Source organism: Hippopotamus amphibius, chromosome 2 (assembly GCF_030028045.1).
Source record: "Hippopotamus amphibius kiboko isolate mHipAmp2 chromosome 2, mHipAmp2.hap2, whole genome shotgun sequence".
Lineage (NCBI taxonomy): Eukaryota > Metazoa > Chordata > Mammalia > Artiodactyla > Hippopotamidae > Hippopotamus > Hippopotamus amphibius.
The window spans coordinates 72,280,107-72,341,545 of NC_080187.1; the positions used below are offsets into that span (position 1 = coordinate 72,280,107).

The following is a 61,439-nucleotide window of genomic DNA, read 5'->3' on the forward strand; positions in this document are numbered from 1 at the left end:
ACAAATTTCACTTAGGTTCTTGACCTCAGTGACAGGCCAGGCTGGGGCACACAGGAGCTCTGAACAGTCCTGACCCCCTCAAGAAGGCAAAAGATGCTTGAGACCTCTAGGGGAACCTGTGACAGGGTTGAGGAACACCAGTGATGGAGAGGACATTGGATCCAGCGTAGGGAGGACGGCAAAATTCCCCCTGCCCCAACTGCCTCCCCAGAACCCCCAAAGACACTGACGCACTTCGCTGAGTTGTGCTGAATCTTTTATTTCATGTCACAGCCTCTCCACGCCCACCACCGTTCTCCAGCCTGAAGCTTCATGCCTTAAGGGGCTCCTGTGGGTCAGCATTTGCCATCGTTCACGATCTCGATGTCCCATCTGTTTTTTCTAGGATCACAGCAGACAAGGATGAGGCCACCTCCTCAGGAACTGTAACGTACACTTTGGGAACCCTGGCCCAGTCCAGACCCTGTGCTGAGCTCTGCCCACCCACCCAGCGTACAGTGTGGGGGAGTCTCAGGGCTCCCTGGGCACATCCTTCTACAGCTTCTCCCTTTGTACACCCTCCCCCCTGGAGGTTTCAGCCTCCTGGGCTTTCAGCCACCTCTGCATGCTGTTGGCCTCAAATCTGTCTCTGGCCTGGACCTCTGTCTTAAACTCCAGACCTGTTCCTGCGACGTCCATTGTAATGGTCGCTGGGATGTCCCAGAGGCTCCGCTGTCCATGAACATCATTGCCCCAGAAACCTGCCACATACCCCCTGCCCCCGCAATGTGGCACCACCAGCAGCCTGAGCCTACAAGTCAGAAACCAGCATGTTGCTCTTGTTTTCTTCCTGCCTCTCAACCCCTCACATCCAATTTCACAGCCTGTCGATTCTATGCCCAATGTAACCCTGAGTCTTTATCATGCTCGTTTTCTAAGTTAGGACAGTGTCCTGCTGCTCTCCTGCCCATCTGTCTAGAGTATTGCAGCTTCCAAAGACTTTCTTCTCTTCCGTGATCTCACTTAGCTCTGGCTGGCTCAAGGTCTTATGAATGAAGAAATGAGACCAAATAGGAGATCTGATGTACCAAGGTCATGTTCTGGCCCTGCTCACTCTAGACTCATTTCTTGCCTCTCCCCCATTCTCCTTTAAACTTTATACTCCAGCACATCCAACTTCTTGTGTTTCTGCAAATATAAACTTTCTTTCCCTTCTAGATCTTTCCAAACTCATTTCTCTACTTAGAATTACCTTCCCTTGTTTCTTCTTTTTCCTTCCTAATTTCTACTTATCCCTCAGGGCTGAGCTGGGGTGTCACCTCCCCTGGGAAGTCTTCCCTGCCTTGTCCTTGCCTGGCACCCATAGTACCCTGTGCGCCCCTATCTGAGCCTTTAGCATTCGATGCTGCAGTTGGCTGACCTTCAGCTTGGTTTCCCTCTCAGACTGACTGTTTGCCCCAGGAGCCAGTAATGCTGTCTAGCTTATTATGCCCTACTGTATCCCCAGTGCCTAGCACATAATAGGCGTTCAATAAATAATTGTTGGCTGGAGGAATAAATGAACAAATAAGATCACCTAGTCGGTTGGGGGCAGAACAAGGAAAAGAACCAAGGGTTTCTACCCTCACCCCCAACCCCCAGTGGGCTTTCTGCTTAATTTATACTTTACTCACTCTGTCACAGGCAAATATTGGAAGACTCTTCCCAGGCTCAGTGTGAGTGAAGGAAGAGGCAGGTCAAGTCCTGCTTCTTTCAGACTCACATGCACCACAGATGGGGCCCACCCAAGCAAGCCCAGGGGAAGGTGGGGGGTGGACTTACATCCGAGCCAAGCAGAGCTGGCATTCACTGTCATACGTGACCCCATCAGTGCCACAGACCGGCTTGTATGTGTTGGGGCAGTCTGGAGATTCTGCCATGTGCTCACAGATGGGCTGTGGAAGAGAGGGGTGGGGCACTTAGGGATTCAGAGGGAGAGAGGAAGGACCTAGGGGCTCTGCTTGGAGCCAGGCTGGGGGGCTCCAGGGAGGAGCCAGATTCAAGAAGGCCCAAGTGTGGGTCCAAAGAGCATGAACCAACCACTCGAGGCCCCTTGGCACATTTGCATGTGTGTGTAGATGACCATGGCTGTGGCTGTGAGTGTGTACACAAGTGTGCACCTGTGTCTGCTGAGCCCAAGCGTGTGTGCATGCAGGTGAGTGCCTCTCTTTATGGGGTCACGTACTCCTCCCAGGGGCTAATGGAACCTCTGCTGCTGATCCTATTGAAGACCCCGGAGATGGAATCACCTGTCACTCCTAGGAGGCCCCGCCTGCCTGGGGGCGCCTGAACTCACCCTGGCCTGTATGACCTATCAGGCCCCTGGTATGAGAAGGCTGGAGAAATGGGACTTAACCAAGGCTCAGTCTGAAAGGGTTTCAAGCCAGCCCCGAGGTCAGGGTCAGAGTTGGGTCAGGACTAGGATCGGGGTCTGAGGTAGGGATAGGGTGAGGGAGGCAGTGCAGTGCAGCAGTGAAGGCCCCGGGCCCGAGAGACCTGAATTCTGCACTGATTAGCTGTGTAAACCTTGGTGACGGGGCTGGGCCTGCTCAGCCTGGAAGGGTTAACCTGGGGAGTGTGCAGGCTCAGGAGGCCACCCCGGCCACTGTGGAGCCACTGAAGGCATATGAGCAGGAGTGTAAAGAAGCCTGGTTTCCCAGCAAGGATGGGACGGCTCCCCTCTGCAGAAGGAAGGCCGGAACAGCAGCCCTGCGGCCAGAACTGCAAGCAGCTGCCTTACCATTCTTGAGAAAACGACTTTTGCTGCCGATGCTGGCATTTCTGAAAGGCAAAGAAGCAAGAATTAGGTGATGTTGGGGACTTCCCTGGTGGGCCAGTGGTTAAGACTCCACACTCCCAATGCAGGGGGCGGGGGGCCAGGTTAGATCCCTGGTCAGGGATCTAGATCCTGCACACGCCAACAAAGATCCCGTGTGCTGCAACTAAGACCTGGCGCAGCCAAATACATGTATAAATAAATAAATTTTAACAAAAAAAGAATTAGGTGATATTGGCTCTAGGCCCCAGGTCCAGGGATCTGAGGACAGCTTCTTCAGGGTACCTGTCCCAGCCACCACCCAATCTGGAATTCCTCAAGGGAAGGCAGTGAGTCACCAGACAGGGGCTACCAGAAAGCTCACATGACCTCGTATTATAAGAACCGAGACAGAAAGTCTAGAATTAGGGAGATGAAAGTCCAGCATGTTCCTTATTAGTCAGATCCCACTGGGACTGTTATGTTTCATGCAATAGTAATGAAAATAATTCAGTTACTATGTGCCAGGCCTTGACAATACGTGATCTTGACTACTATTCACAGCTTTCCCACTCCTGTGTAACAGGCAGGAGAAGACGCGGTGGTCTGTGACCCAGATCCCCCTGCAGGAACTCATTTCCTCAGCTGCCAAGAGTATTGGCTGCTCACAGAGAGTCCTTTCCTAGGAATTACCCTCAGAGAATGGAGCTGCCTTGCCCGAGGTCGCATTGCCTACACAGGAACAGCCCACATTCAATGTCAGGGTGATGTGGGTACAACAGCCTGAACTCCTCATCTCAGAATGATGCTAAAGGGACACCCCAGCTCCACTGCATCACAGTCAACATACCTCACCCCTCACAGTTGTTACCCTGTGAGCACTGCCCAGTAAACTACATGCAGATCTTGGAGTCTGCTTCCCGGGGAACTTGAAAGAGGCTCATAGGTAAAGCAACACAGTTTGTTAAGAGCAGAGCTGGGATTTGCACATGGATCTGTCACTCCACACACGCAGTTGTGCCCAGGGCCCCTCAAGGTCTGGACAAACTGCTTACAAGACATGAGCAAATTGTGATGTGACTGGCAAATGTGACAGGCGGATGAGGCAACAGGGGCTGTATTGAAAGGCACAGGTGTAAGGAAAGCATCTACGTGAATTAAAGAAAGGCTGGCTGCTTCCTAAAGTCTCTGAAGGGCTGTCCTGGGGCCATGGGAGAGATGAGCTCTTCTCAGCCTCACAGGGCAGTGCTCACCTGTACGAGGAGGCTGCAAAGAGGCAGGTGTGGGTTCCAGAATTTTCTCTCCGTAGGAGCTATGCCTTAAGGAAGGAGGCTGTCTCCAAAAGTGGAGAGCTCTCCATCCCTGGAGGTAGGCAAGGCACTGTGGTTTTAGCTTTTCCAGGAGATGCTATCACAAAAGATTTCCAGGGTAGAAAGGAAGAAGGGAACAAAGACTGACCTCTGGTGCACTGTTGAAGCATCAACATGCAAGTCTAGCCTTGTCACCACACTGCTCAAAACCCTTCCATGTCATAATTACCCAAACTGGAAATTACCCAAATGTCTTTCAACAGGCAAATGTGTAAATTGTGATTCGTGTATGGTGTGATACAACTCAACAATAAAAACAAGCCAATAACTTATAACAACAACACAGCTGAATCTCAAAAATACGCTGAGCCAAAGAAGCCAAACACAAAAGACTGCATATTGTATGATTTCATCTGTGTGACATTCTAGAGCAGGCAAACTAATCTATGGTGGAAAAAAGTCAGAGCTGTGGTTGCCTCTGGGGTGGGGGTGGGGTGGGTGCAGGGATTGACTGGCATGAGGGAAATTTCTGGAGTGATGGAAATGTTCCATATCTTGGTAGAGGTCTGGGTTACACAGGTATATGCATCATCAAAACTGATTGAGGGACTTTGCTGGTGGTGCAGTAGTTAAGAATCTGCCTGCCAATGCAGGGGACATGGGTTCAATCCCTGGTCCGGGAAGATCCCAGATGCCGTGGAGCAACTAAGCCCGTGTGCCACAACTACTGAGCCCGAGTGCCACAACTACTGAAGCCTGTGAGCCTAGAGCCCGTGCTCTGCAACAAGAAAAGTCACCGCAATGAGAAGCCCTTGCACCGCAATGAAGAGTAGCCCCCACTTGCCGCAACTATAGAAAGCCCATGGGCAGCAACGAAGACCCAACGCAGCCAATAAATAAATAAATAAATAAATAAATTTATTTACAAAAAAACCCTCATTGAATAGGATTCATTGAGTGATAAAATTTATGCGTTTCACAGTATATAATTGTTAGTGGGGAAAAGCATTTAAAAAATATAAAGCCCTTCCAGGGCTCCCTATCATGACCACTAAGCCCCTTCCTCTTATATTGAGGGCACCGCATGAGCTGATCCCAAACTTCCCGTGGGCTCCCTGCCTCGTCCACCTCCCCATGCCCCTACACCCCCGCATTCCTCTCTGCTCACTCCTCCAGAGCAGGCTCTGTGTTGGCTTATGCTGGTCCCTCTGCCTGAAATGTCCTTATCCTCCCTCTCCTCCTGTTGACTCAGACACTCCTTTCAAGACACAGACCACCTCCCAGTGAAGTAGTCCCTGATGTCCCCCAGGGTTTCCTGAGCAGGCCTGGACTTAGGCTTCTGTTTTAGTCCATTTGCGCTGCTATAACAAAAATAGCATAAACTGGGTGGCTTATAAACAACAAACATTTATTGCTCATAGTTTTGGAGACTGGAAGTCCAAGACCATGGTGCTGGCAAATGTGGTGTCTGGCAAGAACCCTCTTCCTGGTTAGTAGGTGGTGCCGTCTCACTGTGTCCTCACATGGTGAAGGGGTGACGGAGCTCTCTGGGGCCTTGTTGATAAGGGCATGAGTCCCATCCATGCGGGCTCTGACCTCATGACCTAATCATCCCCCAAAGCTCCCACCTCCTGATACTATCACCTTGGGAGTTAGAATTTCAACACATGAATTTGGGGGGGGCCACAAACAGCTAGACCCTAGAAGCTTCTTTCACAGCACCATGTGCTATCCCACTCGCCACTCACCAGGTCACTCCTGCCCTCCTATGGACCTGAGTGCCTTGGGGTTCCTTTGTCTCTGCCTTCATATGGCAATGCCCTCCACACAGTGCGTGTTTCGGATTTGACCACTAATGTGCATTGAGGGGAGGAGTTCAGAACCCTGTGGTGTCACAGTTTCTTCCAGGATGATGTGGGAAGTTACGTTTACCCTCAGATGGCCCTTGACCTTGGCCTAATGTGCCCCTTCCTCACGAAGCCCAGGCAGGAATCTGGAAAGGGCAAAAGGAGTCTCTTTAGGGCAGCCTCGTCAGTGTTCCCAACAAGAGAACTGCTCAGCAAATGGATGTCAGGCTGGGAATAAGCAGGCTGTGCTGGGCCAGAGTCACCAAACCCATTCTCTATTGCTCCAGCCCTTAAGTCTACGTCCCTGGGGTCCTGCTGGACCTTGGCCTGTAGCATCATGACTTTGTCCAGGTATGTCCTACATAGTCTCCCTGCTTCCCCTTTTAGTAACCAGAGCAATCCTTTTAACACATAATGCTGCTCATCACCCTTCAGTGCCTCCCCTTTCACTTAAAGGAACAGCCAAGGTCTCACAGTAGTCTTCAAGGCCTTACCCAGTATGGTTCCCAGTTACCTGTATCATCTTTTCTCCTATCTCTCTGCACCCTGCCCCTCACTCCCTTCTAGCCCCACTGGCCTCTTTGCCATACCTCAAACACTCTGGCATGCTCCTACCTCAGGGCCTTTGCACTGCCTGTTTCCTCTGCCTGGAACCCACTTCTCTCAGATATACCCATGGCTCACCCCTCCGTCTCCTTCAAGCTTTGCTTAAACGTCAGCCTCTCAGAGAAAGCGCCCCTGATTTAATATTGCAGCACCCTCTCAATCCCCATCACCTTGTCCCCAATTTTTTCTTAGCCTTTATCACGTCTAACATACTGTTTAACATACAACGTGTCTATCCTGTTTATTGTGGATCCCTTCTCTCCTACCCTGTTGGATTTAAGATCTATCAGGGCAGTTCTTTTCCTGCTTTGCTCACTGATGTGTTCTAAGGGCCCAGAACAATGCCTGATACCCAGCAGGTGCGAGATTGCAGAGGCGCCCCAGGCCTTGAGCAGGTCCCACTCCAGCAGCATGTTTGCAGCCCACGGCAAGGGCTCCCTAGTGCTCACATGGCTGCTCTCAGCCCCATAACCACAGACTGTCAGAGCAGATGGGAGCTCAGAGGACCCAGGCAGGCTTCCTTCAACACCCACCCCCTGCAGCCAGCAGACTTGCGTATCTTCCTGGAGACAGGCCTTTTCCTTTCTGCTTGCCCAATCTCTAGCTCAATAGTTGCTCAGTGCAGCTTTGAACTAGAACAACCTCCTACTTTTTAGCTGGAGAAACAGTGGCCCCAAGAGGGGAGGGGACTTTTGCAATTCTGGGCCAGAGTTAGGATTTGAACCCAGGTTTCTTTTCTCACAGCCTGGGGTGCAGAAAGAAGGTATATGCAGGAAACCAAGGCCTCACAGGGTGCTCCAGGCCCTGCCTCTTCCCCAAGCTCACCTACCAACACCAAGCCACAGAGAATCCAGGTTCTGCCTACTCACCCCTGTCCACAATGAAGAGGACAGCCAAGGCCAGGGAGACCACCCACAGGCGGGCAGCCATGCTGATGCTGGGCTGGTGCGGCCTCAGCGAGCTGGGGCCTGGGCCAGGGATCAATGGGGCCCTGTATATAGTGCTGATCCCCACCCTTATCTTATCTGAGGCCAGATGGAGAGGCTGGAGGTGTCACCCAGAGGTAATATCTGTACCTTGGCATCGAGAAAGTGTTTGTTCTCTGCAGTGACGCTGAGCTCGCGGTGGCCTGGGGTGGGTGCTGAGGCTATCGCCAGCAGTGTTTTTATCCTTTTATTTTATTTTATTTTCTTAAGAACTTTTATTGAGATACAGTTAACATACAATAAACTGGCTGGCAGATTTTGAAAGCAAGACAAAGTCTGGACAACTTGCAAAGCTGACTTCAGTCTGAGGCAAGAGGGAGAGGGAAATTGAAGTAGAAAGAGGAAAACAGAGAGAGACTAATTCAGAGAGACTGAAAGAGAGAGAGATATCAGAAAGAAAACAAAAAAGCAGCAACTGGAAAGTGGTCGGAGGCAGAGAAAAGGGGCTGGAGTCATGGGTTCCTTTGCCAGTGCTGACACTAACCAAATTTGTGAGCTCAGAAAAGCCACTTTCCTTAAACTGGGCCTCAGTTTACCCACCACAAAATGGGGATGATAATTCTGGCTCTGTCTCCTAGGGCTGCTGTGAAGATGAGAGTGGTAATAGCAGATGGGAAAACACTTTGCAGAGTTTGAAATGAGGTATAAATGTAAATAGAAATTATTCTTTTCATTTATTTTTATTTCTTTTTTTGCACCATGAAGATGGTACAACTGACAGAGGAAAAAAATGTAAAATAAAACATATTATAAAGAAGATGCCCACTGTCGGTGGGAATGTAAATTGATACAGCCACTATGGAGAACAGTATGGAGGTTCCTTGCAAAACTAAATAAGTTACCACATGACCCAGCAATCTCACTGCTGGGCACATACCCAGAGAAAACCATAATTCAAAAAGACACATGCACTCCAATGTTCATTGCAGCACTATTTACAATAGCCAGGACATGGAAGCAACCTATATGCCCATCAACAGGTGAATGGATAAAGAAGATGTGGTACATATATACAGTGGAATATTACTCAGCTGTAAAAAGCAATGAAACTGGGACATTTGTAGAAACATGGGTGGACCTGGAGACTGTCATACAGAGTGAAGTGAGTCAGAAAGAGAAAAACAAATACTGTATATTAACACATATATGCGGACTCTAGAAAAATGGTACAAATCAACCGGTTTGCAAGGCAAAAATAGAGGCACAGATGTAGAGAACAAACATATGGACACCAAGTGGGGAAAGCGGGGAGGATTGGGGGGGAATGAATTGGGAGACTGGGATACCAAATTGTACACTCTAAATGTATGCAGTTTATTGTATGCTAACTGTATATCAATAAAAGTTCTTAAAAAAAAAAAAGAAGATGCCCTCGTGCTTTGCATGTGGTCTCTGTCCATTTGCATTTAAAGGAGTTAAATACAGATATGATTCTGTTCAAGAAAAATCAATATCTAAAAGTTCCCCATATACTTTTTTGTTTTGGCCGCGCCGCACAGCTAATGGGACATTAGTTCCCCCACCAGGGCTCGAACCCAGGCCCTTGGCAGTCAAAGCGCAGAGTCCTAACCACTGGACCACCAGGGAGTTCCCCTAAAAGTTCCCCATACTTATACGATATAGGAATAAATATTTGGTTATCTGCTTTCAAAGAATTTCTGATTTACAAAAAGAATAACAAAATTTTATTTACATATGCATTTCTCTAATTCGTTTACATCAGTGATTTCCAGCTCCATATGCCAGATAATTTTCCTGGTGAGAACTTTAAACTACAGATGCTGAGCCCCACTCTGAAATATGTGAATCAAAGTTTTAGTGTTTTTTTTTTAACATTTTTACTTTGAATGATTTCAAGCCTACAAATAGGTTGTAAAACTAGTTAAATGGATCAATGGGAAGGATTCTTGTTCAAGAATAGCCCCTTTGGTGGCCACAGGCATCCAGGCAATCACCCCTACAGACTGACAGAAGCCCTGGATCTGCAGTCAAGCCCAACTGGAGGTCCATAACTCAGCTTTGAGATCCTGCTGCCCCTTCTAAAGAATGCCTCTGAGGTGGAAGGACAGGTGGCAGATGTCCTTTCATTGCCTAGCTGGGCAGAGCAAATATTTAACCATGATTTCCTGTTCTAACGTAAGAACGCTATCTCATAAAGGAAGGGGAACTTTATTTTTTTATTTTTTATTTTGGCTGCGTTGGGTCTTCATTGCTGCACGCAGGCTTTCTCTAGTTGTGGCAAGCAGGGGCTACTCTTCATTGCAGTGCATGAGTTTCTCAGTGAGGTGGCTTCTCTTGTTGTGGAGCATGGGCTCTAGGTGTGCAGCAGGCTTCAGTAATTACAACCTGCAGGCTCAGTGGTTGTGGCACCCGGTCCTAGAGAGTGAGGGGTGCGTGGGCTTAGTTGCTCCCTGGCACGTGGGATCTTCCTAGACCAGGGATGTGTCCCCTGCATTGGCAGGCGGATTCTTAACCACTGCACCACCAGGGAAGTCCCAAGGAAGGGAAATTTTAAAGGTCATCTAGGTTCTCTCCCCTCTTCCACTCAGGCCTTCCTACAGCAGCCCCACCAAGAAGCCATTCACCATCCAGTGATGGGGAGAAGTTTCCTTGTTGGATTTTTTTTTTGAGGTTTGATTTTTTTAATTTATTTTTTTATTGAGGTATGATGATGTAAATTGTTACGTAAGTTTCAGCTGTACAACAGAGTGATTCACAATTTTTAAAGTGTATACTCCACTTATAGTTATTACAAAATGTTGGAAAAAAATGTTGGCTATATTCCCTGTGTTGTACAGTATACCCTTGTAGCTTACTTATTTCATCCATAGTTGTTTGTACCCCTTAACCCCCTACCTGTATCATGCCTCCCCTTCCCTCTCCCCACTGGTAACCACTAGTTTATTCTCTAGATCTATGAATCTGTTTCTGTTATATTCATTAGTTTGTTTTATTTTTTTAGACTCCACATATAAGTGATAACACACAGTATTTGTCTTGACTGTTGGATGGCTTTGAACAGAGCCCTTCCTCACACAAGAGTTCTGCTTCCCTGTCTCTAGCCTCCTGCACCTGCTAGAACCCCAGATGAGCACCTCCAGGCCGAGCAGGTCCAGCCCCTTGCCTGTCCCATCCTTTTTTTTTTTTGGCTGTGCAACATGCGGGGTCCTAGTTCCCCAACCAGGGATCGAATCTATACCCCCTGCAGTGGAAGCACAGATTCTTAAACACTGGACCGCCAGGGAAGTCCCCCCACCCTTACATAAGCTCCTGGGCCTCTTTGCGTTTCTCACCTGGTCCCCAGGTCTGTCTGCCAGTGTCCCAGGTTAGAGTGAGAAGGGGACAGAGTGGAGCAAAGGAGCTTGTCACCTCCCTTGTTTTGGACCTTAGACCTCTATGAATGTGGCAGGAATGGCTGCTAATGGTTTTGGCTGTTCAAGGGAACAGGAAGCTTGAATTCTACATCCTTCAAAGTCGAGAGTAAAATCAAGGGCAGCCTGTGGGCTGCCAAGCACACCTACCATCCCCTGCTGCCCAAGTTCTCTTTCCTCAAACAACTCAAACACCTCCTAGATTCACTCACAGTAACAAACTTCCTAATCTGTCCCCCCACCAAAGTATGAGCCTGACTCATATCCAATTGCTATGGATGTCAGTGTAACCAAATAAACCTCATTTATTAATTTGAAATTCATTCATTCATTTCACAAGAGTTTAATGAGAAGCTAGGTGCCAAGCTCCATGCTGAGTGTTTGGATACAGCAGGGAATAAGTCAGACACAGTTCCTGCCCTCAAGGAGCTTGTGGGTAATTAGTGCTAAATGAGCAGCAGAACAGAATCATCACCATCAGGATGAGGCCCATGAATGAGACACGCTCAGTGCTTTAGGAGGATCCAAGACTGACCTATCCCTCTGGGAAATCAGAGAAGGCCACGGGGTGAGTGGGCGGGGCAGGCTGTAGCAGAGTGGAACAGTGTTGCAGGTGGAGGAAACAGAATGTGAAAGAGCCCTGAGGTAGGAAGAAGCTTGGCACATCCAGGGAACAGAGAGGCCAGTGCAGCCAAGTGAGGTCAGTGAGTAGAGAGGGGCATGAGATGAGCCTGGAATGGCCAGGGGGGCCAAGTCACCGCCCCCAACCCCACATCCCACCATCTTCCAGCTGTGGAATCTGGGAGCCAAGCCTTCAGCCTCCTTCACCTTCCCATTGAGTGTGTAGGTCCTGCTTCCCAAACAGCTCTTGACGCTGTCCCTCTCTACGCACTGTCACGCCCTGGGCCTGGCCACCCTCACCTCTGACCTAGACTCTCTTTGGCTACCTCGATCGTCTCCTAGCTCACATCCCTGGCTCCTCACCTGCCCCTCCAAACCACTGCACACAGCAGCCAGGACGAGCTTCCCAAAATGTAATATGGACGAAGTTGCCCCTGCCCCAAATGCCCACTGCCAGCAGGACAAAGCCCAGGCTCCTGAGACTGTTGTTCAAGGCCCCTCAACTTCTGATTCCAACCTGCGTTTTCAGTCTCACCTTTGCCCAGCCCCACTCTGGACCTACACGTCTTCAGTTCTACTGAACCCTTTGCATGATTTATTCTCTCTGCCAGCAATGCTGGGTCTCCCATCTCTATTCCCCTCACCCCCATCCCATAAAAACCAGCTCAAACATCCCTCTCTTCTGAAACCTTTCCTACTGCCCTCCACGAACCTGTGCAAGGTCATTGCCACCCTCCCTGAATGCCCCACTCCCACCGTTCCTCTTTCCTCTATCAGTCTTCCCCCGTGCTCTCATGCCATTTGCTGGTCCACCTTGCTCATAAAGCTCTCTGGGTGCCCAATCCTGAGCCTGGCACACAGTAGGTACCCCGTAAATACTGAGTGATAGTTTCAAGAGGGGGCAGAGAACTGTGGGTCCAAGGACAGAGATGGTCATAGCTTTGGGAAAGAGGGGGCAGTGGAGTGAAGGCAACTGCTCTCCCCACTGGTCCCTCCATGCTCCTGGGAGGTCATGAGAACCATAGAGAGCCTGCTGACACATGCCAGACCCCAGGTAGCACAGCCTGCGTCAGTGTGCCAGATGCATCTCTGGCAAAGGGGCTGCCTCCCTCCAGCCTGAGCCAATCCTCCCTCACTATCCACCTGCTCTGGCTTCTCTGGGATGCAGAGAGGTACAAGGAGAGCATTCTGGACCTTGAACTCTCTCCTTGTACTTTTCTGCATCCCAGAGATCTGAGTTTGTTCATTCCTTCAACAGATATATATTAAGTGCCTACTATATTTCACACACTATTCTAGTCACCAGGGATTCAGCTGTGAATAAGGTGGAGAAAGTCCCTGCCTTCCAGGTGCTTACACCCTAGTGGACTGACAGACAAAGAAATACAAAATGAGCATGTGATATGTTATATAGAAGAGAAATTATGGCCAAAGGAGAGAAAATGAGAGAAGGGGAGGAGGCTGCTCTTTTAGACAATGATGTGTGAGCAAGAAGGAACAGGCCCTGCAGGGATCTGGGGGAAGAGCCTGCCAAGTGTAGGAACGGCACATGCAAAGGCCCTGGGACAGGTATGAGCTTGGCATGCTCAGGAGTCCACTGTGGCTGGAGTGGAGTGAACAAGGAAGTGACTGCCAGGAGGGGAGGGCCAGCTCGTACTCAGGTCTCAGCCCAGCCACCAACTTATTGGCTGAACTTGGGTGCCTCCTGTCCTCTCTTTGGGCCTGTGCATGTGTTCCTCTCTGAGAAATGGGCCCTCTGATATGTATTTCCACCAGCCTGACTCCCAGGGCAGCTGTGAGGGCCCTGAGGAGGAGAGTATGAGGTGAGATGCATGCAGCCACTGTGATGCCAAGGAAGCACCTTAAGTGGGGATTCCCGGGAACAGAGCAGAGGCCAAGCCCTAAAAGCCCTGGGCACCTACACACGTGCTGGGGTCGACACAGTAAGAACAAAACTGGGCTCAGGTAAGGGAGCCAGTGACTCCTCCATCTTCTGCTCCACGGCAGAGTGAAGGGCTCTGACGTGCGCACTGGCTGAGCTAACACTCCCCAGCCTCACTCAGCAGACTTCACCCCAACTACTGAGACTTGGACTGGCGCCCTGCTCTTCTAAGAATACAGCCCCTCCTTGACGACGGCAACAAAGGATCCATTAGGTTTGAGTCATGAGCCCTGCCGATGGGTGGAGGGGACAGAGGACTTGTTTGGCTAAAGGTGAATAAACCAAACTCAATCAGGCCTTGGGCCTGCCAGATGGCATGGCCAACATGGCCAGCTTGCCCTTGGACCATCTTACCTGGCCCCTCAGCCCACATCCTGCTCCACCCTTCCGCCAAGTGTTCCCACCAGCCTATCTACCTGTTGTGAGCAGCAGGAATGGGTGTGGGCACCCTTTCCAGGGAGGCCTGGTCTGGACACAGCCAGCTCCACAGCCTGTTTTATCCTGGGCTCCTCAGCCACCCAACATGTCCCAGGTCTGGCCACTTCCCATTCTGCCTGGTCCAAAGCTGCCGGGCCCCCACATGATGGCAGTGGGAGGAAAGTATACCCCTCTACTCCTTTAAGGGGCGATGACTTCTACTCGTTTGGGATCTGACTCCAAGGAGGACTCAGTGATGGGAATGGGCTGAAGTCATCTTTCCATGGGGACATCCAATCTGCCATTCGATGGACACTTATTGAGCACCTATTTGTTGGGTACCAGTCATTGTGCTGGGTTCTGGAACCACAGAGATGAGTGAGACTTAGATATCTATGCTCAAAGGGCTTGTAGTTCACAAATGGTGGGGAGGTAGAATGGACATGTGCACACTTGAGCAAATATTTATAAAATGTTGTGGTTGGGACAGTGATAGAAATAGTGAAGAGAGATTTCACGGACCCCTCATTCAATCTGTGCAAAAGTCCACTTATAATCTCCTCTCTACCCAGAGATGTCCTACCTCCCAGTTTCCCCATCTGGGTAAAGAGCACCACCATCATCCACGTGTCCTAGGCAGACCTGGGCATCATGCTGAACTTCTCCCTTCCCTCTGCATTCAGAGAATCAAATCTTACCAATTTCACCTAATCCCCATCACTCATATCCATCACCTTCTCTACATTTCGCCTTTGTGATTCATATTGTCTCCTTGCTTCCAGTCTCACCTCCTCCAGCTAATCCTCCATTCTGCTTTCAGAGCAATTTCTTTCTGAAATGCAAAAATGAACGTGTGATCCCTCTTTTCATATTATTCAATTATTATTGTCAATTCAATAAAAACGATTCAATCTCTGTTAACTTGAGGATGAAAATCAAACCCTGTGGTATAGTATAAATGTTCCTCCATGACTGGACCTTTTCTGGCCTCTCTACTTCATCTCTGGTCACTTAACCCTTCACTGCATCAGACAAAACCACCCACCAGGCTTTTATGCCTCCAAGCCTTTTCTCAAGCTGCACCCTCTGCCCTATATGCCCCTCTGTCACTTCCTTTGCACTCTCTTCCCAAGCTCTAAGTCCTCCTCAGTTTGGGCCCCCCACCTGTACTGATATCCATCCCAGCAGCACCTGTAACGTTTCCTGGCCTCATCTGCACAGGGCCTGGCAGATTATGTGAATACATCCAGGACTGAATGCAACTTCAGGACAGCAAGGATCCCAACATCAGATGCTCTATCAGCTGGGCTTGAGAGTTTCAGAGAACTCTGAAAACCAGGCTGAACTCCAGTTGGCCCAGTGGGTCCAGCCACTGACCACTCTATGCTATGTCCATATGGGAACAGAAGTGGCACTCTGTTCCAAGGACCATATTTTTTCTAGTTCTTGGCCCACCTGGCTGGGCCCCCAAGAACCCAGAATCTCCTCCAAGCCCTAGATGTGGTACTTCATTCCAAAATCCATCCTAAGCCCATCTTCGGGGCTCACAGACAGCAGCTTCAGTACCTGCCTTCTCTCCTGGTACATGAAATCCTGGCTTGACCACCATCAACTAGAACAAATTTTTAGGCCAGTCCTCCCCTTAGGAGTGATCTGGGGTCACAAGAGATCTGGTGTTCTGGGACCTTGTGTCCTCCAAGTAATTCCATTCACAGGCATAGCTCAGAGCTCAAGTCCTCTGAGCTCAGATATAAAAGAGCTTAGAACAAAGGATCAGGAGACTCTCCCTTACCCCTTCCAAAGCTCTGATGATCTTTAGAAAGAAGACCATAGGTTATTACGGCCAGGTGCAATGTGACACCACCCCAGATCACTATTAATTCTGATAGGGTCCATGGTTGCAAGCAACAGAACAGACTGCAAAATGGGGATTTTGCAGAAGAATGTGTAGTGGTCTTAGATTAGACTCACTCAGGAATATATCACGCTGAGAGTTTAGATTCCAAGTTGTTTCCTGGGAGGTGATCCCGGGAAGCACTGGTAGAGGAGTGAGGATATGCAAGGTGGGAAAGGGAAGGGAACCAGTATTATGCATTACTGAGGTTCCATTGTGGGAAACCAGGCCTCAGTCCTACCAGGGATGGCTGGGACAGTGTGTGGAATGCATCTCAGTTATTCTCACTGAAGGGGAGGCAGCTGGGACATATATCCACCAACTACCATCAGTCACTGACTGAGGGCTGCTGGAGGGAGGTCCCTTAACTCCCTGGCACTACTGGCCTGCCTCTCGTGTGCCTCTGAGCATCCAGAGAAAGTCTTCCATCAAAGGATCTCAGTGGTTGTGGGTGAAGCACAGATATGTGCAGGTATGGTGAGTGCCAAGGAGATGTGGGTAGGGCACTGACAATGCCTGCTACCAGAGCTGCAAAAAAGTTAGATAAAAACCTGAAGAACTGGGCCCAAGAAAGAACTGGGCCCTTCAAACCTACTAGAGTTCACTTCCTAACCAGGGAAGATGAGATATTTTGACCAACAGTCCCACAAAGATTGTGTCCAATGGGGGACAGGAGGTCTCCAAAGCAAATTTGAGAACTTGTTACCAGGAGAAGGAGGAATGTTGCTAGTCAGACAAAAGCCACAAATGTCACTAAATCTTCCCCATATGCTGATCCTTCACCTGTAGGATCAATTCATTCACTGGAGCCCAGGGCTTCATAAGGTTGGACCAACAGGGAAGCGATGGAAGTCTCCTGGATGTGGACACTACACAGAGGTTCACGTGGACCAGTGGAGTGCTGGTTGCTGACTCTGCTCTGGCCTGTGCAATGCCTTAGGGGTGAACCAGGAGGCATTGGTGCCATCGGAGCCTAGGCGCTGGAGTCTGGACACCAGACTTGATGGTGAGACTTTGAGCAAGTCATCTCACTTCTGAGCTACTGCATGTGGGTGTGTGGAATGTGGTCCCCTCCAGGGAGTGCTGTTCATGTCACACATACCCCCTGGGCACTGCAGTGTGAACTGAATTGGAGTGGTGGCCGGTTAGTAGCCAGCATCCTCAGGGGCAATTTTGGTGAGACACATTCAGTCTATAGTGTGAGAGAAAGGACAGTTACAAGGATTTGCCCCAATATATATTTCTGGCATTCTCAGTGGCCCCATCCAACCGATGGAAAATATCAGGTTTATCTTCTGACCAAGAATAGTCTGGTGGGAACGTGCAAATCCCATGCTGAATCCTTATTTTGTAGGACTGGTGGCCCTAGAGAGCTGTTGTCGTTCACTCTTGTCTGTGTGATAGCCAATGGCCTCCAATTTCTACATTGTCTCATTTTAGTGAGTGTAAAATGATATCTCATTGTGGTTTTAACTTGCGTTTCCCTGAAGACTAACAGTGTTGGACACTTTTTCACATGCTTTTTGGCTATTCACACATCTTCAAGGGTCTGTTCAAGCCTTCTACCCATTGAAATAAATTAGGTTGTTCATCTTTCTATTTTTAAACAACAGGAATTTATTTTCCTATAGTTCTGGAGTCTGTAAGCCTGCTACCAGGCTATAATCTTACAATAGGATAGTACTCAGCAGTTAAAAAGAATAAACTAGGGTTATTCATCTTCTTAAACCATTGCTGGTGAATATGCAGAATGACACAACAGCTTTGGAGAATTATTTTGGGAGTTTCTTAAAAAAATTACACATACATCTTCCTTATGACCCAGCAATTCCACCTAAGATAAATAAAAACATGTGTCCACACAATGACTTATACGTGAATATTCATAGCAGATTTATCTGTAATAGCCCCAAAGTGGAAACAACCCAAATGTCCCTCAACTGGTGAATAGATAGACAAACTGTGAAACATCCATACAATGGAATACTACTTGGCAATAAAAATGAATTAACTCTTTACATGTGCTATAACTTGAATGGATCAAAAACATGACAATTCCGCAAAGAAGGCAAACACAAAACTATGTAATTCCATGTATATGAAGTTCTACAACAGGCAAAGGGCATTTACAGTAACAGAAATGGGTCAGTGTTTGCTTTTAGGGAAGGGTGTGGGGAGGATTTTTGGGGAAGGGCAGAAGGGCATTTTCTGGGGTGATGGCAATGTTCTATATATTGTTTAGAGTGATTACACCGAAGTATATAATTGTCAAAATTCATCAAATTAAACATTTAAGATCTGTGCATTTCATAGTATATAAATTAAATCTTTAAAAAAAAAAACAAAAACAAAACTGAATAATGCCTCAACTTTGGATTGCTATCACCAGGTGGCAGTGGAAACTAATTTCTGAGTCTAACTGTAAAGTGTGTGCAGTGCCAAAGACTGTAAATCATTCTATTTGTAAGTGTTCTTGAAAACATGAGGCACTGTTTTATAAGCATGAATTTTAAATTTCAATTAATAGTATTGTGCTGGAGGTCTCTTTCCGTTCCTTACTCTCTGCCCCGCCCCCGACCCCCCCCACCGCCATTCAGCATCTTATTTTAAAGATCTATTTACACTGCTGCGCGTATATCTAGTTCATTGCTCCTAACTATGATGGAACATTACAGTGATGAATGCCTCACTGTGTCCAGCCCTCCAATCACCTCAAATAACTTCGTGATAAAATATCTTCTTACATGTCCTTTATGCACCTGTGTGTGAATTTCTCTAATGATATAGCCAGGGGTGGGGTCCTTCCCAGCTCCACTCAAAATATTTATTTATTTTACCTTTTTATCCGCTCTACTTCATAAATTTCCCCAAAATTCTTTGTGCTAAAACAGCTTCCAGGCAACATCTTAAAATTTTACATTAAAGGAAACAGGACTTCCCTGGTGGCACAGTGATTAAGAATCTGCCTGCCAATGCAGGAGACACGGGTTCAATTCCTGGTCTGGGAAGATCCCACATGCCATGGAGCAACTAAGCCCCTGTGCCACAACTACTGAAGCACATGCTCCTAGAGCCTATGCTCCGCAATGATAGAAGCCACAGCAATGAAGAATGTCCCCCACTCGCTGCAACTACAGAAAGCCTGTATGCAGCAACAAAGACCCAATGCAGCCAAAAATAAATTTAAAAAATAATAAATAAAACTTTAAAAAATTTTAAATAAATAAATTAAAGGAAATATACGCTGTGAGTTGTTTTATTTGTACGTCTCCTTGCAAAATGTGTAGTGCTCCTTGTGATGTCATTTAAATTTACGAAATAGTATTGTTGACTGACTTAAACCTCCAAATTGATAATCATGGATTTTCTTCCACTGAATAAATTTCTCCTCATTCTTGGCAGTAAAACAGCTGAATTTAAGCAACATCTTAAATTTTACACTACAGGTGATGTTTTAGAACAACTTTGACGTCTTCTCAGCAGTTGCACTATTGCCATTTTGGGCCTGATAATTCTTTGTTGTAGGGGGCTGTCCTGTGCATTATAGGATGTCCCTGGCTGCTACCCACTCGATGCCAGCAGCATCCCTCCTCCTCATTTGTGACAACCAAAAATGTCTCCAGACATTGTCAAATGTCCAAGGAGGGGGGCAAAATCACCTCCAGTTGAGAACCACTGTTTTATGGTAAACAAACTCTGGGATTCACTTGGGACCCTTTTACTAGGTGCTCCCTTTCTTTTTGTCAGCTTATTTCAACCCTAATTTCAACTATAGACTTGTATTACGTGGTCCTTTTAAAAATGCCCACCCCTGCTTTCTAGCTGGAATAAAGCTCTTCCTGGAGATACTTACCAGAGCCCATAGTCCCTGAGTGGATTGAACACCAAGCAGTCTTCTCTACGTTTCCTGGCCTCCCTCTCTCAGACACTACAGTGCTCCAGAGGAGGAAGAGGGAGTCGAAATTCTCCTTGTGGCCCCCTCCCCAAGGAATCCAAAAGAGCAGGTAGAACCCCACAGTGGCTGATAAGATCATAAGAGTCTAATAACCCAGTCTGCAAGGGGAACAGAAAAGGAGGGTCTCTCTTTTCAGTTCTCACATCCTCTCCCCTCTTCTCTCTAGATCTTCTTTGTAACTTAATTTTTACCTATAATCCTTGGATGAGCACCCAGAGTGATGACTGTCCCCTATACTCTATAAGCACACTAGCACTATAAGATGCTTCTCAGGAAAGTTCTCTGTGTGGGAATTCCCTGGTGGTCCAGTGGTTAGGACTCAGCACTTTCACTGCTGGGGGTCCAGGTTCAATAACTGGTCAGGGAACTAAGATCCTGCACGCTGAGCAGCGTGGTCCAAAAAAAAGAGAAAAAAAGAAAAAAGAAAGTCCTCTGTGGTCAAATAAGTGAGGGCAATGCTGCCTACTGAATCCCTTTCTTGACCACTATAAATGACCATTAGTTTATTAAAGGCTTTGAGAAGCTCTTCAAATGTCTATTTTTTTTTTATGGCCATGCTGTGTAGCGTGCAGGACCTTAGTTTCCCAAGCAGGGATTAAATGGGGGCCATGGCAGTGAAAGCATGGAGTCCTAACCACTGGACCACCAGGGAAGTCCCTCAGGTGTCTGTTTTCTTAATTGTAATTTTTAATGCATTTGAATGTGTTCCCACCATCTTGTTTCAGAAAATATTTATTTATTTATTTTTGGCTGCATGGGGTCTCAGTTGTTGTGGTGCTTGGGCTCAGTAGTTGTGGCGTGCGGGCTTAGTTGCCTCATGGCATGTGGGATCTCAGTTTCCTAACCAGGGATCGAACCTTTGTCCCCCGCTTTGGAAGGTGGATTCTTATCCACTGGACCGCCAGGGACGTCCCCACGGATGTCTGTTTTTAACCTAGCATTTCCCAGATGGACTGCAGAACGGTTCCACTCCTCCTCATTGTTTAACAAACATCTATCTATATTAACACCCCCAGAACTGGTGTCCCAAGGAAAACAGTTTGGGAAATGTTGTCTTACCTGTTAACAACCTACCTCTTTTGTAAACTGCTTTCAAAAGCCATTAGTGTGTTCATTCATTTATTCAAAACACTGTTGGGCATCCGCCACGCTAGGTATGAGGGCTACAAAAATCACTCTTCCCAGCAGTGCCCCCCTCTTGAGTCAGACTGTGTCAGCAGATAGGTGAAGGTCTGAGCCAGGTGTAGGGGAAACAATGGAACCTAGTGATTAATTCTGACCCTGGAGTTCTGATAACCTTCACAGATCAGACAACACCTCACTAAGCCTAGGATACAAGATGGGGCCCCTTTGATCCTTGCAGTGTCAGGGGCTCGTTAGAAAGGCAGAATCTCAGGCTCCACGTTGGAACTACCAAGTCAGAACCCGTGCTTCACAAGCTCTCCAGGGGATCTTTATGTACACTACTGTTTGAGAAGCAGTGCCCGAAAATGAGCATACTCTCTGATAAGAAATTAAACAGAAACAAAATGCAGTTCTGTGTGATGTCTGGGCCAAAGGCTGACCTAGCAGCCTCCAGGCCAGGCCAGTCAGACAGAATAGGAAGGGAAGGGGGGCAGAGGCAAGAGCGTCTTCTTTCCCCTCCTCGCCCTCACCCAGCAACGACGGAGTCAGCAGGTAAGGCTGCAGGCCTGTCATCCAGGAGCAAGGACAGAGGCCATACCTGTGGTCCTTCCTGCCTAGATGTCTACCATGACTGGGTAGGCATAATGGGTTTGACTGGGAGAAAGGGAAAGAGCAGGGTTTGGAGGGAAAGGGGATACTTCCTCTTCCCAGTTACCCTTCTGGAGACACCATCTCTGCTCTGGACCAGACAAATGGCCAGCCACAGAGCCCAGGGCTCAGGGCTCTGTATGGAGAACTTTTAGCTTCTTCCTCTTGATCCTCAACATTGGTTGAGGGAGGGGGTACAGGGAGGGTTCATGGCAGCCGAACCCATGAGAAAGCAAAGAAGTTCGGGGAGAGTGCACCTCAACACTGAGCAGGTGGCCTGGTTGTGCAATCGCTTGCCCTCCACAGGTCGTGCACTTGATGGGGTGTAGCCCTAGACACCAGTGGGGTGAGCTTTGCGGGCTACAGCGATACTGAGGGCAGGCTGGGCCTTTGCTAGGGGCCCTGGTGAGGACCCGAGGGAAGGCTTTTCCCACAGACTAGGCTTGTGATGGGTGGAGGGTGTCTAGCCCAGGTGGGGGGTAACTGAGGGGAAGGAAACCGAACACCACAATGTCAATAATCACCATGAAGGGTAGCAGAATATGCCACCCCCAAATACATGCTTTGATAAAATGATTATTCTGAGCTGCAAGCACTTGAAAAGTAGCAAATGTAGGAAGAGGCTTTCTCTGAACTCTCCTTTTCTGCCTAAAGATAGATCTTCCAGAAGAACTCATTTGTCATAGATTCCCTCCCTGGCGGTATCATCAATTAGAGAAAAGTGACTCTCATCACAGGAGAGGAGACTAGAAGTTGACAGCTCACCCAGAAGATGAACAATCATATCTTCCCTCTACGGGCCCATTCGTCTATCCTAGAAATCATTTCCTCTCCTCTGAGAGTCCTACATTCCCTGTGCCCCTCCGCTTTCCCTATTAAGATGATATTTAATCCTGAAATCTTTTTTGCTTTTTTTTTTTTTAAACTGGATTGTGCCTTCGTTGCTGTATATGGGCTTCCTCTAGGTGTGGCGCGTGGGCTTCTCATTGCGGTGGCTTCTCTTGCTGCAGAGCACAGGCTCTAGGCACCGGCTTCAGTAGTTGTGGCACATGGGCTTAGTTGCTCTACAACATGTAAGATCTTCCCAGACCAGGGATCGAACCCATGTCCCCTGCATTGGCAGGTGGATTCTTAACCACTGTGCCACCAGGGAAGTCCTTAATCCTGAATTCTAAGTCACCTCAGGGAGTTATTCATTTCCCCCTGGGTATCTCCCATGAGGTATACATGTTAATTAACTTCTGTTTGTTTTTCTCTGTTAATCTGTCTTTCATTGCAGGGATCTCAGCTAAGAACTCAGAAGGGTAGAGAGAACATTATTTTTTCTCCTCTACAACAGCAAAACAAAACACAATATCAAAACGCCAACAACACTGCCCCTGCCCTCAGGAGGTCTTATGTGTGATACATCTCCCAGCAGGGGGCGCCTCTCTGCACCCTCCAGCGGCCGGAGCAGATGAGGTGAGCACCCAGTCACTGAATCCACCAGGGTGAAGACTTCTTGCTATTCTACCTAAATACTCCAAAGGTAGGTCAGGGAGCAGTAGACTGAGACGGGATGGGGTGATGGCATTTCAAGCAGAGGAAAGGGCCCACACAAAGGCCCAAAGGCAGGACCACACTCACCTGGGTGGGAAGAGGGATCAACTTACATGTCTCCATCCAGTCCGGATGAACCTGGCCCTATTGTGTTTTCCACTCTCCAAGGACAGCATTCAGACCCTGTGCATGTCACTGGTGGTAGAGTCTCTGTATGTTCCTCAAGGACAGGGCTACCTCTGACTCAATTTGTTTCTCAGCAGCCCAATATAAGTGGCCAAACTTAACCTTGACTGTAGACTAAGAGTGCCCCATAGCTCCACGGTAGGTGCTGAGGGGACTTCCCTGGTGGTGCAGTGGTTGAGAATCTGCCTGCCAATGCAGGAGACATGAGTTTGATCCCTGGTCTGGGAAGATCCCACATGCCATGGAGCAGCTAAGCCCATGTGCCACAGCTACTGAGCCTGCACTTTTTTTTTAAGGTCTTCATTGGAATATAATTGCTTTACACTGCTGTGCCAGTTTTTGCTGTACGCCAAAGTGAATCAGCTGTATTTATACATATATCCCCATATGAGCCTGCACTTTAGAGCCTGCAAGGCACAACTACTGAGCCTGTGTGCCACATTGACTTAAGCCCGCGTGCCTAGAGCCTGTGCTCTGCAGCAAGAGAAGCCACCGCAACGAGAAGCCTGAGCACTGCAAGGAAGAGTAGCCCCTGCTCGCTGCAACTAGAGAAAGCCCACATGCAGCAACGAAGACCCAACACAACCAGTAAATAAATAAATAAATAAATAGATAGATAAATAAATAAATAAAATGTATTAAAAAAAAAAGAATCCAATTTTAGGTGCTCAGGACAACTGGATCTGTTGTAGCAACCCCACTCTTACAGGCAACATCCTCCCAAGGGTACCTGCCTCACCACCTCCTACTCTTTCTGAAGAAAGGGTTAACTTAGAGAGTTGTTTGCTGAGGTTCCTGACACAAACCAAGCCAAGGCGTATCTGGAGGCGGATTCCTTGGCTGGGACTTGCCAGGGTCAGTCTGGTTTTTTCCTGATAACGTGAGCAGAGTATGATATATGTGTGCTCTAAAAACAAAACAAACTTCTGGCTACAAAAGTAATTCATGCTCATGGTAGAAAAATTGGAAAATAAAGAAAAATATAAATGAAAAAATAGATACCACCTTTAATCCCACCACCTAAAGGCAACCTCTTTGTACATTTTGGTGAATTCCTTCCAAGGTTTTCTTTTCTATGCATATAAGTGTACATATTTAACATAGCTGAGATCGTACTGATGATGAGTTTCATGCCTTCCTCTTTCCCTTAGCAGCACATTATAAGCTCTTACTCATTTGCTGTAATCATCACTAACAGTCCATCCTACCCTTCTGTAATTTAGTTAGCCACATCCCTGTAATGGTTAGAGACTGACATCACGCTTCAACTGGGAATGTGCAGAAAAACTGTGATTTCTGCATTCTTCCTCTCTAGCTAAGCCAGTCTCCTGCACGACTTCCTACCTGCTTAATAGGGAAAATTAACAATGGGTCTAACTAAAAAATAACCTGAAGAAATAATTTGAATAGCCTGCCTTTAAGGCTTTTATCTTTCCATGTGATCCCATGTTGCATGTCAGAAACCTCAGACTTTCTCTTTGCATCTTTATTTATTTATTGTGGCTGCTGCATGGCTTGTCAGATGTTAGTTCCCTGACCAGGGATCAAACCTGGGCCCTCAGCAGTGAAAGCGCAGAGTTCTAACCACTGGACAGGCAGGGGATTCCCACTCTTTGCATGTTTATTGTAACAAATTCTAACCCCTGCTCCTCTTGCCTTCTCACGGATATGGAATCAGCCAGGTTCTCAGCAGAAAACAGATGGCTTACTCAACACAGTCACTGAAGAGTTTCACAGAGGGACTATCTACAAAGGTGCAGCAAGGCTAGTATAACACATAAAAAATGTCGAGGCACTCGGGACCAGAGATGGGTGAGGGCATTACCACCCCTAGTCCTGAAGGAGCAACAGAAAAAGCTGCAGCTGTGGGAGCAAGACTGTCCCACAGGGATCTAGGAGGAGGCATGCAGCCATGGCCTCCCCGTGGTCTGGCTCAGAGGGAAGTAGGGGAGTAAGACTGACATCTCACTCCACCCGCCCTCTATTTCTTCCCAGTGCCTTCCTTAAGCCTGAATGAATGGGAAGGCAGGGGAACAAGTATTCTGCAGAGGTCAACCTCCCAGTATACAGAGAGGCGGAAAATGGTGGACAATGGATGTGAGGGGTCACATAGAGAATAACCAGCCCACGTGATTTATGCTGAAGAGGAAAAGACAAAAGAAACAAGCATATTGGGACTTCCTTGGTGGCGCATTGGTCAAGAATCCGCCTGCCAATGCAGGGGACACGGGTTCGATCCCTGGTCCAGGAAGATCCCACATGCCACAGAGCAGCTAAGCCCGTGCGCCGCAACTACTGAGTCTGTGCTCTAGAGCCTGTAAGTCAGAACTACTGAGCCCATGTGCTGCAACGACTGAAGCTCAGATACCTAGAGCTCATGCTCCACAACAAGAGAAGCCACTGCAATGAGAAGCCCTCGCACAGCAACAAAGAATAGCTCCTGCTCGCCACAACTAGAGAAAGTCCGCACGCAGTAACAAAGACCCAACACAGCCAATAAAATAAATAAATAGATTAATGAATTAAAAAAAAAAGCACATTAATACTTTTCAAATCATATCTATTGTTGGATTTCCAAGTTGTTTCTCATTTTCACTTTTACAAACACTGTTGTTTCAAAAGGAGACATCTCTCAAACTCTAAATGTTCTACTGATGTTCATATATAAGGAGAAGAGGCGCAGTGTCTCCCAGAGTCAGACTGCATTCGTTGTCTCTGTTTGTAAGTTACAGACATATGTTAGAGCTAGATAAAACTGAACAAAAAAGAGGGGGAGGTTAATTATCAGGATTATTAGAATACTAGGGAGTCGCCCAAGGCCCAGGGGACTTCAGGAGGGTAGGAACAGCAGCGACAAGGAGCCGCCGCTCCGCCTCGGGCTGAGGTATTGCATCTGAGTCAGCCCCCCACCCCATCCCACCCTCATGGCCAAGATCCAGACCTTGTATAAGAGGGTGTAGCTGTGGTTCACAGGGCGGTAGAGAAGTTGCTATGGTGCTGCACTGGCAGAACATGCTGGAAATCCACCCTCTAGAGTGTTTGGGATGTATTTACTGGTGCCCCTCCACGACAAAACCACCTGTAGCTGTAGTGCCAGGAGAGGCTGGGGTATTTGGATGATGCTGGCCACCGTGCATTGCAGGAGCTGGATGCTAAAGAAGCCATCTGTTCCGCAGGAAGCTGATGCAGGAGAAGTCGCTTGCATCGCAGGAGCTGGATACTGCAGAAGCTGTCCAGGCTGTAGGAGCCAGGTGCTGCCTGCCACAGGGGCCTGCAGAGCAGAGCATACCGGGATGCGGAAGGAAAATCCCTCCTACGATGTCTCCCCAGTGCCCTCTACTGACAAAGCTTAACATCGGTCAGCTGGCAAAGGAAAAATTTTGAGATGATCCACTACATTTTTGCAGGGCAGACAATGAAGATTGAATTTGGCGCTGAGAGGCAATAGATTGAGAGCTAGAACAATTCAAAGTCCGTATGCCCAGAGGAGGGATGATGACTGGTCCAGCTGGAGCCACCCCTGGACTGGTCAGTCGCCTGAGCTGAGAGTGGAACTTCATTCATAAAAAGAGAAACAGTCAGCAGGGACAGGCAGGTGCAAGAAAGCCAACTGGTCACCAAGCAGCCCCGGCTCTCCAGAGGAGAGAAACAAGCATCTCAGTCATTAGAGAAATTGTCTGTCCTATAGATCAGGGACATTTCATCAAGTCTCACCATGGTTTGAAAAAATACTCCTCAAGACTACCCATTTCCTTTTATTCAAACATACAGCTCACCAAGAAATCTTCTGATGTTACTTCCCATCTATCTAATACCAGATGAGGGACAGATCTTGGGCAGTGGCTACGTATTCTGCTGTTTCAAAAGGGCTTTCATCCACCGTAATCTAATAAATCAGCCTTTGATGTTATCAGCTGTGGGTGTTGTTAAAGTTGACAGGCCAGGAGTCTGCTCTTATGTGGTGCAGTAAGTAGCCAGGTTCTTGCCTGTGGTGTATGGAAAAGGAGCAGGGTGGTCAGGGTGGAAGACACACAAGCTGTTTTTATGTCTGGAGTTTGCGGGTTTGAAAAACCCAACAAAATGTAATTCAATATTTGTTTATTGGCTTTTTTTTTTTGACAGATTGTTGAAATTAAATGAAGTGAAAGGGGAAAAAAAGTCAGGTTCTCACCCTGAGGAGCTAAGAACCAGGTTTTGGACTAGAGGGACTCAATCAGGGTGTCCTCCTGAAGGACCTGTAGTCTACACCCTAGACAACATCACTGCTAGCACATTCACCAAGGAAGAAACCTGCAGAACACATAACTGGGTATGGATAAGTTGTATTCTATAAATGTCCAACCAACAATCACTCTTTAGTTCCTGGACTTTTGGGCTGTTTTCAGTCTTTCACTAATATATATAACACAGGGATGACTGTCTTTGTGTTTAGTGTTCTTTTTGCTATTATTGTTTTGTTTGGTTTTGTATTTCAAATGGTTCCTCTAGGAGAGATGGTCAGAATTGGAAATAAATTGGTGTCAAATCACATCCTCCTCTTTTTTGGGGGAAATAGCATGAACATTTTATAGACACTTGAGACCTACTACTGTCCAATGATTTCAGAAATGTACCAATTACAGCCCCACGAGAGGCCATTTCGGGACATCCTGACTTGGAGTATTACAGTTTGAAATGTGTGCATGCGTGTAGGCACATACGTACGAAATCTTGCTTTCTTTATACTTCTTTAGTTAATATTGGGGTTGGATATTCATCCCACATTTGTTCTCTCTTGTCCTCTTTTGAGAGTATTCTGTTCAAGTCCTTCACAATTGAGAAGTATTTTATTTCAATCTCTGGGGAATTTCATGTCCCAGATTCTCCGTTCTGCCCTCTTTTGGTTGGAGAGGAGCTCTTTTCCCACTTGTAAATCCTTTGGAAATTCCCTTCTGAATTCAAGTTCCTTTGGCATAGGAGAACTGGCTTGGGTGGCTAAGAGCTTCCATGCAGCTGGAAACAAGTGTATGGAAATCCGAAGCCTGCAGAGCCAGTTGAACTTTCACTCCCAGCTGGAGAGTTTTCAAAGGGAAGGAATTGGTCTCTATATAATTTTCTTTTCACTTTCCATTTTTAAACACCCCAGAAGGACCCTGGGTGATTTTCTTCTTATTTAACTCAAGTGGAGTCTCTAAATAAACTATGTCCCTCTTAGGAGCCTAAAACACATATTTAGAGGAAACATGTCATATAAAGTGCTTTTTTTGAAGTCATGTGAGGAATTATCAGAGAAGAATCTCCTCACCACCTGCTGAGCTCTGTTGCCTTCTTTAGCTCACAGGCAAGAGAAAAACTTTCTCTTCTTCCTCCCCCGACTCATTTTCCCTTCTGAGTCTGACACAGAGAGCATGGTCTGCCCTGAGAAACTTGCACACAGGTGGTGAGCAAGTGGCAAGCATAAAACAGTTGTGTGTGTTGAAGTCAGCGTGGCATGTGTGGGAGTGTGAGAGGTAATAGCAACTCACTCAGGTGGGGAGTGAGGCTGAGCAATGATAATCAAGGGAGCTTTGGGGAGGTGGGGCCATTTGTGGTCACTTTAAATGACAAACAGGGTTTGGAAATATAGTAAAGGAGTCAACTAAGTTTCTGTCGGTTTCTACTCTGGCCTCACTGGTACCACCAGGAATCCTGGTTCTCTATGTTGCTGCCAGAGACGGTTATCCATCCATCCACCCATCCATCCACCCATGCAGGCATACATTCATCATCTGACACTTTATTCATTCATTTGTTCATTCTTCCAATGCTCCATCCATCTTTCCATCCATTCTTACTTTTTAAAAAAAAAATATTTATTTATTTTATATATTTGGCTGCTCCGGGTTTTAGCTGCTGCATGCAGGCTCTTAGTTGTGGCATGCATGTGGGATCTAATTTCCTGACCAGGGATCAAATATAGGCCCCCTGCATTGGGAGCTCAGAGTTTTACCCACTGGGCCACCAGGGAAGTCCCTCATTCCACCCATTTGTACGTGATCTATCAAGGCCCTACTCCCTGCAGCATGCTGAAGGTACAAATTTCAATAAGACAAGATTTTAGGCTTCAAAGAGAACATAGTCTAGTGTTTAGCTGGACAACTTAAAAATAGATCACAATACTGTACAGTACCATAAGTCCACTGATAGGAGTTTGTTTAAAATATGCCTTTATGAATGTGTCTTTTCCCCCAAAAGCCTTATCTGACCACTCAATCTAAAAATAGGTTCTTGTATACTTACCTGGCAGGGGAAGTACCACGATCAAGAAGGTGGTACTTCCCAGGGCGAGGCTCATCCACTGCACTCTGAGTGTGCTGACCCCTGCGATTTCCCCAAATGTGGGAAACTTGCTTGCATAATTTGTGGTAGTGGGGGGACTGCGTTTGTGCTCTCACCTTTCAAAAAAAAAAAAAGAAAAAGAAAAAAAGAAAGTAGGTTCTTGTTACTATCCTTTTTTATAATACTCTTTTTCTTTCCCTTCAGAGTGTTATCACAATTTGTTACTAGAATAGTATGTTTATTTGCTTAATTTCTGTCTCTCCAGTTGACTGCACGCTCCATGGGGGTAGGTTCTATGTCTGTTTTGCTTACCACTGAAATACTCTACACCTGGTCCAGGCTGGCACACAGCAGGCCCAAAGTAGACATTCATTGAGTGAATTAACAAATAAGCACTGATCATACCCAGTGATAATTTCTTGCACTAAACCAGTGGTTCTCAAAGTGAGATCCCTGGACCAGCAGTATCAACACCACCTGGGAACGTGGTTAAAAGTGAAAATTCTTGGCCCCACCTGTTCCTTCCCAAACTGGTTCTATACACAGAAGGCAGGGAGGGACCAAAGAAAGAGGCAGACCCTCCAGATTGGTAGGTGGCAGATTTAATAAGTGAGGGTACTTATTTATGAGGCTTATCTTGGGCAGCTGCAAGACGAGTTGAGCCCTGTACCTGCCCACCAAAACCTTTAAGTTAAAGAGACCTTAACTGGATTCAGTCATTTACTCCGTCCAGATAGTCTCAACACCCTTCTCTCTCAAGGCTATGTCCTTGAAACAGCTCCCACCGTGGGAACAGTAAACAGAGCGTACATTCCAAAGACAGAGGGTAGGGGAGAAGGCTGTGACTGCCTGAGTCCAGCTCCAGGGTCATCCCGTGGTCATGCCCTCTCGATTCCTCCTCCAACACCACCCCAGACCGGAATCCAATTAGAAACTCTGGAATCAGCAGTCTGTGCTTTAACAGCCCTTCTGGGTGATTCCCACGCAGACTGAAGTTTTCAAACACCATAATGAAGTAATAAATGGCCATTCTCGACTACGCAGGCATTATGGATTTTAGCCTCGGTAAAGATAAGCGTATTTACGTCTGGACTGGGAAATACTTCATGGAGAAGATGATATATTTTTTAAGCTCTTTATTGGAGTATAATTCCTTTACACTGTTGTGCCAGTTTCCGCTGTACAACAAAGTGAATCAGCTGTACTTATACATATATCCCCATATCCCCTCCCTCCAGCGACAAAGATGACATTTTTTAGGAAGCCTCAAGCTAGATAAGCCAGGGAAGAGCAATTCAGGCAGAGTACTGTGTACACAAAGGCACATGGGCATGGCTTAGCCTGACCTTCAGAGGGATCTACAAGTAGTTCTGTGGGAGGGTCCCAGGCATGGCAGGGAGATGAGCCTGGAGATGGAGGCAGGGGCCTTGAATGCCAAGTTTCAAGCAGGGAGGTAACTCGGTACCCCATCTTCCCTCACCACGGCTGTCCAGACTGGCCTGAATCAGACTTCCGCGGGCTCACTTCCCGTCCCCGCCAGCCTTTCTCCTTCCTCCCTCTTCTCCCAATTCTCTCACCTTCTCCCTTCCCCGGGCGGTAAGATGGCCCGGCTTCCAGGCCAACCCCACACCTCCCCCACCAGGCCAACTCGCTGACGTCAGCGGGGCCGGGCGCGTCGGGTTTGCGGCTTTGGAGCCAGGCCTGGCCCCGCCTCCCGGCTTGGGGGGAAAGCCCAGGATGCTGGTCTGCGCGGAGGGAGCTGCGCAGGCGCACCTGGTAGAGGTTGCGGTGCGGCTTTCAGGGTTCAAGAGAAAGAGTCTCTTCTTCTGGAGACACCTCACTTCCGCGGGAGGGGTCCGTGGTGTCAGTGTCGGTGGCTCAGGACGCAGGCTTGCGTCCCTCAGCGCCACCCACCCCCAGGGGAACCGGTTCCCAGGCTGCGTGCGCCCTCTTCGAGATCCACCGCTCTGGTGACTCGCAGCAGGGCTGGTCTCCAGGGTCCTGAGCCCAACGGTGCCTGGAGGTGATGAAGGGTGACGACAGCTTTCCTAACAATAGGTACTGTTTACTGAGCACTTAGTATGCTGGCACTGATTCACCTACACTTTGTAGTTCTCAACTTTATGCAACCCACTGCGCTTTGATGATACTGTTTAGTGCCACTGCAGCATTCATAGATAATGCAACCAACCTACATCCCAGTCTAATAATATTAAACCATAAAATTCCACAATTAGTGTAAAGGGGGAAATTAAAAGAATTTATAATAATAGAACGTATAGTTCGTGCTCACTTGGGCAGCACATATACTAAAATTGGAACTATACTGAGAAGATTATATATTACATACTTTTTTTTTCCAGTAGGGAAATGCTTGGACACACCCCCTTGCTGGAAGATATAATGAAGTAGCTCTTCCCGGCCAATCTGCAACAACTGCAAATGCAGACTGATACAGCTATGGTATATCAACACCTCAAATACCACCAGCACTGTTGCCATTCTGTTATGATTTTCTGCAGTGGTGAACCCTGCTGCTAAAAAGTTCCAAATGAAACAGAATCCAGCCTTCCCTTGATTGACATGGCACCCTGCTGTCTTTTGTCCCCGTCCCCCCCCCCCCCCCCCCCCCCCCCGCAGAGCCATTCTCCCTGGGGCAGAGACCACTGGTACATCATATCTCATTGAGTCCTTACAGAAACATTTAAACTGGGGATCATCTTTATTTTACACAAGTGGAAACCAGCTCAAAGAGATCAAGAAACCTGCTTAGGTCTGTCTGTAGTGGGTCTTGAGTTCAGACTCACATCTGACTGGATTTAAGGCCTGTGCTCCTAATTGCAAAGTTGCACTGCACCTTTGCAGTTTGGATCTTTGTCAGGGTCAAAGGGCAGAGAGAGTGCTGGAGGAGATCAGGTCTAACCCTCCATAGAGAAGTGGGGCTTCATCAGAGATGTACTAATCTAGGTATGCTAGGCTATGGATAATAACATATAGCCTCAGAATCTCAGTGGCTGGGAATTCCCTGGCAATCCAGTGGTTAGGACTCCATGCTCTCACTGCCAAGGGCCCAGGTTCGATCTCTGGCTGGCGAGCTAAGATCCCGCAAGCACAGCCAAAAAAAAAAAAAAAAAAAAAAGTCAGTGGCTTAACACACAGTAAAGATTTATTTCTTGCTCCAGTAATGTCCACAGCAGCTCTTCTTGGTAGGATGACTCTCTCCTGGGCAGCTCTCCTCCAAGCGGTGAAATCAGAGATTTGGCCTTCTTCCATTAGGAGGCTCGACCATCTCAGAGCCTTTTGCTTCCAGCGTCGCAGATGAAGGTGTTACCGAGCAGAGCCGTATGGGGCTCCTGGGCACAAAGGCTTTCAGTGTCCCCTATTTCTTTGATTATAGGAAATAGCGTTTATTCAGCCTCTGTGACCTTCCCTGAGTTCCACTGGGCAGATTCAAGCAGTTGTTCATTAGGGAAGGGAGGGAATGCGTGAGACCTGGGAGAAACAGGCAAGAGCAGCCTTGGGGCAGGTCCTGTTTCCCCAGCAACAATACAAATGTTGAAACCCCCAGCAGGTGGGAGAATTTAATGATTAGGGATGGTGTGCTGCTCAAAAGCTTGTAGACCCGAGACCAGTTGGTCTTGAAGGTGGATGATGCTGACTCCTACTTCCCTCACCACCAGCCCATCAGAAGAGTGCAAGACTGTGACTGCCTTGACCTTTATCGCATACCCCTGACCAGGAGCCCTGACTATAAGATCTCTCCCAATTCCCTGGGGGTGGGAGTGGGGGGCGGTGCGCACAGTTCTTGAGGCACTAGCTGACTGTGTTCCCCCTTTGCCTGGCAAAGTAATAAAGCTGTCCTTTTTTACTGCACTCAAAACTGTCTCCAAGATTTGATTCGGCACTGGTATACAGAGAAGCTGAGCTTTGGGCATCAAAGGGGAGAGGGTGTGGACGCTTACTTGGAATATTTTATGGGCAAATGTGAAGGTGGCATGTATTTTTTCTACCCTTCTCTCATGGGCTGAACTCAGTCACATGGTCCATGCCTAGATGCAAGGGGATCTGGGAAATGTAGTCTATGTTTGGTGAGCGCAACATTGTCTCTGCAGAAGTGTCAAGTTCTTCCAGTTCCTATACCAAGAGCATAAAAAAAGGAGGCTTGGGACTTTCCTGATGGCGCAGTGGTTAAGAATCCGCCTGCCAATGCAGGGGACACGGGTTCAATCCCTGATCCGGGAAGATCCCACATGCTGCAGAGCAGCTAAGCCCGTGCGCCACAACTGCTGAGCCTGTGCTCTAGAGCCCGCAAGCCACAACTATTGAGCCCACGTGCCACAACTACTGAAGCTGTTGAGCCTAGAGCCTGTGCTCCACAACAAAAGCCACCGCAAAGAGAAGCCCCCGCACCACAATGAAGAGTAGTCCCTGCTCTCCACAACTAGAGAAAGCCTGTGCACAGCAATGAAGACCAACACAGCCAATAAATAAATAAATTTAAAAAAGGGAAAAGAACATAGAGGAGGGAACACTTTCCAATTAAAAAAAGAAAGGAGGCTTAAGTTCAAGTGTTTTTTTTTTTTTTTTGCCATGAATAACTTTTCCTGGAATACTGTGACTCACTTTTTTTTTAAGAACTTTTATTGAGATATAATTGACATACAATACACTGCATGTATTTAAAGTATGCAATTTGATTTTTTTTTATTAGTAATGTATATATGGCAATCCCAATCTCCCAGTTCATCCCACCCCAACCCCCTCCCCCCCGCCCCCTAGGACTCACTTTCACAGTAAGGTACCTAAACTCTTTCCAATAGAGGAGCCAAGTAACATCCAACTCTCCATTGAGAGTTGAATCTTGTCATTTTTAGAAAAATCCTTTCACATTTTTAAAATCAGCTTTGGCTGGAATGCCTAGGGTGACGATTGAAGCCCAGAGTGTTTCTAGAGATGCTTCATAAGAGTTTTCATTGCTGCTTCGGTGGCTGGGAGCCCCACTGGCTGATGAGGAGGCCAGGCAAGATGAACGAATGTGTTGAGGGAGCTGAGTTCTGCACGTAGGGATATCCAGACTGTGGGTTTCTCATCCCTCCTAGGTGGGCTCTGGAAGATGGTCTCTTTAGGTCTACCTGTTGTGCTGCACCCCACAGCAGCTTCAAGAACAAAGAGAGAGCCCAGAGTCAGCAAAGAGACATCAGTGGTTTAATGGATGGGGGCGCTTACTCGTCTGAAGCAAGGTCCTGGAGCAGCACCCCACCATGTGCAGGAAACGCGGGCAGGACATGACAGCAGTCTTCGCTGCAAGTGTTATCTTTGCTATTGATCTGCTGAATGACCACCTCTTGTATCCTGTCCCCTTTCAGGGCCTTAGTTTCCTCATTTGTTACTTGGTTATGGAAGCTCAGCCCTCAGAGCTGCATGATGGCCAAATGTAACGGGTAAAATAGAGTGCTGGTTGCGGGGGTGGGGGAGGGATCATGGAGAGAGCTGCCTCCCCCTGAGGTCTGGCCTTGCCTAACAACTTGCCTGACTCCACTTGCCACCTTTTGCAGCCAAGAAGGCCTGGCAGGATCTCCTGGTTGTTGAGGAGCCTTCCCCACGAAGCCTCAAGTACCCATGGTCCCTCTGAACCCTGGCATTCTTGGGGAAGAAGGGTTCTGAGTAATTAATAAAGAGTGAAATACAGATACAAGAATCTACCAGAGAACTCTGGCAAGGGTCCTGGAGCCCCAGCTGAGGCTCCAGAGAACCTGGTGTTAATCCAAGGAGATGCTGGAGCTGTTGCCAAGGAGCTGGGCTGGTGTGTGTTGGGGAGCCCATGCTCACTTCAGTGGACGCCCCTGTTCCATCTGCCCCCAACCTCTCTTCCAGGAGTCAGCTCTCCCACACCCAAACCACAAGGTTGCAGTGGGAACTGCCGTGTTTCTACAGTAGGTCCCTGGCCCTGGTCACTTGATTGGCCTAGGGTCAGGCACTTGACCCGCACTGGAACAGTAATTTTTCTGCTTGGGAATTTTGAAGAGAGAGAGATGAGAGAGAAAGAGCTATCTTAATTTCTCTCCAGCTGATTGGTCCAATAACACATAACTCTTAGGTCATCTTGACAGCCGTATCTTCCTCACTGTGTGGAAGTGACAAGCAGGGGAAGCTGGTCTGATGAGAGAGACTGAGTGATGGGAGACTTCCAGTCGTGTCTGAATTTCTGATTCTGCTCCATTACTGAGGCTAGGTGGTAATCTAGTCTCTGTGATGGCATTAAAATTAATGCTATCCCCTTTTTGCTTAAGTTAGTTTGGATAGATTTTTTTTGGTTATTAATCTAAAGAGCTAAAGAATAGTATGAACTTCCTTGTCAAACGCATTTATTCACTCAAGAAATATTTCTGGTGCAATTACCATGTTCTGGGTACCATGCAGAGTACTGGACATTTAATGGTGACTAGGACAGACGTGGCGTATATCCTCAGGGACCTTATACTTGGAGGCTAGGGCAGGACAGACCTGGAACAAGTACTATACAGGTAAAATCCAGGTTGATGAGAACTGTCAAGAAGGAAAGAAATTTTCCTTTACCCTTCTCAGTTCTTCTGGCTGGTCGAAGAATTAAATTGAGTTGCGACAGACTAATAGGAGAAAATAAAATTTAAACACTTACGTACGAGAAATCCACATTAACATGAGAGCTTCCAAAGACAGGCAAAATGAAGTATATATGTCATTCTGGACAAAGGAGAAGGGGGCAGGTGTCTGGGACCTCAAAGGAAAGGAAGGTAATTTTTAGGAAGATAAAAAAAGAGGAAATATTTGGTAAAAAAATATTTGATGAGCCATGTCAAAACAATGAGACATGGAGAAATTGTAAGATTTTGCTAGTTTCCTCCCTGTCTCCCATACCTAGTTCATATTATACTATAGAGATCTCTGGTGATAGTTCTCTTTCCCGGAGAAGGCCCTGTCTCTGAATTTTTCTAGGCAGCTAAGGGGGAAGTGAAAAGAAAAAAAACTTCCTGAGTCTTTTGTTTCTTCCTTATGCCAAAGAGACATTCTGGGGTGCCCAATTTTGCTCCCCTACAGAATATATCACAGGGTTGTGGGAACATACAAGTTGAGAACTGAAGGACTGGGCAGGAGTTGAGTGGAAGAAGTTGGGAATTAGAATGTTGAGCAGGGAGAGCATCCCGGGCAGGAAGAAGAGCATGAAGGATGACAGCTCCATCATGAACCAGCATCCTCTGGGGAGAAAGCAATTCTTCAGCTGAGTTGGACCAGCTATGGGGCCTGGTTTCTCACCTCCCCCCATTTTGGGCCCTCAGCTAATACATTGGTAAGAAGACTCTTTCCTTTCCCCCAGAAACAGCCCAGCAGGGACCACTCCCTCCTGTCCAGACTCTTCTGTTCCTTACTGAGCAATCGCATGAGGAGAAACATGAAACACTTCCAAGAAGGCCTTGACACACTGAACATGATCTGTATATGCATTCTTCCCTTTCATTCATGCCCCTTTGGGCAGAGAACCCTAACTTTCATCCTAATAGCCATTATCCCCACATTCCTTACTCCTATGTTGGGGGCAACATGTGCCTAACTAATAAAACCACACTTCCCAACCTTCCTTGCAAATGGCGGGTGGCTAATGAGAAGTCAGTGGAAATGACTCAGTGGGATTCTGAGAAAGCTGTTTAAAGGAGTTAACTCAGCAAGCACCCCTTTTCCCTTTCCCCCATTCTTCCTTATTCATCCCAGGGACATGAACTTGATGAGTGGAGCTCTAGCAGCCACCTTTTGCCCTTGAGGTGATCTTGAAGATTGAGGTCATGTGCTAAGAATGGTAGAGCAGATGACAGATTGCAGCTTATAAGACTTTGTAGAGTCCCCATAGCAGCCTGACCTGCCTAAAGATGATTTATCATGTGAAAAGAAAATAAGTCCCTATCTTATTTAGGCCATTGTTGTTTTGAATCTCTTACCAGTGACTGGACAAAATTCCTCCTTGGTGTAACCCTAAAAGCCCTCTCATAATTCAATTTCTGTCCACTAAATAGTCCCCAAGTCATCCATTCAATCATTTATTCATTTACTCACTCAAACACTCTCTGATTGAAGATAACCATCCCAACATTCTAGAATCAGATGAGATTATATGGGTATAAAAGGGTGTTGTAAATACCAAAGCATTAAACACATATTGTATTGTGTTATTATTTTAATTAATATCATGATTTGTTGTTGCTCAAGTGTCACAATTAAGGAAATTTTAGTGTGTAGCAATTTGCTAGAGGGAAATTCCCTTTAAGTGGTGTGAAATTCAGTGCTATCTGATGTTGTAAATAAAAGAAGCAAGGGGTAACCTAGTACCAAGTGCTTCTCAGACTTTAATTTGAACAGAGAAATACTTGGGGATCTTATTAAAATGCAGATTCTGACTCAGGGGGGTCTAGGGTGAAGGCTGAGATTTTGCACTTCTCACAAACTCCTGGATGAGGCCGCTTGCCGCCCTGGACCTTCGGATAGCAGGGACCTAGCAGATCTTTCCTGGTGCTGGGGGAGTTTGTCCTGGGAAGGCAGGGCTGCAGAGGTGAGAGCAAACCCTGCTTTGGCTCTGACTGGGACCCTACCTTTTCTCCCTGGGTGCCTTTGAGGGACTACTAAAGCCTGACAATTTGGCCCAGCAATCAGCAGACCGGCAAGTGCCAGGCCCCAGTGAGGGTCCTTGCTTCCTCCCAAGATAGGAGGTAAATGGGCAGTTTGTGTCCCCATAAAAGTTCCGCCGCTCAGGGTAGAGTCTCTGCTATAGGCTCCCACTGACAGTGCTGTTCTCCAGGGATAGGGTGTAAATCCAAGCCATTTCCTTCTCCAGTTTCCCACACGTGACTAGCCTTTGAATAATTTCACTACGGTGGGGAGCTGGGGAGGGTTCCCAGCACAATAAATCTTTCATTGGGAAGGTGGTTTTATCATTAGAAAGGATGATGCTAAAAAAAAGAGAGGACTTCAGTGACTAATGTGTTCAGGGATGATGAAAAGGAAGGGCTCAGGGGTACAAGAAAGAGATTAGCCTGGGATGGATCGCAGAGCAGGGTTGAGGAGGTGTGGCTGGAGAGGGTCATGGAGGCACTCCAGGAACACCAGTCCAAGGCCTGATTGCAGAAGAACATGAATGAGCTTCCTGGTGAGGAGAGAAACCAGGATACATGGTGTGGTTCCCTCTCCTCTCCAGAGGACTAGCTGCGGTCTGCTTGGACGTTAGCTACACAGGATGTGCTGATGTTATTGGACGCACTGGTTTTGGGTCTGGGGTCCAGCTACAGCAGCATCACCAGATGTGGGGACGAAGGGGCAGAGGGGGCAGTCTTCTCACTGAAGGATGTCCAGAGGCACCCTGTGGGCAGTGTCTGAAGGGGAACTTAATTAACAGCATCTACTCGGACTGAGCCCAAGTCATCCTCCAGCCTTCATTCCTTCAGGGATATTTCCTGCTCCCAGGCTTCCTCTCAACCCTCATTTCTTTTTTTTTTTAAATTGATTGATTGATTGATTGATTGGCTGTGTTGGGTCTTTGTTGCTGCACACGGGCTTTCTCTAGTTGTGGAGAGCGGGGGCTACTCTTCATTGTGGTGAACAGGCTCCTCATTGCAGTGATTTCTCATTGTGGAGCGTGGGCTCTAGGTGCGCGGGCTTCAGTAGTTGCGGCACATGGGCTCAATAGTTGTGGCTCATGGGCTCTAGAGTTCAGGCTCAATAGTTGTGGTGCACTTGGGTTTAGTTGCTCCGTGGCATGTGGGATATTCCTGGAGCAGGGCTCGAACCCGTGTCCCCTGCATTGGCAGGCAGATTCTTAACCACTGTGCCACCTAAGAAGTCCCATCAACCCTCATTTCTGAGATAGCATCAGCATTTCCAGGGCAGTGAAGGCCAAAGCCACCAGTTGGGCTGCAACACTGAGTGATATTGGATATCCCAGATTACCCTAACTCTGGCTGGTCTAGTCCTAGAAGCAGAGAAAGACTAGGAAAACCCTCCCTGGGGCCCATGGCCTCCGCTGTCTCCTGGCCACCACTATCTTCGGGGCCATGCTGCTCCAAATGGTTGACAATACTTGCTGCCTCCACTTCCTTGATTCCCATTCTTCTGGCACTCTGCAGTGTAGCTTCTGGCCCACCTCACTGCACCCCACAGAAACTGCTCCCACTAATGGCATCAACAATCTGAAGCCAGATCCAGCAGCCACTTCCCAGTTTGTACTTTTTCTTTGACTTTTTCATTTACCTGTTTATTACAATAATTTCTTCTTGAAAAAGATCTCAACTCTAGGGCTTCCTAACTAGGACTCCATGAGTTCCTAGATTGTCTTCAGGAAGAAGCAACATGCAGTCTCTAAAATTTTTACACAAAGTGTTGTACAAATCTACATTTTTCTAGGGAGGATGGTCCAGGGCATTTATCGGATTCTCAAAAGGGATCAATGATCTACCAAAATGTTAAGAACCAGTGCCCCTGAAATCTGTATTGGTGAGAATTAGGTTCTGCTCACAGTGACCCAGGATAACCGTGGTTGATTTGTTCTTCATGCATGCAGAATCAGTCATCAGAGCTGGAGGGGTGACTCCTAGCTCTGCTATGCCAATACCAGGGTGTAATCCTCAACTTCATAGTCAAGGATGGTGTTGCAAGCAGCGGGTTGGAGGGAGGGACAAGGAAGACTATAAAGGACACGCTCCTGCTGTCTCTAAAAGATTCTCAGAAGCCTCTGTGTGACACTTTCGCCTTTATATTATTGGCCCAGACTTAATCACATGGGTCATATCCATCCGCAGAGAGGCTGAGAAATGTCCTTATTCTGGGCAGTTGCTTGCCATGGATGAAGGGGAGAACAGATATTGGGGGGCAGATATCAGCACCTGTCAGAGATCTTGTGACATCACCAGTGGCAGATACTGTAGACTGATTCACACAATATCCCTTTCTACTTCCTTCTAGCTCAAGCTGGGAAGCCACACTACCTAGACTTCCTTGCAGCTGGCATTTCAAATTTGATTTAGGAACTGCCAGTTAAATGAACTTGCATAAGACCCGAACCTGGAACTAAGTTAAGTGGGGAGAAGGAGCAGGTGAGGCATCCGTTTTGCAGGTGTGGATGGTGGCAGACTTGTTGCATGGTTTCTGGCTTCCCAGTTCAGCAGCTTCCTGTAACAGAGTGGTCATGGCTTCTTTCCTGATCAGGATGACAGAGGCATGATGATTCTGAGGGCTTACAGTCATCTCTGGAAGCTCCATGTTAAGGCTACTCCTCCAGGCCTTCCAGCAATATTGTGAGCCAAAGCTTCTCAAATTTTAATGTTCATATTGGCCTGAGGACCCAGATAAAGGGTAGATTCTGATTCAGTAGATCTGGAGTGAGAGCTCAGATTCTGCATTTCTAACAAGCTCCTGAGTAATGTATGATGGTTAGAATGGTTTTTTTTTTTTTTTTTTTTTTTTTCTGTACCGCGCAGCTTGTGGGAGCTTTAGTTCCCTGACCAGGGATCAAACCGGGGTCCTTGGCAGTGAAAGCGCACAGTCCTAACCACTGGACTGCCAGGGAATTAGGATCGATTTTTAGTAGTAGCTCAGTCCTAAGGTGTCCTCTGCTTTCCTACATCTGATCATAAATTCCTCTCTGCTTTTAACTACCTAATGATGGTTTCTGATTCTCTTAATTCTGTGACTGTTTCTTCCTTTTCTGTTTTAAGAGATCTTCTTCCTGTGTTCATCCCTTAATATTGGTTGATCCCAACTCAGGCTTAGGATCACCCTACAAACTTCCTGCTTGATCCCCTTCATTCTCCAGGCTTCGATCACTACCTGAATATTTCTCAAATCTTTATTTCCAATTTGTACTGTCTACAGCTCACCAGAACTGAGTTCTACAGAAAAGTAGGACATGAAAGAAAGCTTCTGTGGTTAAATAAGTTTGGAAAATGCTGGGTAAATAAAATGAAATTGACTTTTTTGCTAAGGTGCTCCTAGAAGTGTTGATGTGCTAATATGCATTGCAAATGTTTAAGAGAGGTCATGTAATATCCCATATTTCTTAAACTTATTTGACATCTGTATTAGACATAATCAACACGTTTCCTCAGATTCTCTCAGCCCTGCCAGGGTCCTGGACTCCTGACTTTGCTTTTCCTTAACTATTTCACTGCAGCCAACAGTATAGTTCTGTGGCCAACCAGCTGCTCCTTCCTGCCTGTTGCTTTGTTTTCCATCCCTCCCAGCCTCCCTTCCCTTTTATATCATTCTTGAGGCTCTGGGTTTGTGCCTCCATAGAAAGCCTCAGTGTATAATCTTTGCCTCAGGCTCTGTTTTCTAGGGAACCTGGGCTAATACATCCTGCAACAGAGCCCTCACCCCTTTTCCTGGAATATTAATATCTCCTGGAACTTGGGTTCCTAGAGCACACTTTGGAAATGCCATGTTGGTTATCTTTCCCTGTATATCTGCAGGCACCTGAGACTCAGCATGTCCAACTCTGAATCAATCTGTTTTCCTTTATATCTGTTCCTCGTCTCCTTTCCTGTATTAGTGACTGCACTACAATTGCCCATCATCCAAGTGGGTGTTGGTCTTGACTCCTTCTTTTCCTCTTCCATCCAATCTATCACCCCCTCTTGCTTCCTCCTTTCTTCTTCTCATCTGACTAATTAACAATCGTTCGTTCTTAAAGAGACAATGTAGGTACCATCTTCTTACCCTCTCTCCTCGGTCTGTTGGGGTCTGGGTGATGTATCACTCTGAGTTCTCACAGGCCCCTGAAATTGTCTCTTTTACAGCACTTATCACACTGTATGGTAATTGATCTTTTAAAAATGAATCTGTCGGGACTTCCCTGGTGGCACAGTGGTTAAGAATCTGCCTGCCAATGCAGGGGACACGGGTTCAATCCCTGGGCCAGGAAGATCCCACATCCCTTGGAGCAACTAAGCCCATGTGCCTCAACTACTGAAGCCCGAGCACCTAGAGACCGTGCTCGGCAACAAGAGAAGCCACTGCAATGAGAAGCCTGCACACTGCAACAAAGAGTAGTCCCTGTTCACCACAACTAGAGAAAGCCCACGTGCAGCAATGAAGACCCAACGCAGCCAATTAATTAATTAATTAATTTTTAAAAAAAGAAAAAATAGTTAAAAAATTAAAAAAAAAAAAAAGAATCTGTCTCCCCCACCACCTTTGGTGCTTATTCGATTCTTAATCCCCAGCACCTAGGATAGAGAATTTACTAATTTATTGATAGTTGGGAGTGGATGAGGCAGGTAGGAGAGAGAGAACTCCAATCTGTAAGTCTTCCAAGGGAGGAAAAATAATTTCCCCTCTTCCTTTCTGAGTTCTTCACTGAGACCTCTGTAATAAAACACAGATTAACAGGAGAAAAACAAAGAGAAGTCTGTTAATGTGCATACCTTAGGCATACACAGAGATACCCAAGGGAAAATGAATAATTCCCTGAGGCGGCTTAAAATTCAGGATTAAATACTGTCTTAATAGAGTGAGAAGCGGGGGGAGGTGTATGACTCTCAGGGGAGAGGAAATGATTTTTAGGAAAGATGAATGGGCCCTTGGAAGAATAGACGGAAGATATGACAGTTTGTGACCAAGTTTGCATGTTGTATCCACTTCTAGCCGCCTCTCCTGTGATAAGAGTCAATCTTCGCTGGTTGATGATGCCTCTAGGGAGGGCATTTATGACAAACGAGTTCCTCTTGGAGGATCTATCTTTAGATAAATAAGGGGGGTTCAGAGAAAGCTCTACGTGCATTTGCCATTTTTTAAGTGCCTACAGCTCAAAGTAATCAATATACCAAAGCAGTATATTTTGGGGTGGCATGTCCTGAACCCCTGTAGTCATATTTTGGGGCAGCATATTCTGCTACCCTCAGTCCCCACCTTTGAAAATTCCTCAAGAAGTTTCACAGTCTAGAAGCTGAGTTGGTAGATCTCATTGAACCAGTCCTTTAGTCCTGAGAATAGGTCAGTTCAGTTAAACAATTGCGTCTCATTCCAGGAGGTGGTATTGCAGGTGGGATCCCACCAAATTTAGGACCTATATGGTACAAGCAAGCAGGTATTTGATAAGAGGCATTTCTTTGGAAACGGAACAAATAATGGTTGGAGCACACTATAAGTCAGTTTCTAAGTCCAGAGGGCAGCCATAAGAAGATATCTAGATATTGGGCTGGAAGCACCTTTCACACTTTAAATGTTTCTGATGATGTCATTTGGGTGTTTCAGTGAACTTTCTGAGTGACCCAGACAGCAACAGACATGAAGGTTGTCCATACATGATCTGTTGTGGTAATATCTCTGAGGTTTATATCAAGCTGTCCAGTTTCAGCTTTCAGGGCTTTTGGATAAGGGCAGGTTTTTTTGGAAAAGGGCAGTTTTTGTTCTTAGTGATTCCAAGTCAGAATCACTAATTGCAAGCATCAGTTTGGAGAGTTTTACCCAGATATTAGAGAAAACTAGAATTCAAGATCTAGTCCAGTTTGCAGATAGGTAACAAAACTTCAAAAACAATGCACTGGGCTAGAATCTCATACCCACAAGGATGTGTTATAATTTTCTATTGAAACACAATTTTTCTCTGTACAATCACCCCCATTTCTAGCAATAGTAATCACAGTAAGACAAATTTGTTTGCAAAATAAGTCTAGTCTCACTAAACTTGGCCTGATTATTTACATAAATGCAGCAAGAATAGCAATTGACCATACAGGCTCTTTTAAAATCTGCTTTGTTGGAACTTTCATAAGGAATCTCAGATTGGACTTTTAAAAGACTTTCAAGGCTAGGAAGCCAAACCAAGAACTCATCATCAGGGACTTCCCTGGTGGCTCAGTGGTTAAGACTGCATGCGCCCAATGCAGGCGGTCCAGGTTTGATCTCTGGTCAGGGAACTACTCCCACATGCATGTCACTGATGAGAGTTCTCACACCACAACTAAGGAGCTGGTGGACCGCAGCTAAGGAGCACACCTGCTGCAACTAAGACCCAGTGCACCCCCCCAAAAAAACTCATCATCTTACTTCACATGCACGTCTGTGCATTTGAGTAAATTCCTCTGTGCTCCAATTCCCCAAAATATCCTGAGGTTCCTGGTTCTGCCAGAAAGTAATCTTCCTTACTCACCTGGTAAGGCCAGAAACCCTGAAATCAAGGAACCAGGAAGTTTCTCAGACGAGGGCTTAATAAGCATTGGCTCCTTAAAGTCAACTTTTCTTCCTTAAAGCTGTCTGCTCATATCTGATTCTACGTACAGCATTCTCAGATTTGATATCCTAGTCAAAGCCTTAGTAACATAACCAATGTTTCCAATGTTTCCTATCACAAGAAGAAGAGATTCTTATCAAACTTACACAAACAGTTATGTTGCCATGAAAATAAGCATACTCAATAAGAGTCTGAATTCTGGAGGCATTAGGTAGGGAGAAAAGATAAATGCTTCAATTCTGTTTACAAAGGTATACTTTACCAAATTGCAGTGTCATAGATAGCCTAATAGAAAAGAGAAAAAATTTTCTTAAATCTAGAAAACAAAACATTAAAAGTAGCAGTCAAACAAAAAGTCATACAAATTGTAATCATCCTTTATTCAGTCCCATGTAATTAATTCTTGTTTTGGTGATCTTGAGTTAGCAGTTTTATGAATCATTCTGTTTTTCCATTAGAGTTCTCAAAATTCTTACCCAGTTCAATGGTATGACTTAAAGTTATTGGAAACTGATATTCTAGAGTACTTATCAGAATCCTTTCCATGAATCTGAAGACAAAGTGTTTTTGGATCATAGCTGCTTGCAAAAGCTTTCAGGAAACATCAGAGTAAAATAATAACTGTCTGTAACTGACAAAAGACTTAAAAATGGCCGTGGTTAAAAACCTGATAAGAGTTCATTTAAGCACAGTTGACAAGGAAATTTGGTTATTTCCATGTCATACAACAGTTTAGGATGATAATGAGTTATGATTGATAACATTATATCAGGACATAGATTCTAGGAATTTCATATAATTTCTGGAACACAATTTCATATATTTCTGTATACTAATAATATACACCCATACAAATATAACCTAAGAAGGTTAAACATTCTTATTTGACAATGCTTCTCATGTAATTTAACATACTGTATACGCCTAATTAGTTTAACATCTCTCTTTTTATAAGGAGAGAGAACAAATCTTTTGAGAAGTTCCAGGGGCCCTTTGGAAAATCCCAAAGTTAACTCAAGGTCAAAAAAGACTTCTCTTAGAATTTGATTTTTGGTAAGTTTTTCAAAAATATCAAAAGATTTCAAAACACTTGATTAAATAGTAACATAGGTCACTGTTAAATAATACTTAGTTATCCATTCAACAAAGCTTTCAAAGGCAAATATGGAAATTACCTAGTAGTAAAAAACTTTAGCTCTTTTAATAAAGAAGACTCATTTTTCTTTTTCTTTTTTTTTAATTGAGGTATAGTTGATACACAATATTATATGTTTCAGGTGTTCAATATAGTAATTCACAATTTTTAAAGTTTATGCTCCTTTTATAGTTATTATAAAATATTGGCTATGTTTCCTGTGCTGCACAATGTATCCTTGTAGCATATTTATTTTATACATAGTAGTTTGTCCCTCTTAATCCCCTACCCCTATAATGTCCTCCCCTCTCCCCTCTCCCCACTGGTAAACACTAGTTTGTTCTCTATATCTGTGAGTCTGTTTCTTTTTTGTTATATTCACTAGTTTGTTTTATTTTTTAGATTCCACATATAAATGATAACATACAGTATTTGGAGAAGACTCATTTTTCTTAAGTAATCAAAGACCCGATAAAGACAACATGAAGCACAAGAAATTACTTTATTCTCTTAACAATTTTCATACAAAATGTACAGCAGTGTTAATTATATTGATTATGTTGTACATTATATCCCTAGTATTTCATTTCTCTTATAATTGGAAGTTTATACCTTTTGACTACTTTCATCCAATTCCCCCTCCCCACTTTGTCCTTTATTCTTGTCTTTCTCATTCTGGAACAACCAGTGGTTCTATTTTAGGACAAAATTACTATCTTTTTTTCTTAACAAAAATGTGTCCCCATACCTCATACATTTTCTTACTAGACACACACCCTACTTTCCTTGTATACTTTTCATACAGTTTTTTTCCTACTGCATTTAATTATATATATTAATAAGAATTCTTAACTCTTAGGAACCTTAATTTCTAGTAAAAACGGAAAAGCAATTGTGAACTTTCTGTCACACCAACATTCTGTAGATGGCAAATTTGTGACTACATCATTTCATAATTTCCAGAGTCATATCCTTCTTCATAGTACAATTTTTCTTTTTTTTTAAATTTTTACAAATTTTTGTATTTATTTATTGGCTGCATTGGGTCTTTGTTGCTGCACACGGGCTTTCTCTAGTTGTGGAGAGCGGGGGCTACTTTTTGTTGTGGTGCAGGGGCTTCTCTTTGTGGTGGCTTTTGTTGTGGAGCACGGGCTTTAGGCTCGAGGGCTTCAGTAGTTGCAGCATGTGGGCTCAGTAGTTGTGGCACACAGGCTTAGTTGCTCTGCGGCATGTGGGATCTTCCTGGACCAGGGCTTGAAACCAGGTCCCCTGCATTGGCAGGCAGATTCTTAACCACTGTGCCACCAGGGAAGCCCCCATCATACAATTTTTCAATGTATCAGAAGGATGCTTACTAATAGAACCAAATATTTTTTGTTCCTCTATAATTAGAGACCAAAAGTGGATAAACCTAGACTTATGTTTAGTAATTAATGTTTCAGGATATTATCTTATTTTGAAATTATGTAAATATTCAATGAATAGCCATCATTTAATTTAGTATAACTTTAAGGTTTCAAGTGACCAAAAAGATTTTGGAAAGTATTTTAAGCAGACATATTTTATAAAACATAATCATTGTCAAAAAGTTCATTCATAAACTTTTATCTCATCTACATTTAGTTACTTCCTTTGTTCTTAATTATGTTTAGATCAGTCATGAACATTTCATGAGACAGTATTCAAAGTTAGACATCATTTTGAATTCTTTTTCTTCCTGACTAGTAAACCCAGGTAGAATAACAGTTGTATGTTATGCATAATATTTAATACTGACAACCCTGAAGACATGCCTGTTTTTGTTTTCACTAAACCAATAATATTCTTATTTGCCAAAGATTACCCAAGTCACATGAACTTGAAAAACATTTGGGTTAGTGTCTACTCCTCAGAGAGAATATTTAATTTATATAAGCACTTATTTTTCTTTAAGCCAATTAAATTAAGCTCTTTTACAAATTAATTTTGCCACCACCACATGTACATAACATACATAGACATATGTCAGGTATATTAATTCAAAACTCACTAGTTCATAAAAGAACTGTAGGATCCAAACGAATATGTTAAGGTTATCCACTAGATGGCTAAATTTTCACTTGTGTTTGTGGAGAAGACTTTTAAGAGTTTTCACTTTCCCAGATTCCAAAAGCTCCTATTTCCTTTTCAGCCCCCAAGTAATTGCTTTTAGGGGTCTTTGAACTCCTTGAGAGCCCCTGATGGAGGGTAGGGGACCTAAAGTTCAAGGGACTGTAGGGAGTTGCGAGGCTGAAGTGGGAAGGGAAAGGTCTGGCAGGATGGACAGAAGGCTGGGGGAAGTAGGAGTTTGAGGGGCACATAGCAAAGAATTTAAGGGAGCCAAATGGAAGATGGAAGGTGGCAAAAGGAGGAAGGAGGAGCAGAGAATATGGGAAGGAAGAGGTCTTAGAGGAGCCAGTTTGGGGCGATCTTAAGTTTCACAATGAAGTTTCAAATTATCCTCAGCAAAATCATGCCAACAAAAGGAAGTGGACACAACTGGCAGAGAATGCAGTCAGCAGGGGTATGAGAAGAGGGTTTCAGTTGACTGGAAAGTCACCACGGGGGGAACACAATCAAATAGAGACAACAGAGAAGTCCTAAAAAGAAAGAAAGAAAGAAAGAAAGAAAGAAAGAAAGAAAGAAAGAAAGAAAGAAAGAAAGAAAGAAAGAAAGAAAGAAAGAAAGAAAGAAAGAAAAAAAAAGCTTCTATCAGGCTCTGAACATCAGCTTCCAATTAGGCCATTTTCTGACCATAGAGCACTTAAAAAAAAGAAAATCCTTTCAATATCTTATTTTATCAGATTTCAGCCAGGACAAACAGTAAATATTTCCGTCAATATTGAACTCCTTTATAAAAATTATCTCTTTCCCTTTTCTTTCAAACCAGACGTATAACTATCAAGAGACTTTTATGAATTAAATATGGACGCAAGAGCTGTCCCGAAAAAGGGTGCCAAAGAGGCACCTCTTCCAAGATCCAGAACTACTTACAAAGATCACTGAAAGAAAAAAAGGCTTAACTCCCTTGCAACAAGAGGCTAGCTGCAAATGGGGTGTGACCCACATTCTTGTCTGGCTACATTCCTGGGGCTCCCAACCTGATGGTTGAGCCACTTGTACACACAAGAACCAACAGCCTGCCTGCAAGCCAAGATCTCAGAACACAAAGTGGACAAACAGGAAAGCAGTAGCTGTCTCTGGGAGGAAAAGAATAGATAACCAAAGGGTACCCCCAAAACCAAATTCATGAGAGTCACAATTCAAAGAACTACTTCTTCGTAATGTTTTTCTCCTGCTAGTCTGAAGTTGGAAAGGAAGTGACAACATAAGATTTTACTCTCCTGTCTTCAATGGGCCCTACAGATAGAGAGATCCAGGAGCACTGACTGGTAACAATTCTCACCCTTCTGCCAATGTCCCCAGGATTCCATCTGAGTAGGGTGTCTCAGTGGTTCCATCTCACCCCCAGAAACTGCAGGAGAGGACGAATAATTGTCTCTGTACCCTTCTGAGTTCTTGTCTGAGTCTCACGTAATAAAACACGAATTAATGAGAGCAAAGCAAATAGAAGCTATTAATATGTCTTCTTCATGCACACATGGGAGATACCCAGAGGTGGCTTAGAATTCAGGATTAAATACCATCTTAACAGGGAAAGGTGAGGGGGGATGTAGGCCTTAGAGGAGAGGAAATGATTTTTAGGAAAGATGAATGGGCCCTTAGAAGAATAGACGGGAGCTATGATAGTTTGTGACAAAGTTTGTCTGGATAATTTACAGCCTCCTCTCTTCTGATAAGAGTCAATCTTCACTAGCTGATGCTACCTCTGGGAATGGATTTATGACAACTGAGTTCATTTCAGAGGTTCTGTCTTCAGACAGATAGGGGGAGTTCAGAGAAAGCCCCTCCCTGCATTTGCTGTTTTTCAAGTGCTTACAGCTCAAAATAATCAATATACCAAAGCAGCGTATTTTGGGGTGGCATGTCCTGAACTCCTACAGTCACATTTTGGGGTGGCATATTCTGATACCTTTCAACCTTCATCTTAAGAAAAAAGGAAGTATTCTGAGATGGTGAGAAATACATGTTTGCTCTGCCCTGGGTTAAAGTGGCTGGAAACTGCATTTTATAATTAGCTCCAAAGCACCATTCAAAGATTTTAGATAAAACATTCAAGCAGGACTACTGCCACACACTACGGCATAGCCAGAGGTGCCCAGCTCTTAAGGAGGCACCCACTGTCAGGGTTGGCCCTTGCAGGAACTTGAGAGGGATTGCATCTGGAAATGGTGGATCCTGGCCCCTTATGTGCCTCACCCTAGCCCTTGGCCCTGCTAGCACCTGAGCTGGGAGACTCACTGACTCATGATGAAGATGAGAAATTCACTCCTGTTGTAAAATAAAGTTCCTTTAGGGGCGTGCATTCGTTTCCTCAGGTTGCAGTGACAATGTTTCACAAACCAGGTGGCTTAAAACAGAACTGTATTTTCTCACAGTTTTGGAGGCTAGAAGTCTGAAATCAAGGTGAGGGTAGGATTAGTTCCCTTTGAGGTTCTGAGGGAGAATCTGTTCCACGCCTCTCTCCTAGTTTCCCATGATAGCTGACAATCCTGGTATTCTTGTAAACGCATCGCTACAATCTCTGTCTGTTTTCATGTGGCCTTCTCCCTGTGTCTTTCCATCATCACATGACTGTCTTCTAAGGACACCAGTCAGATTAGATTAGGGGCCAAACCTACACCAGTATGACCTCATCTTAACCAATTACATCTGCAATGACCCTGTTTCCAAATAAGGTCACATTCTTGGGGTTAGGACTTCCACTTTTTATTTATTTATTTATTTTGGCAAGGAGATGATGCAACTGAACCCATAACAGGGGGAAAATTTTTTTTTTAATTTTACATCAATTTTGAGAGCTGCTCTATTCTAATTACCCTTATTTTTGTTCAGAACAGGGGTCACAAGCTGGTGACCCAGGGCCAAATTTGACTTCCAGGAGTGTTTGCTAGGTTAGGGTCTCCGCCATTCCCAGTGTCTTAAGCTGGCTACTTCACAAATTTGCATTACCTGAGTGGCCCTTGAAGCCATCTGCATAAGCGACCCTCGGTTTAGAACTTGCTATCTCAGAGCATCTTCACTGTTTTACCATCTTAGTCTCAGAACTACCCTGAGAGGCAAAACAAATGTGTTCCCATTTTACTGACCAGGAAACAGAGGCCCAGAAAGTAAAGGTGATCTGCCTGGATCACACAGCTAGAGGTGAGTCTCCAACCCAAGTCTCCAGCCTCCCAGACAGGGTTCAGGCCCACATCTCCACATCCCTGACCCTGCAAGGCTGTGGTGGGTTCTCAGGACCTGCCCTCCTCCCCATTTCCCCAGCTAGATTTTCAGAGTAGCAAATGTCACTAGCATTCTTGACTCTTAGAGACTTTTTAAAAAGCAGGCACATTCCTGGAGGAAAACCTTTGCAGATGTACCCCTCAGAGAGAAGAAAGTATAATAAGGTGCTGTCTGAATTAAGGGCAGTCTGGTTTGGAGCTTGGTCAAATTTTCCTTCTCCAAGTATGCAAGAAAAAGGAGTGAAAGGGACCACACCCTTGCTTCTCTTATCCTGGAATTCCTGTTAAATAGGATGGCAGACCTTCTGGATCTATCCTCCATGATTTCTAACCTTTCTTTTTCTTTTTTCCCCCTATGCCAGCATGAGGGATTTTTTAAATTAAAGATACAGGTGTGGAACAACCTTTGGGGGAGGGTCTCACTTAGGGTCAAGCCCCTTCTCACCAGCCCCCTGTTTGGAGAAGTTACCTTCATAGAGGGCAGTGGTTTTTCGACTTCCTCTTTGGTTGCTCTTTTGAGAACTGGATACTTGTTCTGGGTCCCCTTCCCAGAAATATGCACTTAAAAATGTAAGGAGATGGAATAGAGTTGCTTGGTATTTCTTTTACACTTGGTATTTTGAAATTTAATCATAATTTATCCAGGTGTAAGTCCTTTTTAAAGAAAATTATTCTTGGTGCTCAGTGGGCCATTTCACCGTGAAAGCTTATTCCTGTCTCTTTTTTTGGGGGGTGGGATTTTTTTATTCATAATTTTTCTAAAATCAATTTATTTATTTATTTACTTATTTATTTAATTATTTTTGGCTGCATTGGGTGTTCTTTGTGCATGCAGACTTTCTCTAGTTGCAGAGAGCGGGGGCTACTCATTGAGATGTGAGGGCTTCTCATTGCAGTGGTTTCTCTTGTTGCAAAACACGGGCTCTAGGCTCTCCGGCTTCAGTAGTTGTGGCATGTGAGCTTAGTAGCTCTGGCTCCTGGGCTCTAGAGCGCAGCCTCAGTAGTTGTGACACAGGGGCTTAGCTGCTCTGTGCCATGTGGGATCTTCCTGGACCAGGGCTCGAACCTGTGTCCCCTGCACTGACAGGCAGATTTTTAACCACTGTGCTACCAGGTAAGTCCCAGCTTATTCCTTTCTTCACCTCTAGGAAACAGCACATAATTTCTTTCATTCTTTCTTTGTTTCCCCTCTATTCCCTCTGCTCTCTCATTCTGGAATTCCTATAAAATAGGATGGTAGAACTTCTGGATGCATTCTCCATGCCTCATTCTCCCCCCTCCCCCCCTTTTTGCCTACACCAGCATGAGGTATTTTTGTTAAGTAATAAAAATAACTAAATGAGAGACTTCCCTGGTGGTGCAGCGGTTGAGACTCCACACTCCCAATGCAGGGAACTAGATCCTTCATGCTTCAAGGAAGACCCTGCACGAGGAAACGAAGATCCCACGGGCCGCAACTAAACCCAGTGCAGCCAAATAAAATATTAACAAAATAATAGCTAAATGAAATCCTTTAAGTCCCTTTAAGACTTGGCCCTGCTGTGTATACAGTAGGTGCTGAATAAACATGACCTCCTTCTTCTTCATTCTCAGCACCTACCTCAACAAGCACATCAACAACAACTAACATTTATTGGCTCTTTATTGTGTGTAGGGCAATGAGTACTTGATACATTACCCTATTTAATTCCCAAAACAACCCTATAAAGTAGGTATAATTACTGTCCCTATTTTACAAATGAGTGCACTGAAAGCCATAAAGAAGAGGTTGGCGAACTACAGCCAGTGGGCCAAACTGGCCGCGCCTCTAACTTTTCTTTTATACTTCCCACCTCTCTTCTTCTGAAATGCACTTTGGGAGAATTTCTCCATTTGATCTTTCAACTTTGTTATTCACTCTTCAGCCATATCTATTTTGTGATCAGTCAATTGAATTTTTATTCGGAAAACTGAGTTCTTAAATTTCCAAAATCTCCAGTTAATTCTTTTTAATATGTGAAATATCCTTCATATTTCTTGTGAACCTATTAATTACACTTAATCTGAAGGTTTGTTGTTTAGAACTTATTAATTCTGTTTCTTGATGTTAGTTTTTCTGTTTTTAAAAATAGTTGCCGTAGCCTCCATTTTTTTTATTATTATTATTTTTGGCCACACCGTGTGGCTTGTGGGATCTTAGTTCCCCAACCGGGGATGGAACCCAGGGCCTCTGTAGTGAAAGTGCAGAGTTCTAACCGCTGGACCACCAGGGAATTCCCTAGTTTTTCTGATGGTGGATTGTGATGGCCCTGTTTCATAGTCCTGACTTTTCTCAAATGTGTAGTTTTCTAGACATTTGTTCATGTTTTAATTGTGCATTCTTGTTCTTGTCTGTTCTGTTTACTGAGCCTGCATGTAGTAACTTGGTGGGAGAAGTGGAATGTGATGGTTGAGTGTAGAAGAGGGGGTGAATGTAAAAAAGAAAAGGACCTGTCTTGTCTTTTGGGTACGACAGTCCTCTTCCCTTCCTGGGCGTTAGTTGTTTGGAAAAAGACCTTGCCTCCGATCCAAGAGCCCATGCTCAGTGGTTTGGTCTGGGGTGAATCCGCACCTCCCCCCCACCCCCAGCTGATTGATTAGTACAGATGTGAGGAGAAGGGAGGGATAATTTCATTAGATACTCCAAATGAGTTTCCCGCTAACCATCCCAAAGAATGGCCCAGGGCCTATTAACTCTGAAATTCTGAAATTGAAATTCTTTATTAATATTTCTACTTTTATGCCAGGCTTCTTGTGCATGATTTTTTTTTTAACCACTTCCAATCTTCTCTTTATTTTCTGCCTTTGATGTTAAACTTAGAATGGTCTTCTGTACTCCCCTTACCTTCCAAAATGATAAATATTCATCCATCTTTTTCTTTTACTATTTTTATGATTTTATGTTTTACATTCAAAGCTTTCAGCCATCTAGAATTTATTCTAATGTCAGCCATGCTTGGAGCTCTAGCTTCATTTTTTCCCTAATGGTGAGCAAGTTGTACCCACCATGCTTTCCGTGTGTGGGCTTTTAAAAGGCAACTCAACCCCCAGAGCTCCATAAAAGCCAAAGAGTTAAGAACAGAAAATCTAGGACTATAACTCAGTCAGATCCTAATCTCTGCTCCATTATTGCTTACCCTGGGACTCTGGCAGAGCTCCGTTCTCCTGAGGAAAAAAGCTCTGGCCAATGATGTAAGGCCAAGAGGGCTGAGGCAGTGAAAGCAGGATTTGCAAAGAACCCTCTAGAGGAGGTTAATGGTTGCTGTGTCCCTGCCACCGGGCATGGCCTCATGGGAAACAGTTGCTCAGCCTTGCAACTGTTGCAAGGGGCCCCAAGCTCTACGCCTTAACTGTATTCTCTTTCTTTAACCCCCATGTCCTTTCCTGACTCAAAACCCAACTCCTGCGGCTCCTCTGTGAAGCTTAGGCACTCCTCCTCCTGGTCCTCACTGCATTTTGCACAGATCTCTAATGCAATTTTTGCAATTGTTTGTTGATATGTCAATTAGTTAACAAATAAACTAAGTTACCAGATATGAAGGATGCTATCCGCCACACACAGGAGACAAAACCCAAAACATCAGAAGACAGAAGATACTGCTGTAATATTTGCTGGGGCCCCAGGTGTTCGTGGCACCGTGGTTGGCACCATGGAGTGGCTGTGACTTTGATTAGGCTGCCTGAAGCTAAGGAGTCCATTCTTTTTGACAAGTGTCAGGTCCCGGAGAGAGCAGGAAGAGTCAACTTTTTCTCTTTCTACAGGGAACTGATAACCTGCTGCGTAAGTGTGTAGAGAGAATCTTGGAAGAAACTTTGGGAAGGGAAGAATCAAAAGTCCATCAAAACCTTCAAAGAGAATAAGGGATACTGAGCTGGAGAATGCTGCCTCATGTATAAAATACGTGCACCGGCAGTTCTTGTGAGCTGGATATGTACGAAGCTCCAAACTCTTAACACACCTTATCTCATTTGATCTTTATGAAGCCGGGTGGCATTACCAGTTGCATTTTGTCGACGAGGAAGCTGACTCAGAGAGGTGAGATGATTTACCTATGGTCACTGCGAGGAGGCCGCAATCAGAAGCCCAGGTAAGGAGGGGGCTCACTTCAAAGAGGAGAAGGACCCACCCTTGGCTCTTTGTACTCCCTCTTCCTCTCCTTCTCCTTCTGCTTGGAAGGACTTGGTGGGGCTGAACCGAATTTTCAGTTTTGTTCTCTGGGCCTTTGTTCTGTGGTTTCCTCAGCCTGCACTGCCCCTCATAGCACTTCTCTGGTGAAATCTTAGCTTTCTTTTAGAGGCCAGCTCCAATGTCCTGGCCCTGGTAGGGCCTCTTTCCCCTCCTCCTCCCCTTCCTGTAGCCTTCCAGGCAGGGTCCAGCCTGGCTCTGGTTCAGGAGGTACATATCTCCCCAAGGCCTGCCTCCCCCCAGGCTGTCCTCACTGAGGAGAGACAGACTTAACCCTTTTGGTCTCTCCAGGGCCTATTACAGGGCCTGGCACACATGCTTGTTGACTAAGGGCAGGAAGAAAACCAACATTTTTGAAAGCAGTGTCAGTGTATCGGTCTCAGAGCTTGTACTGTTCAGAATTTATCCCTCTAAATCCTTCCCTGAAGATTATGTGAAACTTAGCCAATAACCACAAAAATGCTCATTCCTTGGACTTGTCTTTTGCATTATTTCCTTGGGAATTGCTCTTTTTTTTCCTCCAAAAGATATTTTACACTTTGATAATTAAGAGAAAATTTCTTAAAATATGTATAATATAAAAGTTATCATCTCAACCCTTTTCAAGTGTACAGTTCAGTAGTGTTTAGTATATTCACATAGTTGTGCAAACTATAAGACGAACTTTTTCATTTTGCAAAACTGAAACTCTATACCCTTTAAACAACTCCCCATTCCCCACTCCTCCCAGCCCCTGGAAACAACCATTACATGTTGTTTCCAATGTGGTGTATTAATTTGACCACTCTAGATACCTCATATAAGTGGAATCATATAGTCTTTGTCTTTTTTGTGGCTGGCTTATTTCACTTAGCATAATGTTTTCAAGGTTCATTCATGTCGTAGCATATGTCAGAATTTCCTTCATGTTAAAGACTGAATAATCCATTCAGGTGTAGTTTTTGTTTGTTTCTTTTTGCTTAATTTTCAACTTTTCTATTGCTTTTCAGTTTCTGTTTTTGCTATTACTTTCTAGTTTTACTGCATTGTGATTAGAGAATGTTATCTGTGTTCATCCTACTTTTTGAAATGCCCTGAGATTTTCTTTGTTTTTCATGGCCTTTCATGTGGTCATTTTTTAATGCTCTCATAAAGAGTATATTCTAGGTTTTCAAGATATGGAGTTTGATATCTTTTAATTTGATCATCCTTACTAAGTTAACAAATCAAGTCCTCCATATCCTTACTTTATGATTTATTGATCAGTCCTGGGCTAAGAGAGGCGAGTTAGAATTTTCTACTATTACTGTATTTCTGTGCATTTCTCCAAGTACTTCCTATTGTTTTTGCATTATAAGTTCTGATACTATATTTTTGGTGTGCAGATATTTATGACAGATCTTCATTGTGGCTCTCAGCCTTTATCATTACAGCATTTTCTCCTGTGTCTTGTCTTCTGATTTTCTGTGAATTCAACCATGTCTGATGTTAATACTATAACCCTTGGTGGTGGGGGGGCGGGGGGGGGTTAGTGTTGTTGCTTGTATTTGCATGTGTGGTATTTGTTTCATTTTCTATTTTTTCCTTCTCTTTTACTTTCAGTCTTCCTGGGGAGCACTATTTTAGATGTGTCTTTCACACATGACACTAGTTAGGTTTTATTTTGTGACTCCATGAGCTGTTTCTAAAGAGTGAGATGATCAGATCAAAGTTAAAGAAAGCTTTTAAAGCTCTTGACTCTCATGGCCAAATAATTTTTTCACTGGTTGGACCGCTTTGTCCTGTCACCAGCATTTAGAAGCAAACCATCTCCCCACCATTGCTGGCATGACTATTACACTGCTGCTTAAATATTTAATAGGTGAAAATGGGACCTCATTGTTCTTTCGTGCTTTTCTTGGCTTCATCTAATTCTACTTTAGTAAAAAAAGATGGAAGAAAGAAGTTAAAATGAAACGTTCCTTTTCAGATATCTCCAGTGAGATTAAGATGGGAGGTGGTGTTTCTTATTCCAGATTTCCATAACATTGGGCCAATCACTTTCCACAGGCTCTTCAGTTCAGGCCTTGGATCTTCCCAGGAGAAGTTGTCTAAGTTTCTTCCTCATAGCCCTACATCTTGCTTTCTCTTCTCTGTAGTGAATAGGCAATATAACAGAATAGGAAAATGTAGGGTCTGGAGCTAGATTGAGTAGGTTTAAATCTCAGCTCCATCTCTGCTGTTTACTAGCTGTGTGTTCTATAGCAGTTACTCAACCTCTCTGTATCTTGGTTTCCTGAGGTTATAATTCTCAAGGGTAGCAATGATTACAATAGCAACACAGTAGCACCTGTTGGGGTTGTTGTGCAGAATAGTTAATTTATGCAAAGCACTCAGGAATATTACTGTGGGCTCTTCCTCTGGGAAATGCGCTTTTTCCACTTCAACTAGGGTGGTTTTAGTGGAAGCATTTTCCTTCTTCCAAGACCCTGCTTCCTTAGCCACTGCATTTAGTCTTAGGCCAGGGGTAGGCTCCTGACACAAGCAGAGCCAATCAGAGTCCTTTCCTGGGAACTCTGAAATTGGGACATGAGAAAAGAAGCCTTTGGTGCCTTTCTGATGGGGAAGCTCCCAGATGTGAGGCTCAGGCTCCTGGTAGCCATGTTTCCAGCCTGTGAAGGGAGCTCAGCTTCAAGCATGAGGCTGACTGACCAGTGGAGAAAAGCCAACATTAGAAATGGAAAGAGTCCGACATTGTTGGAACCCTTAGTTCTGGCTGTCTCCAAAGGCAATAAATATCCCATTTTCTCTGATTGCTTGCGTTGGGTTTCTGTCACTTGCAATCAAAAGAGTTTTCATACATTTCCTAAGGCAACTTAGGACAGTACAGATCATCAGGTCTCCTGTCTGTCTGTCCACCTCTCTCTGAAAAGCCCTCCCTAAGACACACACACACACACACACACACACTCTCTCTCTCTCTCTCTCTCTCACCCAGAGTCACCGCAATTCCCAGCTTCTAGGAGTGAGCTGTAGTTCTTTCCCCGCCTGCGCTGCCCGTACAGGCCTCTACGTCTCCACACACACCAAAAGACAGCTGTGCCGATGCCCAGGCCTAAGGAACTGCACTTGCTAAACAGGATGTTATCCCGGAAATCTGCGCCCTTCTCTGTGTGCCTCTTGTACTTTTTTTCACTGCCCTATTCAGTAACTTCGCAAATATATAATGAGCACCTGCCAAGAAGCATGTCAGGCCTGGGGCCCCAGCGAGGCAGTTCCTGCTGTCAAGGAACCCACAGGCTGTGGGGGCCATCAGGCTGTTAAAAGACTCCTCTGAGAGAGACAGTGGGGTGAGTGTTGAACAGATGTTTTTGCCAAGTGCTGCAGGAGCTTAGAGGAGGCTCTGTCGCTGGTTGCCTGGGACAGTCTTCTGGCTGATCTACCCAACTTGAGCGTCTCCCCACCCCAGCCCACCGTGCCCGCTGCCGCCAGAATGTCCCCCTGAACAGCTCAGATGTGTGACCACCTCCCCCGACAGGCCTGCGCCCACGTGCCTCCACCTGGCAAAATTCTAATCCAGATATTGCCTCAACTCGCTCTCTCAGCCGTGTTGTCCACCGTTCCCTGTTCACAAACCTTACCCACGAGTCTACCAGGCCATTCACCTTCATCACATGCATTCCGTGTTTTCCCACCACAGTGCCTCTCCTCACTCTCTTCCCTCCATCTCCCATTGCTCAGTCATACACACCTTCTAAGGTGTGGGATGGCAAATGCGTTTCATGTGCCTGCTCTGATCGTCTGGCTGTGTTGCTGTGTTGAGAAGGATTCTGTGGACATAACCGGGCTCAGTGAAAGAGTAAAGGGATCCGTCAGCAAAATCTGCCATGGACACCAGATTGGGTGTGTGCTGGGGACGGGGGTTGGGGGGCGGGGGTTTGGGGTTGAGGGAGTGGGCGGTGACGGGCAGTACACTGGGATGCATGTGTACTTTGTTCCAGGGCCAGGTCTTACGTGTCTCCCCAACCCCAGGAAGACTTCCTTGCTCCTTCAAGTGAAATTAACTTCTGTCTCTTCTGAACTTTTATAGCCTTCTCTCTACACCTCTGTACGAGCACAGATTGCTCCTACGTTTTTACGGGTACATCTGTTTTCTTTCTATTTCAGGGGGCAGATGGTACCCTGTGGAGTATAGTACAAGGGAGAGATTCAAAACATATCAACCGAATGGATAGACCCATGTGAAACACTCAGATGGATGTACAAAGGGCTGCAAGGGGCCTGTCCCGAGGAGCTGGCCTTCCCCATGGGCCTTGGCTGACTCTGGGGATGGTGTTGTTACAGCTAAGTTCTCACTCCTGAACCAATTTCCTGCACTGCTGCTTCTGTCTGACTTGTCATCTGCTCCCTTCTTGTGCATCTGTGACCACTTAGATCTGAGCTCCCAGCTTCTCTAATTCATTCCTTTACTCACTAAACCATGGTTGATGCCTCCTGGGTGGCTAGTTCTGTGCTCACTGTTAGGGGCCCAGGGACGATGTCCTGGCTTCGATCCGATCACTGATTTGGGGAGAGTGGGGCAGAGGTGGTAGACAGATGGAGACCTGAGTCCTGCGATTCAAGGAGAAGCGATGTGGGCCCCAAGACAGGAGCAGGGAGGTGCTAAGGGAGAACAACGGAGGCTTCTGGGGTGGAGTGGGGGTGTTGTTGACACATCCACATCCACCAAATTTCCTCTTCCTCTACGCTCCTTAGCACCTTATGACTGGGTTGCCTGATTGTCACTGCAAACTCTGCGCTCCCCAGTTCCAGGGCCTGTGTAGATGGAGTCAGGAAACACTTAAACAGCCTCAGTGCATCCTACCACTCCCCATCGCACACAAACACTCAGCCCTCAAGAGCCCAGCACTAGTTACCATTCCAGGCCTGAGACCCTCATGCCCCTCCCTGGAATCCCTTGAATCTCCTTTGCTGCCATTCACACCTCGGACTCTGGGCCCAGGTAACCACCCGGGCTCCTGAGCTGCATGGGGGTCTTGGTGTGCCTGTGCCCTGTGACCACCATGCCATCTGTGATGTCCGCGAATTATTACAGGGGCTCCAGAATGATTGGCAGACTCATTCCAGCTGCTCTACCCCTCTGTCGCTCTGGGTTTCTGGTGCCACCACAGGCACCTCCCTCACCCTCCTACCCACTCCCCCGGCTCCTCACCCCACAAATGTGTTTAGGCTGCAGACCCAGCTGCAGAACTGTATAGCCCTGTTGGCAGGAGATGGGCTGGTTCGAGAGCTGCCCAGAGGGGAACGTGACAGATCACATTTCTTCAGCTCGTGCCAAATATTATTCAGACACAGCTTTTCAGACAGACACAAATTGCTCATCCAATAAACACAGAAGGGCTAATCCCAAGACATTTATCAGAGTGCAGAAAGATAGAGAAAAGACAGACACGAGAGGCCTTTGAGAGCTGGTTTGGTGTGCCTGGCCTGAGGGGAGGTGGGGAGACCTCCAGTTACTCCTGGGGTTTTATCCTTAGAGGCCCTGAAACCCAGCACCAGGGCTTTGGGATTTGCTTTCATCGTGACATACAAAGCCAGCCTTGGCGCATACACTTCCTCGTGGTGACCAGAGTGGAAGAAACGAACACAGGCCAGGGTGCCTCTGTCAGTCGTCAGCCCCCACCTCCAGTTGTCAGTGGTTGTGGGGATTAGCTGTCTGCAGGGGCTCTGGACACTTCCCCACCACGCACACACAAAACGTCCTCAAGGCATGCTGTGATTGTTCACAGAGTTCCCAGGAGACAATGCTCTTGGCCTGGAATCTCTTACTTCTGGCTGACAGGTGTGAGAGCACAGCTGCTGAGAAACAGGTTGAGGGACTCAGCCGACCATGATGGCAGGGGACCAGAGACACGGGGGCCTCTGTCCGTCCTAGAGGGCTTGCCAAGCCGTGGAGGCCCTTGCTCATCCCTTTCTGCTAGGCCCTTCTAATGGGCCCCGTGAGCGCTCCTTTCC

The 61,439-nt window shown here is 45.8% G+C and overlaps 1 protein-coding gene and 1 non-coding gene across 5 annotated transcripts; one reads left to right on the top strand and one right to left on the bottom strand.

Moving 5' to 3' along the window:
• Positions 1-253: 253 nt before the first annotated feature.
• On the bottom strand, positions 254-31,479 carry SPINK4 (serine peptidase inhibitor Kazal type 4). Of its 4 annotated transcripts, none has more exons than XM_057720980.1 (5): positions 31,291-31,479; positions 29,479-29,633; positions 2,759-2,799; positions 1,801-1,913; positions 254-381 (listed from the first exon to the last, which is right to left on the bottom strand). In XM_057720980.1, exons 2-5 carry the CDS (start codon positions 29,531-29,533, stop codon positions 336-338), a joined length of 255 nt encoding a protein of 84 aa, XP_057576963.1. In that variant the 5' UTR covers positions 29,534-29,633; positions 31,291-31,479; the 3' UTR covers positions 254-335. The 4 variants fall into 4 exon arrangements, with proteins under 4 accessions (XP_057576963.1, XP_057576964.1, XP_057576965.1 ...); XM_057720981.1 differs by lacking the exon at positions 31,291-31,479 and adding an exon at positions 31,095-31,220; XM_057720982.1 differs by lacking the exon at positions 31,291-31,479 and adding an exon at positions 30,998-31,092.
• Positions 29,471-29,636, top strand: LOC130847422 (U1 spliceosomal RNA). Its single transcript, XR_009052186.1, has one exon. It is a non-coding gene; the product is annotated as a U1 spliceosomal RNA (small nuclear RNA).
• Positions 31,480-61,439: the final 29,960 nt, after the last annotated feature.

Coding starts and splice junctions, on each gene's coding strand:
- SPINK4 (XM_057720983.1), bottom strand. CDS start 7,466: ATGGCTGCCCGCCTGTGGGTGGTCTCCCTGGCCTTGGCTGTCCTCTTC. Junction 2,800..7,405: donor CCTCTTCATTGTGGACAGGG/GTGAGTAGGCAG, acceptor TTTGCCTTTCAG/AAATGCCAGCATCGGCAGCA. Junction 382..1,800: donor CAGCTCTGCTTGGCTCGGAT/GTAAGTCCACCC, acceptor CTGTGATCCTAG/AAAAAACAGATGGGACATCG.